At 47.7% G+C, this 60,948-nt stretch overlaps 1 protein-coding gene across 2 annotated transcripts; it reads right to left on the bottom strand.

Moving 5' to 3' along the window:
* Positions 1 to 638: 638 nt before the first annotated feature.
* On the bottom strand, positions 639 to 11,495 carry AZIN2 (antizyme inhibitor 2). 2 transcript variants are annotated; one of them, XM_056556565.1, is made up of 11 exons: positions 11,398 to 11,495; positions 11,238 to 11,315; positions 10,212 to 10,368; positions 9,255 to 9,428; positions 8,991 to 9,163; positions 8,750 to 8,884; positions 8,162 to 8,327; positions 7,904 to 8,066; positions 6,279 to 6,391; positions 3,379 to 3,593; positions 639 to 905 (listed from the first exon to the last, which is right to left on the bottom strand). In XM_056556565.1, the coding sequence occupies exons 3-11, from the start codon at positions 10,308 to 10,310 to the stop codon at positions 773 to 775; spliced, it is 1,371 nt and encodes a 456-aa protein (XP_056412540.1). In that variant the 5' UTR covers positions 10,311 to 10,368; positions 11,238 to 11,315; positions 11,398 to 11,495; the 3' UTR covers positions 639 to 772. The 2 variants fall into 2 exon arrangements, with proteins under 2 accessions (XP_056412540.1, XP_056412541.1); XM_056556566.1 differs by lacking the exons at positions 639 to 905; positions 3,379 to 3,593 and adding an exon at positions 5,771 to 5,921.
* Between the last annotated feature and the right edge of the window lie 49,453 nt (positions 11,496 to 60,948).

Below are 60,948 nucleotides of genomic sequence, written 5' to 3'. Positions count from 1 at the left end.
AAATGGAGTACTCCGGTGGAAAACTTTATTTATTTTTTTAAATTTCTTTTCAGTCTGACCACAGTGCTCCCTACTGACACCACTGTCCATGTCAGGAACTGTCAGAAGCAGGAGCAAATCCCCATAGCAAACCTATCCTGCTCTGGACAGAGGTGTAAGCAGAGAGCACTGGTCAGATAGAAAAGAAATTCAAAAAAGTAAAACTTCCTGTGGAACACACAGCAGCTGATAAATACTGGAAAGATAAGGATTTTTTTTATAGAAGAAATTTACAAATATGTTTAATTCTGGCACCAGTTGATTGTTTATATATATTTTCCATTGGAGTACCCCCTTAAGTTTCGCGTACCTCGGATTTGTGAAAGCGTGCTGTCCATAGGTATGTGCCCAGTATGCTAAGTGAAAAAGTAGCACTATTTGCAACTCATGCCAAGTATGCACGTAACACAAGACTGGGTGACTAGGTTTATAAATTGATCATCTCTCATATCATAAGTGTATCCATCTAACCTAAGTTCTTCGTAATACCATGAATTTCAAACATGTAAATAAAAGTGCAGATATATTATATATATATTTGAAATAAATATGATTTCAACATCGCATTTCTACTTTAGTAACTCAAACCAAGGCTGAAGAAATTTTGATAAGAGATTTTATGTTGCATACTTAAACACAACAAGGCCAAGATTGGTCCCACATGCTGGGCAAAAGAGAGAAAAAGAAATCATTTATTGTGTTTATTTCTACGGGACATTCAGAAAACAGTAGCTCAGATGATTCTGGTTGGTGCAGGAGTTAAGCAAAGAGAATCAGAGATCTCCCAGCCACAGGACATCGGTGCACAAATGTTTTCTCTCTCTTCAATCGGATGTATTCCTTTCTCCAGCAGCTGAACCATATCCCTGGAAAAGAAAGATCAGGTTCAAGGTTTATGTTTCTGACAGGTTTTTAATTAAAACTGTAAGTAAGTAAAATATAAATTATACAGTTTTTTTTACTGGTTTAACATTGTTAAAATTCTATTCTTTTTTTTTTATAAATTCACCAAAAAAGACGCAGTATAAAAGACTGATATAGGAGGGAAGCTAATTGGTCCCTACAGTACTCCTAAGGCTATATGTATATATCTGTACTGCCAATACAAATACACCAACCTGTATAACAAGAAAACTGTGGCAGACAACAATGTGAATGCAAATAATGTTTATGGTTTAAAAATTACAATAAAAACAGGAATGGCGTCTGACAAATATGGAACATCTCTCTCATGTAGAAGCTACTAAGATAATATAGAATGCCAACATAGCATAACAAAGTGGTACTAGAGTTCTACATAGCAGCATAACACCAGTAAAGTGGCCGTCTCTCTATCGCATTTTTTTGTTCGCACATGTAGGTATTTTGTTGCTTTGATCCTGCGCTTGTACTTTGCCTTAGCACTTTATGCTTATACCGTATGCACTGAATCTGGATACAGCACTTTACTGGTGTTATGCTGCTATGTAGAACTCTAGTTACACTTTGTTATGCTACCGTGCTTCTACGAAAATAGGACCGCGTCTTATATTACTTTTAGCCACAAAAAACACACTAGGGCCTACTTTCAGGGTAGGGCTTACTCATTTACAGTACGATATGCACATTAAACAACATGGCGGTTCCACGTTATTTACACCCCCCCCCACCATTATTATCATCATGTGATGGGCGCAGCTCTGAAGCCCAACGTCCCTCCCTCCCCCCCCCCCCCCCCGCCGGTTTATCAGCACAGCACCCCTCATCGGGGTAATAATCGCTTGTCACCTGCAAGCGCAACTTCTCTCCCCCTCCCCCCCCCCCCCCCCCAAATAATGATCGACCGCTGCGCTGTATCAATTCCTGTGCCCGGGCTGCAAAACAAAACAAACTTTAGCTTACCGTACCTTCGTCCTCCGTTCCCCCGTTGCTAAGGCACCGGCCTCATGGTCCCTCCGCTGTTATCGCTGCTTCCTGGTGTTGGGACGTCACAGAGCCTTCAGCCTATCACCGGCCGCAGCGATGTCCCGCCTCGGCCGATGATTAGGCTGAGCTGACTGTCATGTAAGAAGCCGGCCGGCTTCTTACATCACAGTGGGCTCAGCCTATCATTGGCAGAAGCGGGACATCGCTGCGGCCGGTGATAGGCTGAAGGCTCTGTGACATCCCAACACCAGGAAGCAGCGATAACAGCGGAGGACAGTGAGGCCGGTTACTTAGCAACGGGGGAACGGAGGTAAGTTTAAGTTTGTTTTTAATATTTGCAGCCCGGGCATTGTCTAGGTCAGTGGTCTTCAACCTGCGGCTGTTGCAAAACTACAACTCCCAGCATGCCTGGACAGCCGTTGGCTGTCCGGGCATGCTGGGAGTTTTGCAACATCTGGAGGTCCGCAGGTTGAAGACCACTGGCCTAGGTCTTATTTTCCGTAGGGCTTATATTGCAGCCCACACCGATAATACAGCTAGGACCTATTTTCGGGGGAAGGGTGTATTTTTGGGGAAACACGTTGGCATTCTATATTATCTTATATTAGTAGATTGTACATGAGAGAAGCTACTAATAGTAATTTTTAAACAATAAACATTATTTGCATGCACATTGTTGTCTGCCACAGTTTTCTTGTTATATAGGTTGGTGTATTCTTTTTTATAGAAATCATGGCTTTGTCCAAGCTGAAGCACAGGCATAGACAAAGCCCAGTAAGTGAGGGTGGGCTAGTACTCCTCTGTGCTCTCTCCTATCAGACAGTACTAGCCCGCCCTCACTTACTGGACTTTGTCTATGCCTGTGCTTCAGCTTGGACAAAGCCATGATTTCTATAAGAAATAACATTTTCTTATGAATATTAGAAAGATTAATGTTTTGCCAAGATGTACAACATATAAAATTTTTTGTATTTGACAGTGCCCATTTAAACTACAAACAAATATTTCTACACCAATAGTGATAGATTACCGAAATAAAAAGCAAAGTTTCAGTGGGATGTATCAAAAAGGGGCAGTATAGCTATCACACGGCTGGAGACAAAGGCAAATATGTCAGTATGCCGTTATGTCTGTCATTTAAAATAACAAACTTTAGGCATGTCATAGAGACATGTGAAATGTTTTGATCAGTCGAGGTCTGGGTACCAAAGCCACCAACTTCTAGAACAATCAGGGAGGGAGCAGCGATTAGCTAAATGCTTCTCTCCTTCCTCACTGCAAGTTCTACACATTTTCTATAAAATCTGTCTTAGCTAGGATCCTCTCCCCACTCCCTGTTTTTTTAATAAGTGAAACTTTAATGAGTAAAAGGGCATAAAAAAAATTAAAAAACACACACACACACGTTGTCTATAGTGTGTGTTTTATTCTTACCAGGCTGCCCGTGGCATTGCATAGTAGATACAGGATTGCTGAAAGCCATTGAATGTAGAGGATGTTGCCACTGTGTAAGCTCCCATGTTATCAAACAGAAGCCAGTCACCAACTTGAAGCTCTGGTAGCTGAAGATGCTCAGCGATCTTATCTATGCCATCACATGTTTGTCCCCACAAGCTACTGTTGTATAATGGCTGATCTGGAGAAGGTTTCTGCAGGAAAAACAAGTTGGGAAAAGAGCAGAAATATTAAAAGGCTGCAACATAGTCACATGTTCATGTAGAACTCCATCTATATGTTCGTCTGGGGGCTTTTTCCTGTGCTCTTAATATTTGTTCTGAAAAAAATATTCAATTGAAACTATTCAAATGTAAAGACTGCAACATGTGTTTGAGGACGGAGGCTAGGTTTCCACTGAGGTTTTGTCCTTGCATTTTTTTTTTTCAGGCTTAAGAACACATGGAAAAACTGCCAGAGATTTTTCCTGCATTTTGACGTTTTGATCTTTCTGTGGAAATTGCATTTTTTGGCCCTTGCGGGCGTTATATACGAATTTTGTTGGGTACCAAAAATTTTTTTTTATAAAAAAAAAAAAAAAAAAAAAAAATTATGCAGTAGGGATGGGATGGAAAAAAAAAAATTGTAGGGAACAAAATTTATATTTTCTTGGTCGCTCTTCATTGGGGAGACACCTAACTGATGGGTATATGCTCTTGCCACTAGGAAGAAAAAAAAAAGTCGGCTCCTCCCTGCAGGATATACCCACCCACTGGAAGTGAGGTAATCAGTTTTAGCTAGTGTCAGCAGGAGGCAAGACACAGGTCTTTTTCTCATTTTCTAGTAAGCGGTTTAGATAGGTTCTTTACTCCCTTTTGTTTCCTTTTTTCCAGTGGGGGTTTAGGAGCATGGTGCTACCTTTTCCTCCCATATGCGGCTAAGGGGCACAGGACATAAAAGTATGCACGGTTAACCCCTACCCGTTTTTTTTTTTTTTTTTTTTCCCCCACTCCCATAGACTGCTATGGAAGAAAAATGGCAAGATTTTTTCAGAAAAAAATGTTAAAGTCTCAAGAGGTTGTTTTTGAAAATCGCCCAAAATAGTAGAAAAACGCCAAAAGAATAAAAAAAAAAAAATATTTAAACTAAAAAACGCTAAGTGGATAAGGCATTTTGTAGTTCCCTATTGACTTGCAGCTATCATTTCACTGAAAAAAATGCATTGCGGCAGAATGGGTGTTTTTTGGAGGCATTAGCCTTAAAGAGGTATTCCCATCTGGAAATTTATGGTCCATCCACAGAATCTAACAAATGTCTGATAGATATGGATTCCACCTACAGGACCTGCATTTGAGAGCTCCCCAAACCCGTTGCAGCTGGCAGAGGCTGTCAAAAAGCCGAAAAAACTCTGAAGTTCCAGAAGCATTATAGCTCATAGTGCTATGCTGTTTGGGCAATTCCTATTTACAGCAATGGGAGTTATATAAACTGTTTAAAACAGCAACCAGGCCATAAAGATGGAATCTGTATCGAACAATTATAGCAGATCCTGTAGCTATGCCATAAGTGTCCAGATACCATACTATTTTAATCGCACTTTCACTGAAATAAGGTTATTCCTGTTTGTAAAATTTCACTAGTGCAAATTAGCAAGAAAATTATTGGGGACTGTTAGGTTTATGGAGATAAAAACATTTTAACTAGTTTTGATGTGGAGAAAATGGTTATAGTGTGGGTAAACAAGAGACCGATGCGGGGGTCACTAACTAAGATACCTACCTTCAGTCCAGTGCCCGGTCCTTCTGAAGATCAACTGCTATCTTCACTGAATTGAGTGCTGAAGGTGGGCCTGCTGGGGGAATTTGAATATTCATGGCCAGTGGTCACATGAGCGCTTACGTGACCAGCATCGATTAATATTCAAATGCACCCACAAGCCTGCCTCCAGCACGCAATTCAGTGAAGATAGAAGCTGACATTCAGAGGGAATGGGCGCTGGACTGAAGGTAGGTATCTTAGTCAGAGACCCCCCCCCCCAATCGGTCTCCTGTTCACCCGAACTACAACCTGGTGTATTTAGTTTAGTGTGGGTGATCAGGATGAGAGTTTTCCCTTTAAAAAAAATAAAAAAACATGAACAAAAGTTCCATACTTCATAAAACATATTTGCAGTGAAAGAACCTCACAATCTTGATATAAATGATGGAAGTGTTCATCAGCAGATTGTGTATGGTTACATGTTAAAGAAGTTGTACATAATCAGAACAACAAGACTGCTGTCTCCTAAAAACAGTTCCACAGCTGTCTACAAACTAGTTGCTAATAAAACCAGTTAAACTGTCTAATGAATGACTAGGTTAGTAAATAAGGTTGTTTTTACTACATTTCTGTGGCCTTTCATACTTTCCTTCTGCTTTTGATGGAAACTGTCTGCTTTGTTGTCTTTAGCATCCTGTCTGGTGTACATCCTGTAACAGACTTCCTGTTCCTGTGTACAGTCTAGTAGGAGGGAGAGAGTTGGCTGAATTTCTGGCTAGAGTGTCCTGTTTACAAAAACATGAAGTCAGTCAGAGGATTTACACCAGACTGGACTATGAGCTAAAGTCAACAGAACAGAGGAAAAGCATGAAAGACCACAGAAAAGTAGCAAAATAACTACTATTCACCAATGTATATGTTCAATTTTTTAAATAAACAGTTGAAAATAGGTGTGTGTGTCATCATTAAACAACCCCTCTATAGCACTGCCATTCAGCTCCATTTACTTTACTGGAGCTTAGATGCTTTTACAGTTCATGTACTGTATAGCACTGCTTCAGCTAACTCTTTTTAGGTATTGCAGACCTCATACATCTCAATGAATTTTTCCTATGAATAAGATTTTTTTTTTTTTACTGTACCTTGTGAAGAGTAAGTTTAGGATGAGCATGGTCAAAGAGGATACAGTTGAATGACCCATATACGCTATCATTAACATAATACATGGTGTTCTTGTTAGGACAGGTTTCTTCATCTAAAAAGACAAAATTATATTTATATACACACACACACACACTTAAAAGTGCTTTTTAAATTTATGTTCATAAAACAAAATACAGCATGATCTGCTGTCCTAGTCCAGCACCAAAGCTCCAGTCTGCTCCATTCTCTGTTTACTTACCCTGATGATTTGCTCTCCCCAACTCTGATGATGATGTTCCAAACCCACAGCAGCCACTACGGAGGCTGCAGTGTGTCATCAACAGAACAGGGAGAGCGTGTCATCGGAGCAAGTAAACAGAGACTGGGGCAGACCAGAAGCACCCCACACTTCACTGGATGAGGTAAGTATGCTGTAGTTTGGTATTTTACACACACAGCTTAGAGTGTGGTTTTTAAGTTAGTTGGAATTTCTCTTTAGGAAATGTCCACATTGATTCCCCTTCAAGACTCATCTAGTATGAATAGAGGCTGTATCAACTGGTCAGGCCCTAGTAATACAGTAATATAATGCAGTGTAATTTTTATGTCACCCATAATATAAAAAAGGGGCATTAAAAGCCATTGTGACATTTATACCAATAGCATAGTATGTGTCGAGTATACCTTATGAAATTTTATTACATACTCACACATTTAACAACCACAGACGTATATTTATGTCTGTGGCTGGCTCCCGATCTGTTAAGCCCGCTCAGAAGCTGAGCGCACTTTGAATCTGCGGGGTCCCGGTTGCTATCAGCAACCGTGACCTGCGGCTGATACCGGACATCGCCAATCGGGCTGATGTCTGGTATTAACCTTTTAAATGCCGCAATCAAAGTTGATTGCGGCATCTAAAACGGGAGAATATGCTGCCAGTTTGTTCAGTGGAGCTGTTTGGGACCGCCGTGATAAAATCGCGGCATCCTTAACAGCTGAGAGAACAGCGGGAGGCTCCCTACCTGGCTCCATGCTGTCCGATCGGCGTTTGATTGCGCCAAGCCTGAGATCCAGGCTTGAGCAATCAAGCACAGATAACACTGATCAATGCTATGCTATGCCATAGCATTGAACAGTGCGAACAATCAGTGTAATGCCCTATGGGGGCTAACACATTAAATGTGATTTAACCCCTTACCTAATAAAAGTCTGAATCCCCAACCTTTTCCCCATTTAAAAAAAAAAAAAAAAAAAAACTGTAAAGTTAACATATGTGGTATCGCTGCATGCGTAAATGTCCAAACTATAAAAATCTATCGTTAATTAAACCGCAAGGTCAATGGTGTACACGAAAAAAAAAAGCCATCATATGGATTTTTAAGTGCAAAATTGAAGGGGTTAGGATTTTTAAAAGGTAAGAAGAAGAAAAACATGAAAGTGCAAAAATAGAAAAATGCTTGGTCCTTAAGGGGTTAAAGAGCAATGCATGTGTCCTATTCCTTCAATTTTATATAATCATAATATGAACAAAAAAGGCTCCAGTTTACTCTATAGAAACAATTTGTATTTAATGAATTTTAATGAATGTTTTAATATTTAGAAAATATTAGAATGTGGAACATACCATCTGATCCAGAGCCGTCCAAGTCCACTTCCTTCTTAGCAATGATGTTTACAGCCAGAGAGAAAGCAGATGCTACATAGTATCTTCCAGGTTCAGCAATGATCTCCACAGCCGAGCCTTCTGGGAAATACAGGTCTAGAGCTGGGTTTATTACAGCTGAAATCTGTTTTGAGAAAGCATAGGCAGTTAGTTCACCACAAATTGCAGTATGTCCTCCGAATAGATCAATCTATATACCTCTAGAAATTATATTTTTACCTCTTCAAAGTGAATTTTGGAATCTTCTGTGCCAGGAAAGCCCCCACCAATATCCAACAGCCACATCTTGTAACCAAACTCTGATGCCATTTCAAAAACCAGTCTGGCATCTGAAATGGATTGCGCATATGCTTTCGGATCACCGCAGCCACTCCCCACATGGAAACTGAAAGGCAATGTTTCCACTTTAGCAAAAAGGCAATGTCATCTTCCAATGTCTGTTTCCAGACAGATATGCTAGAGAAATGAGTGACTAGACTATAAACCACATTTACAGATGTGTTAAACTTTGTCCATATTAGCCCAGTGATCCAGCGCTGTCCCAGAAAAGTAGATGCCACCAGCTGGATCTTTTGCATCCAACATTCCAATAGAGTAAATCGGGCATGGTGCTGGACCTTCAGACCATCCGGCATGTTTGCCAGATCAAGATACCCTGCATGTAAGGTTCTTTGATTCAGAACCTGCAGGCTGTATTGCAAATATGCCAGAAGAATGGAAATGCGGCCTAACATATGTATACTTATCAAAGAAAATAATATTACGACCTGATTGGCAGTAGGTATATGTAATGAAAATACTACTTACCTAACACCAATAACATCAACGTTTAGATTCTTGGCCATTTCAAGAAGGTGCCTACATGACTTTAATGGAGCCCCAAATTTCACACTAAGTCGAGCAGAAGACTTGGAGTCATCTGTGGCAATACGAAGTACCATCCTATGAACCGTTACATCATGGTTAGAAGTTGGGAACTTTGGCCAGTTTTCATATTAAACAAAAAAGTAACCTGCAATCAATAAACTGTGGCTATATAGGTACATACTTAGCATTTGGGTGGTTTCTTGACACTTTGGACAGCTCCACTTCATTGTCAAAAGTCATCATCTGGACTCCATTCTTGGCAGCATACTTAATCTGGGATATCTGCTTACATGGGTTTGCATAAATTATGTTTTCAGGCTTCACTCCTATGCTTTGGACTAATTCAATTTCTGCCTGCAGAAAAACATGTAGAGTTGTGTGTTAAAACATAACTATAAAAAACCTTTCCAGATTACAACATGGTAAATAAACTGTCTGTCATTACCTTGCTGGCACAGTCAAATCCTGCCCCCAATTCTGCTAGGATCTGGACTACACCTTTGCTGCTATTACACTTCACAGCATAGAAAGGCTTTACACGTGGCAGAGCTTTGAGAAAACGCAGATGCTTTCTTACAATATCTCCTAAATCCACAACGAAGAAAGCATCTCGGTCATCCTGAAAATGCCCATACAAAAGGATACAGTTAGAATATAAGACAGTGAAAAGTTAAAGTGATACTCCACCCCCACACATCTTATTTCCTATCCAGGGATAGGGGATAAGCTGTTTGATCGCGGGGGTCCCACTGCAATCCCTCCCACAGCCCCCCCCCCGATTCATCAGATATACAGAACTAAGTTTGCTCCGTGGCTGATGACTCACGATACAGGTGCCGAAATATCATGACGTCACGGTGCCGCCCCTCGTGACGACACCCCGCCCCCTTAATACAAGTCTATGGGAGGGTGCGGCCGCCGTCACGTCCCCTCCCATAGACTTGCAGTAAGGGGGTGGGGCGTGATGTCACGAGGGGCGGCACCGTGACGTTATGATACTCTGGCCCCTGTATCGTGAGTCAGCCACGGAAACTTAGCTCCGTATATCTGATGACTCGGGGGACTGCCAGAGGGGTTGCAGGGGTCTCCAGTAGCAGACCCCCATGATCCTTGGATAGGGGATAAGATGTCTAGGGGCGGAGAACCACTAAGGAAAATACATGTTTATATATTGTTTCAACCATTGGCAGCTGAATAAATAAAAAGGAATATCTCTATTAGGGATTATGATCTAATACACAGCCCAGCTGTACTGTTTTAATATGGCCATACTTAGATCCATAATAAGGAGATGGAGGACTGTATGTCAATGATGGTATCACAGCCATACAGATTAGTTCAGTCTGTTTTATTACACCTGAAGGTAAGGTCCCCTTTATACAAGATTGATAGGAATACTTACAGTCTGTGAGACACCATTGATGATTTCCTCCATCAAGTCTCTGGCCACATAGCCTTCCTCCACCATGATAAAGTCTGATTCCTGGATGTACCTTGGCATTTTGTTTTTTACTGGGGTCCCACCAACCAATTAATGTTGTTTAGAAGTATGCAACAAGCTGAAATATAGAACCAAAATACAACTGATAATACAAACACATAGGATAATATCTGCAAATGTCATCAGAGGCCCGCCCCCAGCCGAGGGCGATGACCACCAGGGGCCCGCCCCCAGCCGAGGGCAATGGCCACCAGGGGCCCGCCCCCAGCCGAGGGCGATGGCCACCAGGGGCCCGCCCCCAGCCGAGGGCGATGGCCACCAGGGGCCCGCCCCCAGCCGAGGGCGATGGCCACCAGGGGCCCGTCCCCAGCCGAGGGCGATGGCCACCAGGGGCCCGCCCCCAGCCGAGGGCCATGGCCACCAGGGGCCCGCCCCCAGCCGAGGGCCATGGCCACCAGGGGCCCGCCCCCAGCCGAGGGCCATGGCCACCAGGGGCCCGCCCCCAGCCGAGGGCCATGGCCACCAGGGGCCCGCCCCCAGCCGAGGGCCATGGCCACCAGGGGCCCGCCCCCAGCCGAGGGCCATGGCCACCAGGGGCCCGCCCCCAGCCGAGGGCCATGGCCACCAGGGGCCCGCCCCCAGCCGAGGGCCATGGCCACCAGGGGCCCGCCCCCAGCCGAGGGCGATGGCCACCAGGGGCCCGCCCCCAGCCGAGGGCGATGGCCACCAGGGGCCCGCCCCCAGCCGAGGGTGATGGCCACCAGGGGCCCGCCCCCAGCCGAGGGTGATGGCCACCAGGGGCCCTCCCCCAGCCGAGGGTGATGGCCACCAGGGGCCCGCCCCCAGCCGAGGGTGATGACCAGAGTCCTATCCTCAGGTAAGAACACAGATCCGATAAAGTGTGAGGTGTAGCTGGGGGACAATATGGCAGTGGCAGTAGAAATGAGAAGAAGCCGTATAATGTGGCAGGCTCCGTACAGTCCTTACCTCCTATCAGAAGGCCCAGGGAGGCGCTGCTCTCAGCCCCGGATTTGTTCTGTCGCCGCTGGTGGCGTCTTGTGATCTCTGCAGAGGAAACATACAGCAATGAGAATGGGCACTGCGGATGATGGCAGCAGCATAGAGATGAAGAGAAGTGTCCCTTTACCTTAATACGCATTTACACGGCCGTTTCCCATGGGTGGTGACAATAAGAAGGGCACAGAACCAAGTCCTCACCGCACTGCGCCTCTAAGCGTCTGCACTCCTCGGTGTCCAGACAACGCTTCATTCTTCCAATCCCGTCGTTGCCTCGCCCCGTAGCCACGCCCACTTCCAGCCCATTACCTCATCACACAGCGAAGTCCTAGGACCCTGGAATATCCCTGTTCTCGTAGAATGAGTAAGAGCGGAGCACGTGATGCTGCTGGCTAATGACGCCGGAATCAGTAAGTTGTCACGTGACAATTTCAGCTGAAATCCGAGAGGAGACTTTACAGTAACCAGAGAACAATTACCCAATGCATTGTGATAGTACCCTATTGCTTAGTCTGGTCAAAGATGGGGGACATGGCTGCAGTGGGACATTTTACAGAGCATAGACCTGTGTTTCCCAAGCTGTGGCACTACAATGAAAAACTACTACTCACATCATTTCTGGACAGCCGAGCACTGTTGTATGATGGCAGTTGTAGTTTGCAAAAGCTGGAGCACCACAGATTGGTGAACACTGCTATAGACAGATATTGGTGAACACTGCCATAGACAGATATTGGTGAACACTGCCATAGACAGATATTGGTGAACACTGCCATAGCCCCCCTGATGTCTCTGCCAGTACAGAATCCACAGTAAGGGCGGGGTCACACAGGGCACATCTGCAGCTTATTTTCACGCTGCGGATGCGCCGGCAGCAGTCAGAGCAACTGCAGAGCGAGCTCTCAGCGTCAGCCAGGAGCTCGCTCTGCAGTCCCTCTGTGACTGCCGCCGGTGTGAGGTGGATTTTTGCGCCCCCGTAGATCCATGCGTCCGCTCCTCCCCCAGCTCTCCGAACATTTCCGAAGCTAGAGCTGGGGCAAGAGGAGGAAGGAGGTACACGCCCCCTCCCTGAGCTCAGCTGGACACAGATCTCCACGGCACGCCCCCTCCCTGAGGACATAGATCTCCACGGCAGGTCCCTCCCTCATCTCCCCGAGCATAGGACGTAAATCTCCACGGCAGGTCCCTCCCTCAGGACATAGAGCAGTGCTCCCAATGAGCTCTATGTGTAAAGGGGGGACATACTGTACAAGCTCTTTAGCCTTTGCAGTATGTCCCACTTTAGCCCGTGCAGAATGTCCTCCTTTAGCCCCTGCAGTATGACCCCCTTTAGCCCGTGCAGTATGTCCTCCTTTAGCCCCTGCAGTATGTCCCCCTTTAGCCCGTGCAGTATGTCCCCTTTAGCCCCTGCAGTATGTCCCCCTTTACACATAGAGCTCATTGGGAGCACTGCTCTATGTCCTCAGCTCGGGGAGATGTCCTCAGGGAGGGGGCGTGCCGTAGAGATCTGCGCCCAGCCGAGCTCAGGGAGGGGAGATGAGGGAGGGGTCGTGTACTTCTCTCTCCCCTTGCTCTGCCCTCCCCCAGTTCTAGCTTCGGAAATGTTCGGAGAGCTGGGGGAGGAGCGGACGCATGGATCTACGGGGGCGCAAAAAACCACCTCACACCGGTGTGAGGTGGTTTTTTGCGCCCCCGTAGATCCATGCGTCTGCTCCTCCCCCAGCTCTCCGAACATTTCCGAAGCTAGAACTGGGGCAAGGGGAGCGAGGAGGTACACGCCCCTCCCTGAGCTCGGCTGGACGCAGATCTCCACGGCACGCCCCCTCCCTGAGGACATAGAGCAGTGCTCCCAATGAGCTCTATGTGTAAAGGGGGACATACTGCACGGGCTCTTTAGCCCATGCAGTATGTCCCCCTTTAGCCTGTACAGTTTGTCCCCCTTTAGCCTGTGCAGTATGTCCCCTTTAGCCTGTACAGTATGTCCCCTTTAGCCCGTACAGTACGTCCCCCTTTACACATAGAGCTCATTGGGAGCACTGCTCTACGTCCTCAGCTCGGGGAGATGAGGAAGGGGCCTGCCGTGGAGATTTACGTCCTCAGCTCGGGGAGATGAGGGAGGGACCTGCCGTGGAGATTTATGTCCTCAGCTCGGGGAGATGAGGGAGGGGCCTGCCGTGGAGATTTACGTCCTCAGCTCGGGAAGATGAGGGAGGGGCCTGCCGTGGAGATTTACGTCCTCAGCTCGGGGAGATGAGGGAGGGACCTGCCGTGGAGATTTACGTCCTCAGCTCGGGGAGATGAGGGAGGGGCCTGCCGTGGAGATTTACGTCCTCAGCTCGGGGAGATGAGGGAGGGGCCTGCCGTGGAGATTTATGTCCTCAGCTCGGGGAGATGAGGGAGGGACCTGCCGTGGAGATTTACGTCCTCAGCTCGGGGAGATGAGGGAGGGGACCTTCCGTGGCGATCTATGTCCTCAGGGAGGGGGCGTGTCGTGGAGATCTGCGTCCAGCCGAGCTCAGGGAGGGGGCGTGTACCTTTTCTCTCCCCTTGCTCTCCCCAGTTCTAGCTTCGGAAATGTTCGGAGAGCTGGGGGAGGAGCGGACGCATGGATCTACGGGGGCGCAAAAAACCACCTCACACCGGTGTGAGGTGGTTTTTTGCGCCCCCGTAGATCCATGCGTCTGCTCCTCCCCCAGCTCTCCGAACATTTCCGAAGCTAGAACTGGGGCAAGGGGAGCGAGGAGGTACACGCCCCTCCCTGAGCTCGGCTGGACGCAGATCTCCACGGCACGCCCCCTCCCTGAGGACATAGAGCAGTGCTCCCAATGAGCTCTATGTGTAAAGGGGGACATACTGCACGGGCTCTTTAGCCCATGCAGTATGTCCCCCTTTAGCCTGTACAGTTTGTCCCCCTTTAGCCTGTGCAGTATGTCCCCTTTAGCCTGTACAGTATGTCCCCTTTAGCCCGTACAGTACGTCCCCCTTTACACATAGAGCTCATTGGGAGCACTGCTCTACGTCCTCAGCTCGGGGAGATGAGGAAGGGGCCTGCCGTGGAGATTTACGTCCTCAGCTCGGGGAGATGAGGGAGGGACCTGCCGTGGAGATTTACGTCCTCAGCTCGGGGAGATGAGGGAGGGGCCTGCCGTGGAGATTTACGTCCTCAGCTCGGGAAGATGAGGGAGGGGCCTGCCGTGGAGATTTACGTCCTCAGCTCGGGGAGATGAGGGAGGGACCTGCCGTGGAGATTTACGTCCTCAGCTCGGGGAGATGAGGGAGGGGCCTGCCGTGGAGATTTACGTCCTCAGCTCGGGGAGATGAGGGAGGGGCCTGCCGTGGAGATTTATGTCCTCAGCTCGGGGAGATGAGGGAGGGACCTGCCGTGGAGATTTACGTCCTCAGCTCGGGGAGATGAGGGAGGGGACCTTCCGTGGCGATCTATGTCCTCAGGGAGGGGGCGTGTCGTGGAGATCTGCGTCCAGCCGAGCTCAGGGAGGGGGCGTGTACCTTTTCTCTCCCCTTGCTCTCCCCAGTTCTAGCTTCGGAAATGTTCGGAGAGCTGGGGGAGGAGCGGACGCATGGATCTACGGGGGCGCAAAAAACCACCTCACACCGGCACATCCACTGTGTTAAATGCGCTGCAGATCTGCCCCCTGTGACCCCGCCCTAAAGAAGGAAACACAAGGTCTGCTATTATCCTGGCTTGCTCACTCTGGTGGCAAACTACTATGGAAAAATATTATTATATGTGGCCATTATCCTAGAAGCTGGGTTTGGCTAAAATTCACTTAATGTTTATGGGCATCAAATGAGTAAGGCCTCAGAAGACTACTGTACATACAGTTATGAAGATTAAAGAGGGTCATTTTATGCATCTAGGAGATTCAATGACCCATTCTGGAGATTGCGCGGCTTCCAGTGGTCAGACCCCCGTGATCAGACGCTTATCCATGATCGGAGAAGAGTTTATTTTAGTTGGATGAACCCTGGTGGGTTCTAGGGAATTTAGTACATTCTGGTATCGGGCCTGGATTTTTATATGATGAAAGGTGGGTTTGGATCAGTCCAAATTTTCAGGTTTGCCCCAAGTCAGCAGAGTTGCTGAGACCGTATAACACTGGGCTTACAAAAGGTGTAACTAGGTCAGCAGTGAAAGGCTGGGAGGAACATCTGATGTGAGTTGGAGACCCGAGGCAGGCAGCCTAAAAAAAAAAAAATTTCTTGCATGAGTAACATATTTCTATTTAGTTGGATGGCTGGTAGTATTTTGTATTTGTTTGTGCCTGAAGCTAAAGGCTTGTTTACTGGAAAATAAAGACAGAAGTCCTGTTTAAATGTTACTACTGTGTCCTGTTTCTGACTTCAAAAAAATCAGCATAAACAATATTTTCTAATACATATCCCATAAGGTGAATGCTTAATGACATCAACAATAGTAAGGCTGTGTTCACATCACGTTTTTGCCATACTGTTTTCAATCAGTTTTTCTAAAGAAAACTGTATGGCAAAAAAACGGATGGAAAAAGTGGTCGACCGCATATGACCGCATACGGCCGAAAAAGCAGCCGACCGGAGGCTGCGGTTCACTCCGGTCGGCTCATAGACATACATTAACTACGGTTCCCTATACGGCTGAGTGCGGGAGTGCGGATTAAGCCCCGCCCACCCCTCCTCCCAGCCGTATACGGGAACCGTAATTACAAACCGTAGTGTGAACCCAGCCTAAACCGTATGCGTTTTTAAACTGTATACTGGTTTTAAAAGTGCATACAGTTCCGTCCGTTTTTTATAAAAAATATGTGTCCATTTTTAATGGAAGGGGTGTTGGGTGGGGTCTTTAGGATGCAAATGCGCATGTGCAGAGTAAAAACCGTATACGGTTTCCTGTATGGAACTGTATACATGTGCGTTTCCCATTGACATCCATGTTAAAAAAACGTATGCGGTTGCAGTACGGTTTTTAAACCGGAGACAAAAACATGGTCAACCATGGTTTTGACTCCGGTTTAAAACCGTACTGCAACCGCATACGTTTTTTTTAACATGGATGTCAATGGGAAACGCACATCTATAAGGTTCCATAAGTGAAACCGTATACGGTTTTTCTTTGCACATGCGCATTTGCATCCTAAAGTCCCCACCCAAGATCCCTCCCATTAAAAATGGACAAAATTTTCTAAAACGTATATATATATATATATTTTTTTTTTATTAAAAAAGGACGGAACCATATGCACTTTTAAAAACAGTATACAGTTTAAAAACGCATACGGTTTACTTTTTCCCATACGGTTCCATCCGTTTTTTTGCCATACGGTTTTCTTTAGAAAAACTGATTGAAAACAGTATGGCAAAAACGTGATGTGAACCCAGCCTAAGACAACTGCCAAAGAAGAAAATAAATAAAGTCCAAACTTAATAAATACCTAATCTACAAATATGTAAAAAAAATAAATAAAAAAAAAAGGTTGCAAATACATATAAATGTAATCAGAAACCTGCGGACTGTACATCACCATATGAGAAAGTGCTTTCTGTGCATTGTCACTCCAAATGGCAGCTTCCTCCCTATTATTGTTATGGGGTCTATTTTATAGATGTGGTCACTGAGACAACATGCTGCATGTCACATAAAACATATCACTGGGGTTTATCCTGTAATTGTAGACAATGTGATGGCTTTGTTATGGTAACAGTGGTATTCACATTAAGAGCAGCTAGATCTCACTTCTAAGCACACAACGTCAAGTCAAGCAGTAGGCCATGTCGAGACATGAAAGGCTATTGTCTGACCCCCTCCAAGTCCTAGCTTACCATTACTGGTCCCATCCAGTTTTCTACTTCGTGTAATCATCTTGGTCATTATTGTGTATAAAGGCACTGAAAACAGATTGTATAGAGGATTTCCTGATATACTTTTCTGTAATAACAATACTTCATTAAAACATCAGTTGTCATTCATAGCCAAGTAAAATAAATTTTATGGCATTCATAAAGGTTTGTATTGATTCAAAGTCAGTAATGGAAGTGTTGGTGGTAATAATTCTATAACATAAAGGGGTATTCTAGTGGTTTAAACATGTATATAGTGGGGGATGTAGTGAAAGGAAAATAACAGCGACCCCTGCTCATCCTGCAGATGTTCACCTCTTTCTGGTCCCCTGATGCTCAAGTCTTCTTCCTATTTCCAAAACGAAAGATCAGAGCAGGACCTGTCTGTTCAGCCAATCACTGGCTGCAGCAGTGTTCTTGGCTAGTGATTGGCCGAGCGGATAGGTCCTGCTCCGAACTTTCATCTCGGAAGCAGAAAGAAATTAGGAGCATCAGGTGACAGGACCTGCAGTAAGACCAGCAGGGGAGCGGGTAGCGAAGTATAGCTTTTTTGTTTCACTATATACCAATCTCAATGTAAAGCTTCTGTTCACATTGAAATGCCCCTTGAGGGTGTATTCGCACATCCGGTAGCCTGTGCATATTTAATGTGCAGAATTTAAAGTTTTAGATTTTATGCTGCAGTTTACAACCCATTGGATCTAATGACCTACAATGAATTATATGGTTGTTCCAAAACAAAGATGCACTCTAGTTAAAGGCCCTAATACGTGGGCCAATGCAATGTGTAAACGAATGCTTACTTGTAGATCGCCGCTCATTTACAGAGCTTATCAAAAAGGCTCAACTGTTGTGCAGGAAGGGACACACAAACAATCCCTGGATCGTTCATATGACCCCTTGCTTTATTCATTTGTAAATCGCACATCCCCTATTACACAGGAAGATGTGCACCCAATGAGCTACAGTTTTTAACCCCTTAAGGACCAAGCATTTTTCTGTTTTTGCACTTTTGTTTTTTCCTCCTCACCTTTTAAAAATTATAACCCTTTCAATTTTGCACCTAAAAATCCATATAATGGCTTATTTTTTACGCCACCAATTCTACTTTGTAATGACATCAGTTATTTTACCCAAAAATCTACAGTGAAATGGGAAAAAAAAATAATTGTGCCACAAAATTGAAGAAAATACTCCATTTTGTAAATTTTGGGGGCTCCTGTTTATACGTAGTACATTTTTCGGCAAAAATGAAACATTATCTTTATTCTGTAGGTCCATACGATTAAAATAATACCCTGATGAGAGCATACCTCAATAGAATGGTAGTAGAGTGATATATGGTCACTAGTGAATAGAATGGTCTTTAAAAGTGCTGAAGTGCTAGGAATAAAAACGATATATAAATAAATATGTATATATACAACTTTGTGGTAGTACAGCAGCTAGTGATAGTATATATAGCAGCAGGCCTACCTACAAATAGAGTAGGAGATAGTGATGCGGTCAGTATTCATAAAAAATCCATTGGACTTAATTCCACCGTAAAATATGTGCTGTACACCTATTAATGCAGTGTAAATGATTACTAGATTAATACGCTTCCTTGTGTTTCTTCGAGCATCGCATAGCGGTTCTGCGTATTAATCTAGTAATCATTTACACTGCATTAATAGGTGTACAGCACATATTTTACGGTGGAATTAAGTCCAATGGATTTTTTATGAATACTGACCGCATCACTATCTCCTACTCTATTTGTAGGTAGGCCTGCTGCTATATATACTATCATTAGCTGCTGTGCTACCACATAGTTGTATATATACATATTTATTTATATTTATATATAATTTTTATTCCTAGCACTTTGGCACTTTTAAAGACCATCCTATTCACTAGTGACCATATATCACTCTACTACCATTCTATTGAGGTATGCTGTCATCACTGTATTAATTTTAAATATTCATATATATATTTCTTTATAGTATTAGGACAGTTTATCTACAGCGCAGACTACTATTTTTTGTATTTCAATCATATTTATTGGTGCATTTAATAGGGATCGGTACCTCTAGTCTAGCAGCAGTAGATAATATTGTCTCACATATATATTTGCACGGTAGCACGGGTGTTACTATATAAAATAATACCCTACTTATATAGGTTTGATTTTGTCGTACTTTTGGAAAAAATCATAACTACATGCACGAAAATTAATACATTTAAAATTGTCCTCTTCTGACCCCTATAACTTTTTTATTTTTCCGCGTACAGGTTAGCATGAGGGCTAATTTTTTGCGCCGTGATCTGAAGTTTTAATTGGTACCATTTTTGTTTTGATCTGACTTTTTGTTGATTTTTTTATGGTATAAAAAGTGACCAAGAATACGCTATTTTGGACTTTGGAATTTTTTTGCGCGTACGCAATGTAGTTCGGACATTTACACACGTGGTGATACCACATATGTTTATTTTTATTATGTTTATATATTTTTTTATATGGAATTTGGGAAAAGTGGGGTGATTTAAACTTTTAATAAGGAAGGGGTTAATGTGTGTGTTTTTAAACTTTTTAAAACTTTTTTTTTTTACACTTTTAGTCCCCTTAGGGGACTTTTAAGAGGAATCATTTGATTCCTCATACAGATCAATGTGGTTCTATAAAACCACATTGATCTGTGTGTTCTGCGCTCGTTTGAGAAAGCCTGGCCCTTTGCTTTGGAGGTTGATACCTCATCTATTGGAGCGGGTGCAGTTCTTACTCAGAAAAACACCAAGGGCAAGACTGTTACTTGTGGGTTCTTCTCCAAGACCTTCTCTCCTGCTGAGAGGAATTACTCCATTGGAGATCGTGAACACCTCACTATCAAGCTAGCTTTGGAGGAATGGCAACATTTATTAGAAGGTTATTCTCATCCGGTAAACATCTACTCCGACCATAAGAATCTTCTATACCTTCAGTCTGCTCAGCGTTTGAACGGAAAGGTGGTCACTATTCTTTTCCAGGTTCAACTTTTTCATTCACTTCCATCCAGCAGACAAGAACATCAGGGCTGAAGTTCCTCCGGGAAAATCCTTTGTGCCCGCCAGTGAAAAGCAAGGTCCTGAAATGGGGTCATTCTTCCTTGACAGGAGGACATCCTGGAATACGCAAGACTCTACTTCTTATCTCCCAGCACTACTGGTGGCCTCATCTTGAACGTGATGTTTCTGATTTTGTTAGTTCCTGTGAAACTTGTGCCCGTGACAAAACTCCTCAAAAGAGACCTGCAGGACTCTTAAAGCCTTTACCCATTCCTCTCTGGATTTCATCACCAATTTGCCACCATCTCATAATAACACTGTCATCTGGGTCATTGTAGATCGGTTTTCCAAGATGACTCATTTCATTCCTCTACCAGGTCTTCCTTCTGCCCCACAGCTGGTGAAGTACTTCTTGTTGCATGTCTTTCATCTACATGGTCTTCCTCAGCATATCATTTCAGATCGAGGTGTGCAGTTCTTCTCTAAGTTCTAGCGAGCCCTTTGTAACCATCTGGACATCAACCTGGACTTCTCCTCGGCCTACCACCCTCAGTCTAACGATCAGGTGGAGAGGGTTACTCAAACCCTTGAGACATATCTTCGGCATTTTGTTTCAGCACACCAAGACGATTGAGTCGACCTTCTACCCTGGGCTGAATTCTCATATAATCATAAGGAATCCGAGTCTACGTCCCCCTTTTTTGTTGTCTACGGACTCAATCGCCGCCCTCCTCTTTCTCTCCCAGTTTCCTCCGGTGTGCCTGCTGTTGATGAGCTGGTCCGTGAGTTCTCTACCATCTGGCAACAGACCCGACAGTTGTTGATCGTAGGCTTCTTCACACATGAAGGCGCAAGCGGATAAAAGTAGAAGACCTCCGCCTTCCTTCTCTCCTGGTGACATGGTGTGGCTTTCATCCAAGTACATCCGCTTCAAGATCCCCTGTTACAAGCTTGGTCCTCGCCACCTTGGTCCCTTCCAGAGCCTACAAAAAATCAACCCTGTCTCCTACAAACTCTGTCTTGTCTACCTGCTACATTACATATTCCCAATTCCTTCAACGTCTCTCTTGTCAAGCCTCTTGTCATAAACCGGTTTTCTCAGAAGAATCTTGTCCCCACACCTGTCTCCGGCTCTTCTGACATCTTCAAGGTTAAAGAGATTCTTGCGACAAAAACTGTGAGAGGAAAACAATTTTTCGACTGGGAGGGTTACGGTCCTCAAGAGAGATCTTGGGAGCCTGAGGAGAATATCCTGGACCACCTTCTCAGGGGTTTTCTGACTCCTAAAGGAGGGGGAGGCCAATGGGGGGGCTACTGTTATATTATGCGCTCCGTGAGCTGGCCGTGAGCGCATGGTCCTGTTACCTGCTGATGCCGACAGGGCTGGGACTCACATCTGGGGACACATCCGCATGTGAGCCACAGTCTGTCACTCACCTTGTGCTTCTCCTGCCCCTGCCTCTCTGCTCTGGCGCCAGTGTCTCCGTTCCCTAGGGCGCACGCGCCAGAGTTTTGACCTTGACCTTAAGGACCAAGCATTTTTCTGTTTTTGCACTTTAGTTTTTTCCTCATTACCTTTTAAAAATCATAACCCTTTCAAATTTGCACCTAAAATTTCATATGAGGGCTTGCTTATTTTTTGTACCACCAATTCTACTTTGTAACAACATCAGTCATTATACCCAAAAATGATAGCGAAATGGGGGGAAAAAAATCATTGTGCGACAAAATTGAAGAAAAAACCCAATTTTGTAAATTTTGGGGGCTTCTGTTTCTACGCAGTACATTTTTCAGTAAAAATGATACTTTATCTTTATTCTGTAGGTCCATGCGATTAAAATGATACCCTACTTATATAGATTTGATTTTGTCGTACTTTTGGAAAAAATCATAACTACATGCAAGAAAATTAATACATTTAAAATTCAAATTTTCAGACCCCTATAACTTTTAATTTTTCTGTGTACGGGATGGTATTAGGGCTCATTTTTTGTGCCGTGATCTGAAGTTTTAATTGGTACCATTTTTGTTTTGATCGGACTTTTTGATTGCTTTTTATTCCTTTTTGTATGGCTTAAAAAGTGACCAAAAATTCGCAATTTTGGACTTTGGAATTCTCATTGACCGTGCGGTTTAATTAACGATATATTTTTATAGTACGGACATTAACGCACGCAGCAATACCACATTTGTTTATTTATTTTATATATTTCTATATGGAATTTGGGAAAAGGAAGGGATTTAAACTAAGGAAGGGGTTAATGTGTGTGTTTTTAGACTTTTTTTAAAACTTTTTTTTCACACTTTTAGTCCTTTAGTCTTTTAGGAGGAATCATTTGATTCCTCATACAGATCAATGTGAACCACATTGATCTGTGTGATCTGCGCTCGATTGATAAAGCCTGGTTCGGCTAGGCTTTAACATTCTGAACGCCGGAGCCGGCACAGGAGCAGAGGTAAGCCCTCAGGCTACCTCTACAGTGGTTTGCCACCACCAACCCCCCCTACCCCGCCCCCAATCGCGCTGCAGGGGGGTGGGGGGCGATCCACCTCAATGGATCACCAGGGATGGGATAAAGGCACCTTTAGATGCCATTGTCAGCTTTGATCTAAAGGGTTAATAGCCAGCTGCGGCTATTAATGCCGGCCCCCAGCTACAAGAATCAGCTGGGGGCTGGACGGTATGACACGGGTTGCGTCATACCCCGTTAACGGCACATGGAGGAGCATAGACGTCCATGGTCGTTAACAGGTTAAGATTTAAAGGGCCAGTGCGCTCATTAGTGTAATTCACCTGTGGCTCATTGATAAATTCCTCCACCCTCCTCACTTCTCTACTGGATCTTTGTTGCCTTGTGCCTGAGAGAAAGCATTCCTGAGAGTTGCCTTGCCGTGTATCTGATCCTTTGCTCTGTGAACTGATCTTATCCCTCTGCCGCCTGCCTACTGATATCCTGCTACGTCCTGACTACGCTACTGTGCCGCCTGCCCTGACCTTCTGCTATCCTGACTACGAGCTGCCTTATCCCTCCTGTGCCTCGCATCTCCTCAGCCACTTGTGTAGTTAAGCCGTTCCAGGGCTAGTGACCTGGGTGCCGCCTGCTGCAGCAAGTCCATCCCGCTTTGCGGCAGGCTCTGGTGAAAACCAGCAGCACCTTAGAATCCGCTCCCATGTACGATCCGAGTCATCTGCCACACAGGTCACGTGGATCCACATCCACCGGTCTTCTGAAATGTGAGTGTTACAGGTTGTTTCAGATTTTCAAGAAAAATTGCATTTCTTCCCCATGGGCTGTGTTCACTGTTGCAGTTCAGCCCCTTGAAGGGAAAGAGAGGTTATTACCGTATATACTTGAGTATAAGCCGACCCGAGTATAAGCCGAGACCCCTAATTTCAACCCAAAATCCCAGTAAAAGTTATTGACTCGAGTATAAGCCTAGGGTGGGAAATACATCATCCCCCCCTGTCATCATCCAGACCCCCGTCATTAACATCCCCATCATCATCACCGCCTGTCATCATCCAGACCCTCATCATCATCACCTGTCATCATCCCACACCCCCCCTTCATCATCCCCACCCCCCTTCATCATCATCCCACACCCCCCCTTCATCATCCCCACCCCCCTTCATCATCCCCTTGTCATCATCCCCACCCCCTTCATCATCCCCTTGTAATCATCCCACACCCCCCCTTCATCATCCCCTTGTCATCATCCCACACACCCCCCTTCATCATCCCACACCCCCCCCTTCATCATCCCACCCCCCCCCCTTCATCATCCCACACCCCCCCTTCATCATCCTCTTGTCATCATCTGCCCGCAGTGGTCTTCAACCTGCGGACCTCCAGAGGTTTCAAAACTACAACTCCCAGCAAGCCCGGGCAGCCATCGGCTGTCCGGGCTTGCTGGGAGTTGTAGTTTTGAAACCTCCGGAGGTCCGCAGGTTGAAGACCACTGCGGCCTTCGACATCATCCAGCCCCCTCTCGCCCCCCTTTAGTTCTGTACAGTACTCACCTCCGCTCGGCGCTGGTCCGGTCCTGCAGGACTGTCCGGTGAGGAGGTGGTCCGGTGGCATAGTGGTTCCGGGCTGCTATCTTCACTGGGGGCGCCTCTTCTCCGCGCTTCCGGCCCGGAATAGAGGCGTTGCCTTGACAATGATGCAGAAGTACGTTGGCAATGAACGTACCTCTGCGTCGTTGTCAAGGCAACGTGACTATTCCGAAGCGCTTAGAAGAGGCCTGCCCAGTGAAGATAGCAGCCCGGAACCACTATCCCACCGGACCACCTCCTCTCCGGACAGTCCTGCGGCACCGGACCAGCGCCGAGCGGAGGTGAGTACTGTACAGAACTAAAGGGGGTGAGAGGGGGCTGGATGATGTCGAAGGCCGCAGTGGTCTTCAACCTGCGGACCTCCGGAGCTTTCAAAACTACAACTCCCAGCAAGCCCGGACAGCCGATGGCTGCCCGGGCTTGCTGGGAGTTGTAGTTTTGAAACCTCTGGAGGTCCGCAAGTTGAAGACCACTGCGGGTGGAGAGTTCACTCGAGTATAAGCCGAGGGGGGTGTTTTCAGCACGAAAAATCGTGCTGAAAAACTCGGCTTATACTCGAGTATATACGGTATATTGGAATGTTGATTGTTTACTAGCTCACAGCTGTGTATTTCCTTTGTACAGGGTAGTAGGTGCCCTAATTACATTGTTAAGAAATATTGGATGTCACAGGATAGCAGTAAACATTATTACAGCACAACCCCAGGCACTTCTTGCAAAGGAAAGGGGCTGTACGCATTTTGTTTTTAGCAATCATACTATTCTGCCCTTTGCTGGTTTAAGCCTGCTAGGTTTCAGGAACAAGGGATTTCAACATTTACAGTCCTACCACAGAAGAAAGACAACAATAGATGTCTATCGCTGTCAAAATACAACTGTCTGTCCAGTTCTTTGCTTTAAGATTCTAGAATACTCAACCAAAAAGTCAATTGCTAATCACAAAACTATATACACTGGAGATCAAAATTAGAGAACAACAAACAATTTGCTAAATGTCAAGGTCATAGTCTAGTCCTATGTGAATTTGTGGTCAGGGCTACCACATGACTGGCTGAACTTACCTGACTCATACACCTAAGACCAACATCGCCAGAGACCCCTAGAAATCAAACCTGTTAATAAAACCTTAACAAGAACCTAGACAAAAATAGTGGTTGAACTGTGCCCAAAACAGCGACCAAGCGACCCGCTTTTAGAAGGCATCCCCTATATAAAGTGAAAAGAAAAAAGAGGGAAAGGGAGGGTGGGTTTCGCCAAACGTACCGTACATCCTGAGGAGCAGGCAGGGTGCATTTAACCCCTTAAGGATGAAGCCCATTTGGGCCTTAAAGGGGTACTACGCCCCTAGACATCTTATCCCCTATCCAAAGGATAGGGGATAAGATGTCAGATCGCCGCGGTCCCGCTGCTGGGGAGCCCCGGGATCCCCGCAGCGGCACCCCGCTATCATTACAGCACAGAGCGAGTTCGCTCTGTGCGTAATGAAGGGCGATAATACAGGGGATGGAGCAGCGTGACGTCATGGCTCCGCCCCTCGTGACGTCACGGCCCGTCCCCTGAATGCAAATCTATGGTAGGGGGCGTGGCGGTCGTCACGCCCCCTAACATAGACTTGTATTGAAAGAGGCAGTCTGTGACATCACGAGGGGCGGAGCCGTGACGTAACCATGCTCCGGCCCCTGTATTGCCCGTCATTACATGCAGAGCGAACTCGCTCTGTGCTGTAATGATAGCGCAGTGCCGCAGCGGGGATCCCGGGGCTCCCCAGCAGCGGGACCGCGGCGATCTGACATCTTATCCCCTATCCTTTGAATAGTGGATAAGATGTCTAGGGGCGTAGTACCCCTTTAAGGATGCAGACAATTTTATTTTTATGTTTTCATTTTTTCCTCCTCGCCTTCAAAAAATTCTAACTCTTTTATATTTTCATCCACAGACTAGTATGAGGGCTTGTTTTTTGCACGACCAGTTGTCCGTTGTAATGCCATCACTCACTTTACCATAAAATGTATGGCGCAACCAAATAAATACTATTTGTGTGGGGAAATTAAAAAGAAAACCGCAATTTTGCTAATTTTGGAAGGTTTCGTTTTCACGCCGTACAATTTACGGTAAAAAAGACACGTGTTCTTTATTCTTTGGGTCAATAAAATTAAAATGATACCCATTATTATACACTTTTCTATTACTGTTGCTCTTAAAATAAAATCGCAAACTGTTTAACCAAATTAGTACGTTTTAAAATCCCCCTATTTTGAAGACCTATAACTTTTTCATTTTTTCGTATAAGCGGCGGTATGAGGGCTCATTTTTTGCGCTGTGTTCTGTACTTTTTATTGATACCATATTTGCTTATATAAAACTTTTAATACTTTTTTAATTAATTTTTTTGGGAATAAAATGTTATACAAAAAGCTGCTATTTTGGACTTTTTTTTACGTTCACGCCGTTCACCGTACGGTATCATTAACATTTTATTTTAATAATATTTACGCACGCAGCTATACCAAATATGTATCTAAAATATTTTTACACTTTTTGGGGGTGAAATAGGGAAAATGGGACAATTTAAATTTTTATTGGGGGAGGGGGTTTTTCACTTTTTTTTTTACTTTTTTTTTTTTTACTTTTTTTTTTTTACTTTTACAATTTAATAGTCCCCAGAGGGGACTATTTATAGCAATCATTCGATTGCTAATACTGTTCAGTGCTATGTATAGGACATAGCACTGATCAGTGTTATCGGTCATCTTCTGCTCTGATTTCCACCTGTGTAATTTTTGGATAACATGTGGAGGCACCTTGTGACACGAGGCAACAGATGCGGCCCCAATACGAAAGGAATGACCAGAGAACTGACGTGGATCACCCCCCCAAATTACTTATCAACGTGCGAATGTGGGAACTAAAACTGTGATGTAGTCAAAGCTCCTGACTCAAAAGGTAAGAGAGGTGTGTCACGATTCGGCTTACAGGTAGTGGATCCTCTGTGTCAGCGAGGGATTGGCGTGGACCGTGCTGGTGGACCGGTTCTAAGAGGCTACTGGTGTTCACCAGAGCCCACCGCAAAGCGGGATGGTCTTGCTGCGGCAGTAGCAACCAGGTCGTATCCACTAGCAACGGCTCAACCTCGCTGACTGCTAAGAAGGCGTGGGACAGAAGGACTAGGCAGAGGCAAGGTCAGACGTAGCAGAAGGTCGGGGCAGGCGGCAAGGTTCGTAGTCAAGATGGATAGCAGGAGTTCAGGTAACACAGGCTTTGGACAACACTAAACGCTTTCACTGGCACAAGGCAACAAGATCCGGCCAGGGAGTGCAGGGGAAGTGATGTGATATAGCCAGGGAGCAGGTGGAATCCAATTAAGCTAATTGGGCCAGGCACCAATCATTGGTGCACTGGCCCTTTAAGTCTCAGAGAGCCGGCGCGCGCGCCCTAGAGAGCGGAGCCGCGCGTGCTAGCACATGACAGCAGGGGACCGGGACGGGTAAGTGACTTGGGATGCGATTCGCGAGCGGGTGCGTCCCGCTGTGCGAATCGCATCCCCGACGGCCATGTCAGTGCAGCGCTCCCGGTCAGCGGGACCGACCGGGGCGCTGCAGGGAGAGAGACGCCGTGAGCGCTCCGGGGAGGAGCAGGGACCCGGAGCGCTCGGCGTAACAGTACCCCCCCCCTTAGGTCTCCCCCTTTTTTTGTCCGACAACTGCTTTACCTGGGACGAGGACACCGGGAGTGAATGGAGGGTTTCCTCAAAGGCAGGCAGTACAGCAGGAGTGGGAATGGGGAGGGAGGGCAGAGGGCGAAGCCTGGCACGGGGCAGTGTGTCACCAGGACGGGGGCCATGAGGAGGCACTGAGGCTTGCCTGACGGAACTGGGAGGGGGGGAGAGGCACTTCCTATGGCAAGCAGAGTCCCAGTTCTTGATCTCCCCGGTGGTCCAGTCAAGGGTGGGAGAATGAAGCCGGAGCCATGGCAGACCGAGGAGGACCTCAGAGGTACAGTTGGGAAGGACGAAGAACTCAATCACTTCGTGATGGGGTCCAATACACATCAAGAGGGGTTCTGTGCGGTAACGCACGGTGCAATCCAATCTGACTCCGTTGACCGCGGAAATGTAGAGCGGCTTGACGAGACGGGTCACCGGGATGCAGAATTTATTCACCAAAGACTCCAAAATGAAATTCCCAGAGGCACCAGAGTCCAAGCAGGCCACGGCTGAGAGGGAGGAGTTGGCTGAAGGAGAAATCCGCACGGGCACCGTGAGACGTGGAGAAGCAGACTTTGAACCAAGAGACGCCACACCCACGTGAGCTGGGTGCGTGCGTGCGTTTCCCAGACGTGGAGGACGAATAGGGCAATCCACCAAGAAATGCTCGGTACTGGCACAGTACAGACAAAGATTTTCTTCCCTACGGCGATTCCTCTCTTCCTGGGTCAGGCGAGACCGATCCACTTGCATGGCCTCCTCGGCGGGAGGCCCAGGCGTAGACTGCAAAGGATGCTGTGGGAGAGGTGCCCAGAGATCTAAGTCTTTTTCCTGGCGGAGCTCCTGATGTCTCTCAGAAAAACGCATGTCAATGCGGGTGGCCAAATGGATAAGTTCTTGCAGGTTGGCAGGAATCTCTCGTGCGGCCAGCACATCCTTGATGCTACTGGATAGGCCTTTTTTAAAGGTCGCGCAGAGAGCCTCGTTATTCCATGATAATTCGGAAGCAAGAGTACGAAATTGGATGGCGTACTCGCCCACTGAAGAATTACCCTGGACCAGGTTCAGCAGGGCAGTCTCGGCAGAAGAAGCTCGGGCTGGTTCCTCGAAGACACTACGGACTTCAGCGAAGAAGGACTGGACTGTGGCTGTGGCAGGATCATTGCGGTCCCAGAGCGGTGTGGCCCAAGACAAGGCCTTTCCTGAAAGAAGGCTCACTACGAACGCCACCTTAGACCGTTCTGTAGGAAACAAGTCCGACAACATCTCCATATGCAGGGAACATTGAGACAGAAATCCACGGCAGAGTCTAGAGTCCCCATCAAATTTGTCCGGCAGGGACAAGCGGAGGCTAGGAGCGGCCACTCGCTGCGGAGGAGGTGCAGGAGCTGGCGGAGGAGATGGTTGCTGCTGTAGCAGAGGCAGAAGTTGCTGTAACGTGGCGGTCAACTGCAACAGCTGCTGTCCTTGTTGGGCAATCTGCTGCGATTGCTGAGCGACCACCGTGGTAAGGTCAGCGAGACTTGGCAGCGGCACCTCAGCGGGATCCATGGCCGGATCTACTGTCACGATTCGGCTTACAGGTAGTGGATCCTCTGTGTCAGCGAGGGATTGGCGTGGACCGTGCTGGTGGACCGGTTCTAAGAGGCTACTGGTGTTCACCAGAGCCCGCCGCAAAGCGGGATGGTCTTGCTGCGGCAGTAGCAACCAGGTCGTATCCACTAGCAACGGCTCAACCTCGCTGACTGCTGAGAAGGCGTGGGACAGAAGGACTAGGCAGAGGCAAGGTCAGACGTAGCAGAAGGTCGGGGCAGGCGGCAAGGTTCGTAGTCAAGATGGATAGCAGGGGTTCAGGTAACACAGGCTTTGGACAACACTAAAAGCTTTCAATGGCACAAGGCAACAAGATCCGGCCAGGGAGTGCAGGGGAAGTGATGTGATATAGCCAGGGAGCAGGTGGAAGCCAATTAAGCTAATTGGGCCAGGAGCCAATCATTGGTGCACTGGCCCTTTAAGTCTCAGAGAGCCGGCGCGCGCGCCCTAGAGAGCGGAGCCGCGCGTGCCAGCACATGACAGCAGGGGACCGGGACGGGTAAGTGACTTGGGATGCGATTCGCGAGCGGGTGCGTCCCGCTGTGCGAATCGCATCCCCGACGGCCATGTCAGTACAGCGCTCCTGGTCAGCGGGACCGACCGGGGCGCTGCAGGGAGAGAGACGCCGTGAGCGCTCCGGGGAGGAGCAGGGACCCGGAGCGCTCGGCGTAACAAGGTGAATCATCAGTCTTGTCCTTTAACACTTGTAATAACTGTGACAGAACTGCCAACGGGCACCAAGGGTTATTGGAAGGGAAATATCTTATTACTGCCTCCCACCTACATGTTTTTGTGGCATTAAGGCTAAGTTCAAAACAGTCACCCTGCCATCTTAATTGTGACTTCAACAGAGGTGAAGCTTTAGAATTAACACATGAAAATTCCCTCGGCCACAGAAAACCATAGAAAGCCAAGAACATTGCGGCTTTGATAACTAGACTAGGTACATACCCAAAAACCTTAGATTCAGCCATAGCTCTAAACATATCCCCTGAAATGGGTTGTCGTGAAGGAATCTTAGGAGAGCTATGTGAGTGCATGCCCTTGAGGGCCGACTTGACAGCTTAAAGAGACAGAATTGAAGGTCTGTCCGGAAAAGACAAGAAAATGTAATGTTGGATCCCAGACAGATATGTTTCAACAGTATTGTGAGGAAGGTGTAATGATGAATGGCAAAAACTAATGAGCATGGAATTTTGTGTAGCTAAAGATAGGAGCTGAAAGTGGTGATAGCAGTATCATATGCCCTCTTAGTATTGGGTGCTAGCGAATTGTTACGCCGAGCGCTCCAGGTCCCTGCTCCTCTCCGGAGCGCTCACAGCGTTCTCTTATTCGCAGCGCCCCGGTCAGACCTGCCGACCGGGTGCGCTGCGATAATGCTCCCAGCCGGGATGCGATTCGCGATGCGGGACGCGCCCGCTCGCGATGCGCATCCCGACTCGCTTACCAGACCCGTTCCCCGTCTGTGCTGCCCCGGCGCGCGCGGCCCCGCTCCTTAGGGCGTGCGCGCGCCGGGTCTTTGCGATTTAAAGGGCCGGTGCGCCACTGATTGGCGCATGAGGTTGTAATCAGTACTTTCACCTGTGCACTTCCCTACTTATACCTCACTTCCCCTGCACTCCCTCGCCGGATCTTGTTGCCATTGTGCCAGTGAAAGCGTTTCCTTGTGTGTTCCTAGCCTGTGTTCCAGACCTCCTGCCGTTGCCCCTGACTACGATCCTTGCTGCCTGCCCTGACCTTCTGCTACGTCCGACCTTGCTCTTGTCTACTTCCTTGTACCGCGCTTATCTCAGCAGTCAGAGAGGTTGAGCCGTTGCCGGTGGATACGACCTGGTTGCTACCGCCGCTGCAAGACCATCCCGCTTTGCGGCGGGCTCTGGTGAATACCAGTAGCAACTTAGAACCGATCCACCGACACGGTCCACGCCAATCCCTCTCTGGCACAGAGGATCCAGCCGAATAGTGACAGTAGATCCAGCCATGGATCCCGCTGAGGTCCCGCTGCCAGTTGTCACTGACCTCACCACGGTGGTCGCCCAGCAGTCGCAACAGATAGCGCAACAAGGCCACCAGCTGTCTCAACTGACCGTGATGCCACAGCAGCTACTACCACAGCTTCAACAGTCATCTCCTCCGCCAGCTCCTGCACCTCCTCCGCAGCGAGTGGCCGCATCCAGCCTCCGATTATCTTTGCCGGACAAATTTGATGGGGAATCTAAATTTTGCCGTGGTTTTCTTTCACAATGTTCCCTGCATTTGGAGATGATGTCGGACCAGTTTCCAACTGAAAGGTCAAAGGTGGCTTTCGTAGTCAGCCTTCTGTCTGGGAAAGCCCTGTCATGGGCCACACCGCTCTGGGACCGCAATGATCCTGTCACTGCCTCTGTACACTCTTTCTTCACGGAGATTCGAAGTGTCTTCGAGGAACCTGCCCGAGCCTCTTCTGCCGAGACTGCCCTGCTGAACCTGGTCCAGGGTAATTCTTCTGTTGGCGAGTACGCCATCCAATTCCGTACTCTCGCCTCCGAATTGTCCTGGAATAACGAGGCCCTCTGCGCGACCTTTAAAAAAGGCCTATCCAGTAACATCAAAGATGTGCTGGCCGCACGAAAAATCCCTGCTAACCTGCATAAACTTATTCACCTTGCCACCCGCATTGACATGCGTTTTTTCCGAAAGGCGTCAGGAGCTCCGCCAGGATATGGACTTTGTTCGCATGAGGCGGTTTCTCTCCCCGGCTCCTCTCTCCTCTGGTCCACTGCAATCCGTTCCTGTGCCTTCCGCCGTGGAGGCTATGCAAGTTGACCGGTCTCGCTTGACATCTCAAGAGAGGACACGACGCCGCATGGAGAACCTTTGCCTGTACTGTGCCAGTACCGAACATTTCTTGAAGGATTGTCCTATCCGACCTCCACGTCAGGAAAGACGCACACGGACTCCGCACAAAGGTGAGACAGCTCTTGATGTGAACTCTGCTTCTCCACGTCTTACTGTGCCTGTGCGGATTTCTTCTTCTACCTTCTCCTTCTCAGCTATGGCCTTCTTGGATTCCGGATCTGCAGGAAATTTTATTTTGGCCTCTTTCATCAACAGGTTCAACATCCCGGTGACCAGTCTCGCCAGCCCCCTCTACATCGCCTCTGTTAATAATGAAAGATTGGACTGTACTGTGCGTTACCGCACGGAACCCCTCTTAATGTGCATCGGACCCCATCACGAAAAAAATTGAATTTCTGGTCCTCTCTAACTGCACTTCGGAAATTCTTCTTGGATTACCGTGGCTTCAACGCCATTCCCCAACCCTCGATTGGACCACCGGGGAAATCAAGAACTGGGGTACTTCTTGCCACAAGGACTGTCTTAAACCTGCCCCCTGTACTGTCAGTCAAGACCCTGTGGTTCCTCCGTTCTCTGGTCTCCCCAAGGCCTATCTGGATTATGCTGATGTTTTTTGCAAAAAACAAGCAGAGACTTTGCCTCCTCACAGGCCTTATGACTGTCCTATTGACCTCCTCCCTGGTACTACTCCACCCCGGGGCAGAATCTATCCTCTGTCTGCCCCGGAAACACAAGCCATGTCGGAGTACATCCAAGAGAATTTAAAAAAGGGGTTTATCCGCAAATCTTCCTCCCCTGCCGGAGCTGGATTTTTTTTCATTTCCAAAAAAGACGGCTCCCTACGCCCTTGCATTGATTACCGCGGACTTAATAAAATCACTATAAAAAACGCTATCCCCTACCTCTTATCTCGGAACTCTTTGACCGCCTACGAGGCGCCCACATCTTTACCAAGCTGGACTTAAGAGGTGCATATAATCTCATCCGCATCAGGGAGGGGGACGAGTGGAAGACCGCGTTTAACACCAGAGATGGACACTTTGAATATCTGGTTATGCCCTTTGGGCTGTGCAACGCCCCAGCCGTCTTCCAAGACTTTGTAAATTAAATTTTTCGTGATCTTCTATATACCTGTGTTGTGGTTTACCTAGACAATATTCTGATTTTTTCTGCTAACCTAGAAGAACACCGCTAGCATGTCCGCATGGTTCTTCAGAGACTTCGGGACAATCAATTATATGCCAAAATGGAAAAATGTCTCTTTGAATGTCAATCTCTTCCCTTCCTAGGATACTTAGTCTCTGGCCAGGGACTACAAATGGACCCAGATAAACTATCAGCCGTATTGGATTGGCCACGCCCCTCCGGACTCCGTGCTATCCAACGTTTTTTGGGGTTTGCCAATTATTACAGACAATTTATTCCGCACTTTTCCACTATTGTGGCTCCTATCGTGGCCCTAACCAAGAAAAACGCCAACCCTAAGTCCTGGCCTCCTCAAGCGGAAGACGCATTCAATCATCTCAAGACTGCCTTTTCTTCTGCTCCCGTACTCTCCAGACCTGATCCATCTAAGCCCTTCTCGCTGGAGGTAGACGCCTCCTCGGTGGGAGCTGGAGCAGTACTCCTACAAAAAAATTCTTACGGGCATGCTGTTACTTGTGGTTTCTTTTCTAGGACCTTCTCTCCGGCGGAGAGAAACTACTCCATTGGTGATCGAGAACTACTGGCCATAAAATTGTCGCTTGAGGAATGGAGGCACAATATCCAGTTATTATATACACTGATCACAAGAATCTCTCTTATCTTCAGTCTGCCCAACGGCTGAACCCTCGCCAGGCTAGGTGGTCGTTGTTCTTTGCCCGTTTTAACTTTGAAATTCATTTTCGCCCTGCTGACAAGAACATTAGGGCTGATGCCCTCTCTCGTTCATCGGATGCCTCTGAAGTGGAAACTTCCCCGCAACACATTATTCCTCCGGACTGTCTGATCTCCACTTCTCCAGCTTCCATCAGACAAACTCCTCCAGGGAAGACCTTCGTCTCTCCACGCCAGCGCCTCAAGATTCTCAAGTGGGGACACTCCTCACACCTCGCAGGCCATGCTGGCATCAAAAAATCCATCCAGCTCATCTCTCGATTTTATTGGTGGCCTACCCTGGAAGCTGATGTTGTTGATTTCGTGCGGGCTTGTACAGTCTGTGCCCGGGACAAGACCCCTCGCCAGAAACCTGCTGGTCTCCTCCATCCTCTGCCTGTTCCTGAAAGACCATGGTCTCAGATTGGTATGGACTTTATTACTGACTTACCTTTATCCCATGGCAACACAGTTATTTGGGTGGTCGTTGATCGATTCTCCAAGATGGCACATTTTATCCCTCTTCCAGGTCTTCCTTCTGCGCCTCTGTTGGCGAAACAATTTTTTATACACATTTTTCGCCTTCACGGGCTGCCCACGCATATCGTCTCGGATAGAGGCGTTCAATTTGTGTCTAAATTCTGGAGGGCCCTCTGTAATCAGCTCAAAATCAAATTAAACTTCTCATCTTCTTATCATCCCCAATCCAATGGGCAAGAATGAATCAGGTTCTGGGTGATTATTTGCGACATTTTGTTTCCTCCCGCCAGGATGACTGGGCAGATCTTCTACCATGGGCCGAATTTTCGTACAATTTCAGAGTCTCCGAATCTTCCGCTAAATCTCCATTCTTCGTGGTGTACGGCCGTCACCCTCTTCCCCCCCTTCCCACTCCCATGCCCTCTGGTTTGCCCGCTGTTGATGAGGTGACTCGGGACCTCTCCACCATATGGAAAGAGACTCAAAATTCTCTCTTACAGGCTTCATCCCGGATGAAAAAACATGCCGATAGGAAAAGAAGAATTCCCCCCATTTTTTCTCCCGGAGACAAAGTATGGCTCTCCGCCAAGTATGTCCGCTTTCGTGTCCCCAGTTATAAACTGGGACCACGTTGTCTTGGTCCTTTCAAAATCAAGTGCCAGATCAACCCTGTCTCTTACAAACTCCTTCTTCCTCCTTCTCTCCGTATTCCTAATGCTTTCCATGTCTCTCTCCTTAAACCACTCATCCTTAACCGCTTCTCTCCCAAAGTTGTTTCTCCCACTCCAGTTTCCAGGTCCTCTGACGTTTTTTCGGTGAAAGAAATTCTGGCATCCAAGACGGTCAGAGGTAAAAAAAAAAATTTGGGTGGATTGGGAGAATTGCGGCCCAGAGGAGAGATCATGGGAACCTGAGGACAACATCCTGGACATAAATTTCATCCTCAAATTCTCAGGTTCCAAAAAGAGGGGGAGACCCAAGGGGGGGGGGGGGGTACTGTTACGCCGAGCGCTCCGGGTCCCTGCTCCTCCCCGGAGCGCTCACAGCGTTCTCTTATTCGCAGCGCCCCGGTCAGACCTGCCGACCGGGTGCGCTGTGATAATGCTCCCAGCCGGGATGCGATTCGCCATGCGGGACGCGCCCGCTCGCTATGCGCATCCCGACTCGCTTACCAGACCCGTTCCCCGTCTGTGCTGTCCCGCCGCGCGCGGCACCGCTCCTTAGGGCGCGCGCGCGCCAGGTCTTTACGATTTAAAGGGCCAGTGCGCCACTGATTGGCGCATGAGGTTTTAATCAGTACTTTCACCTGTGCACTTCCCTACTTATACCTCACTTCCCCTGCACTCCCTCGCCGGATCTTGTTGCCATTGTGCCAGTGAAAGCGTTTCCTTGTGTGTTCCTAGCCTGTGTTCCAGACCTCCTGCCGTTGCCCCTGACTACGATCCTTGCTGCCTGCCCTGACCTTCTGCTACGTCCGACCTTGCTCTTGTCTACTCCCTTGTACCGCGCTTATCTCAGCAGTCAGAGAGGTTGAGCCGTTGCCGGTGGATACGACCTGGTTGCTACCGCCGCTGCAAGACCATCCCGCTTTGCGGCGGGCTCTGATGAATACCAGTAGCAACTTAGAACCGGTCCACGGACACGGTCCACGCCAATCCCTCTCTGGCACAGAGGATCCACCTCCAGCCAGCCAAATCGTGACACGAATCCCTGTTGAGATTATTGGCAACTTGAGTATAATAATTCAGTCCATCATTAACTCGTGAGGAGGAGGGGCCGGAGTAGCAACTGGGTCCACGTGGGGCATAACCTGCGTGAAAAGATGATAATTTGCCCTGGACAGCGCATCAGCGGCTACATTCAAAGCCCCCGGTATATGGGAGCAAATAAAATAAAATTTACGCTGTAGTAAAAGCCAAACCAGCTTTCTGACAAAACTCATAACCTGCGCATTTCTAGACCGACCTTTATTCACAATCTGCACCGTAGCCTCGTTGTCGCAAATAAACAGTACTGTCTGATTAGACAGTAACCAGCCATGCTACACACCTCCAGAGGCCAATGTCCTGTCCTCCAGTGTTGCCCAAAGATAGCAGCGAACACCACCAAGGAGGAGGAATCCATAAACACCCTGGGAGAATGATCCGTGACTGCTGTGACAAACATTGACCTACCATTCCAATCCCCAATGTACCTGTCCCACATAATGAGATCTGCCATAGCGTCTGCGTCTAATCTGATTCGACTGTTCTGATATGGGACTGAGTGTAACAAGGCTAGCAAGCGTAACACAAAGGACCCACCTTGTGGGATTATTCTCATTGCAAGCAGACTCTACAATTCTACTTTTGAACTGACCTGAGTAATTGTGAACGTGCAGATTATATGCAGATTATATCTCTTATCCTGTTCAATTTCTCTAGCGGTAAACTGGCCTGCATGGTGGCTGTATCCAAAACCACCCCCAAGAATGTCAATAGCTTAGCAGGACCTTCTGTTTTCTTGGTGGGCACAGGCACACCTACCTCAACGAACAGGTTCAAAAATGCTGCCAAGTTACCAGGCTCTGCATCAGGTGGTTCAAGTAGCAAAAAAAGTAATCTAGATAATGAATGACATGACTACAACTGGCAACGTTGACAAGCGCCCAATGCAGAGCCTGTGCTAACTGGTCAAAGAGCCATGGACTACTCTTTGACCTGAAGGTTAATTTGGTTGCAAAATAATAAAGATTTTCCCACTTCACACCATACCATTTCCACAGATCTTGCTGAATAGGTAAGAGTTTAAAAGCATCCATAATGTCAGCTTTAGCTAACCAGGTCCCAGGTCCTAGCTGAACGACTATTTGCATTGCTTCATCGATAGATGCATTATGCATCGTAAATTCGACTAAAAGGAATCAGTGCATTAATTCTTGGTATGACAGTAGAGTACGAGGCTGACAGATCGTAAATCATAATTTTTTTATTGTTGAACTTGCCACAGACTACCCTCACAGGGCTAACCCTCCACATATCAAAAGGGGGAACCGTAAATGGACCAATCATGTACCCCTTGCCTTACTCTGTCTGTATGAGCTGCGATACTACTTGGGTATCATTGACTGCTGACTGAAAATCCCTACACTCAAAAGTGCTTTGTGGCAAAGTCACCAGCCCAGTGTGGAAGCCATACACAAAACCATCCAGCAGCCACTGCACCCAACTGGAGTCCGGATTCCCAGCAAGTATTCTAGCCCAAACAGTGACCTGCACCCCGTCTAGTCACGCCTGACCCTTTTGAGTGCACATCGTGCTTGGGTGTGCCCTGTAGCACAGGAAACACACGTGCAGGAGCCTGCAATTACTGTAGTTACAGGACGACGGATTATAATTATTATAAATCTGACTCATCCCTAGGTACCTTACGGGGTGACCCAGCTTGTCAACAGAAGGGGCAGAGTTCTGAGCAGGGGCAAGCATGGTCACATTCCTGCTAGTACTATGTTCGGCCTGCTGGTTGATGCCCGAACACCAGGCTGCCATATGTGATATCAGCTGGCATATGGTGCAGGCTGGGTACTTTAACTTTAAATTGGTTAAAGAACAATTCCGTGTACACCACACTCCAGTCTGTCACATAAGTATGCTGGTTGAACGCTACTGCTGCCCTGGCAGAGAAAGATTTATGATAGTCATAAAAATGAGAACCGCCGTATTTGTATGAAAATTCAGTAGGTTGCATTAGATACATATCAAATTCTTCCCTATGTTCTGGTTTCACTGAACAAATCACCTCTCTAAATTTCTTAAAGGAATGACGAACTCATGAATGCTTAGCTTGCTATTTAGTCTCGCATCCTTGTTCTTAAGGACTACTGACAACTCCCCACAAGTCCCAGTTTTGGTATCAGCAATGTCTTGCGAAGCAATGAGCAAAGATGCCAGATTAATGTCTTTGCCATCCAAAATGCCCTTTCGCAAAGCTGCCGGAATGAAATTGACCGGGAAAACCCGAGGTGGAACCACAGGCCTACCTGAAGTAACAGCCTGTGACGTAGAAGGTACCATCGGACCAACTGTCTCACGGACCTCTCTCCTTTCTAGAGCCTCAAGACTAGACTGGACACCCGACAACAACTCCATCATTGTAGTCATCATAGAATGTAACTGCGCGATGGAAGCCTGACCAGGTGCTTCATCCTGACTACCCCCTTCCGCCGCCTCTGACATCAACAATTTAAACAACTTCGCTTTGCAAGCTGAGGCAGGAAAGGGGATTCCCCTCCTGCATAACTCCTCCATGAGTTTGGGGATGGTCCACGCTTGAGGGTGCCGCCCGCTCGGAGCTCCTGGCTGGGGTTTCTGGAATCGACAAAGGATCCTCGATGTGCGATCCGTGAGACATCCTTAAATGAAGATCCGATCTCTCCGGTCCAGAAAGGGTGCCAGGGAAAGAGTGCTAAATCGTGAAACAACAGAAGCAAATCACCTCACAACCCCCCCCCCCTTGAAGCCAACTACTAACCTGGAGACCCAACAACAATAGCGAGGAAAAACTTGCAAAGCCTCCTATAACTAATCAGGAAGCCACGGTATTAGTACAAGATAATGTCAATTCAAGTAGAGAAAATAGACATGGTCGCACATCTACATTTTGTATTTTGATCTACTTGCTTCTCAGCATAAATTCAAAAACTAACCTGTTGTTATATACATTTTGATCAAAAGGTACAAGCCCACTCGCCACGTCAAGGCCACCTATTTAGAGTGGGTCCCTAACGTCCATAGCATAAAATGGCATAGCACTGGGCGGCAACCACCACCGCCGCAACACCAGTGCCCACAGAGGGAACGACCCACTGGCAGAGCGGTCCCAATGCTAATCAAACCAGTTCCTGGGCCGCACCTCCCCACAGACATGGTGCCACGGCAGCAATGGATGCCGCATAGCACCACACAACTTGAATTCACATTGTGTTTTCTATCCCTTCCTTTTTTTTTCTTGGTCTGCACTCTGCCCCACCCCCTCAGCCCAGCCCTACATAAAGTAGCAGGTAGCTACACAGGGCCCTTTCATTTCTGGCAGCCTCCCAGTCTGACTGGGAGCACATGGTAAGTGAGCTTTTACACCTTGTTCACACTGGTGTGGTGCTGTGCGGCGTCCATTGCTGCCGTGACACAGTGTCTATGGGGAGGTGCGGCCCAGGGACTGGTTTGAGTGGCATTGGGGCCACTCTGCCAGTGGGTCTTTCCCCATGTGGGCACTGGTGTTGCGGCGGTGGTGGTCACCGCCCAGTGCTACGCCATTTTATGCAAGGGACTTTAGGGACCCACTCTAAATAGGTGGCCTTGACGTGGCGAGTGGGTTTGTACTTTTTGTTCAAAATGTATACTAAGAACTGTTACGCCGAGCGCTCCGGGTCCCTGCTCCTCCCCGGAGCGCTCGCGGCGTTCACCTCCATGCAGCGCCCCGCTCAGACCCGCTGACCGGGAGCACTGCATTAGTCTCACCGGCGGGGATGCGACCTGCGTAGCGGGACCCGCCCGCTCACGGCTCGTATCCTAGTCCCCTCACCTGTCTCGTCCTCCATCGGCTCAGTCCCGGCGCGCGCTGCCCCGCTCCCTAGGGCGCACGCGCGCCGGCTCTCTGAGATTTAAAGAGCCAGTGCGGCATTGATTGGTGCCTGGCCCAATCAGTACTCACACCTGTGCCCTCATTTAAAAAAAACCTTCCTAGCATTGCCAGATCTTGTTGCCTCAGTGCCAGTGAAAGCGTTTTTTGTGTATGTTCCAAGCCAGTGTTCCAGACCCTCTGCCATTGCCCCTGACTACGATCCTTGCTGCCTGCCCTGACCTTCTGCTACGTCCGACCTTGCTCTTGCCTAATCCCTTGTACCGCGCCTGTCTCAGCCGTCAGTTGCGGGTTGAGTCGCTATCGGGTGGAACGACCTGGGGGTTACCTGCCGCTGCAAGTCCATCCCGCTTTGCGGTGGGCTCTGGTGAAAACCAGTAACCCCTTAGACTCCGTTCCCCTGGTACGGGCCACGTCATCACCCCACTGACACAGAGGATCCACCACCAGTATCCTCACAGTATACCCATCCGGATCCTGACAGTAGATCCGGCCATGGATCCCGCTGAGGTCCCGCTGCCAGTTGTCGCTGATCTTACCACGGTGGTCGCCCAGCAATCTCAACAGATAGCGCAACAAGGACAACAGCTGACCCAACTGACCGTCATGCTGCAACAACTTCTGCCACAGCTTCAGCAACCATCTCCTCCGCCAGCTCCTGCACCTCCTCCGCCAGCGAGTGGCCGCTCCCAGCCTCCGCCTGTCTCTGCCGGATAAATTTGATGGGGACTCTAAACTATGCCGTGGTTTCCTGTCTCAATGTTCCCTACACTTGGAGATGATGTCGGACCAATTCCCCACGGAACGGTCTAAGGTGGCTTTCGTGGTTAGTCTCCTGTCTGGAAAGGCCTTGTCATGGGCCACACCACTCTGGGACCGCAATGATCCTGTCACTGCCACTGTCCAGTCCTTCTTCGCTGAAGTTCGTAGTGTCTTCGAGGAACCAGCCCGGGCCTCCTCTGCCGAGACTGCTTTGCTGAACCTAGTCCAATGAAGTTCTTCCGTAGGCGAATACGCCATCCAGTTTCGTACCCTCGCCTCTGAATTATCCTGGAACAATGAGACCCTCTGCGCGACCTTCAAGAAAGGCTTATCCAGCAACATCAAGGATGTACTGGCCGCATGAGAAATTCCTGCTAACCTGTCTGAACTTATCCATTTGGCCACCTGCATTGACATGCGTTTCTCTGAAAGACGCCAGGAGCTCCGACAGGAGAAGGATCTTGTTCGCACCAGGCGATTTCTCTCCCCGGCTCCTCTCTTCTCAAGTCCACTGCAATCTGTTCCTGTGCCTTCTGCCGAGGAGGCTATGCAAGTGGATCGGTCCCGTCTGACCCTACAAGAGAGGACTCGCCGCCGTAACGAGAATCTATGCCTGTACTGTGCTAGTACCGAACACTTCCTAAAAGACTGTCCTATCCGCCCTCCGCGTCAGAAGAAACGCACTCCGATTCCTCACAAGGGTGAGACAGCTCTAGGTGTGAATTCTTCTTCTCCACGTCTCACTGTGCCTGTGCGGATTTCTCCTTCTGCTAATTCCTCCTTCTCAGCTGTGGCCTTCTTGGACTCCGGTTCTGCAGGAAATTTTATTTTGGCCTCTTTTGTTAATAGGTTCAACATCCCAGTGACCAGTCTCGCCAGACCACTCTACATCTCTTCAGTCAACGGAGAAAAATTGGACAGCACTGTGCGTTACCGCACAGAACCCCTGCTAATGTGCATTGGACTGCATCACGAAAAAATTGAATTTCTTGTCCTGCCCAACTGCACCTCTGAAATCCTCCTCAGTCTGCCATGGCTCCAACGTCATTCTCCTACCCTTGACTGGACCACCGGGGAGATCAAGAGTTGGGGTTTATCTTGTCTCAAACAATGCCTCACGTCTGCTCCCATTAGTCAAACCTCTGTGGCTCCACCTATACCAGGTCTTCCCAAGGCCTACCAGGACTTTGACGATGTTTTCTGTAAAAAAACAAGCAGAGACTTTGCCACCTCATAGGCCTTATGACTGCCCTATTGACCTCCTGGTACTACTCCACCCTGGGCAGGATCTACCCTCTGTCTGCCACAGAGACTCAAGCCATGTCGGACTATATCCAGGAAAATCTAAAGAGGGGATTCATTCGAAAGTCCTCATCCCCTGCTGGAGCAGGGTTCTTCTTCAGGAAGGGGGATGAGTGGAAAACCGCATTCAATACCAGAGACGGACATTTCGAATATCTTGTTATGCCCTTTGGGCTCTGCAACGCTCCTGCGGTCTTCCAGGACTTCGTTAATTAAATATTTCGGGACTTGTTATATACCTGTGTTGTGGTTTACCTGGACGACATCCTGATTTTCTCCTCTAGTCTAGAGGAACACCGTCGTCATGTCCGCCTAGTGCTCCAGAGACTCTGCGAAAATCACCTGTATGCCAAAATGGAGAAATGTCTCTTTGAATGTGAATCTCTTCTTTTCCTAAATTACCTAGTTTCTGGCCAGGGACTTCAAATGGACCCAGACAAACTGTCAGCGGTTTTAGATTGGCCACGCCCTTCTGGACTCCGTGCTATCCAACGCTTCCTAGGATTTGCCAACTACTACCGACAGTTTATTCCCCATTTTTCCACCATTGTGTCCCCTATTGTGGCCCTGACTAGGAAGAATGCCAATCCTAAATCATGGCCTCCTCAAGTGGATGAGGCCTTCAACTGCCTTAAAACTGCCTTCGCTTCTGCTCCAGTGCTGTCCAGACCTGATCCATCAAAACCTTTCTTGCTGGAAGTGCACGCCTCCTCAGTCGGAGCCGGAGCAGTACTTCTAAAAAAAACTATACCGGACACAATATTACTTGTGGTTTCTTTTCTAAAACCTTCTCTCTGGCAGAAAAAAATTACTCCATTGGTGATCGTGAACTTCTAGTCATCAAGTTAGCACTCAAAGAATGGAGGCATCTATTGGAGGGTTCCAAACACCCCATTGTCATTTACACCGACCACAAAAATCTCTCGTACCTCCAGTCTGCCCAGCGTCTGAACCCTCGCCAGGCTAGGTGGTCGTTGTTTTTTGCCCGCTTTAACTTCGAGATTCACTTTCGTCCTGCTGACAAAAACGTCAGGGCTGATGCCCTTTCACGTTCCTCTGATGCCACCGAATCTGAAGTCCTTCATCAGCACATTGTACCTCCTGGGTGCCTGGGTTCTTCCATTGAAGACCTTTGTCCCTCCATGTCAGCGCCTCAAGATCCTCAAATGGGGACATTCCTCTCACCTCGCTGGCCATGCTGGCATCAAGAAGTCCATCCAGCTTATTTCTCGTTTATATTGGTGGCCTACGCTGGAGGGAGACGTCACTGATTTCATTCGGGCCTGTACAGTTTGCACCCGGGATAAGACCCCTCGCCAGAAGCCTGCTGGACTCATCCATCCTTTACCCGTTCCTGAGCAGCCGTGGTCCTAAATTGCCATGGATTTTATTACGGATCTGCCTGTATCTCATGGCAACACCGTCATCTGGGTGGTCGTTGATCGTTTCTCCAAAATGGCACATTTCATTCCGCTTCCAGGTCTTCCTTCTGCGCCACAATTGGCGAAGCAATTTTTTATGCATATTTTTTGCCTTCACGGGCTACCCACGCATATCGTCTCGGATAGAGGCGTTCAATTTGTATCGAAATTTTGGAGAGCTCTCTGTAATCAATTAAAAATCAAATAAAATTTCTCGTCCTCCTACCACCCCCAATCCAATGGGCAAGTAGAGAGAGTTAACCAGATTCTTGGCGACTATTTGCGACATTTTGTCTCCTTCCGCCAAGTAGATTGGGTCGACCTTCTACCCTGGGCTGAATTCTCGTACAATTTCAAAAACTCTGAATCCTCCGCCAAATCCCTGTTTTTTGTGGTGTACGGCCATCACCCTCTGCCCCCCTCCCCATTCCCACTTCTTCTGGATTGCCTGCTGTAGATGAAGTTATCCGGGACTTCTCTATTATCTGGAAAGAGACTCAAAAGTCGCTCCTACTGGCCTTGTCTCGTATGAAGAGACATGCCGATAAGAAGAGAAGAACTCCTCCTGTCATTGCTCCTGGGGACAAAGTGTGGCTCTCTGCCAAGTATATTCGCTCCCGCGTTCCCAGCTACAAACTGGGACCACGTTACCTTGGACCATTTAAAATCAAGAGTCAAATCAATCCTGTCTCCTACAAACTTCTTCTTCCCCCTTCTCTACGTATTCCTAACTCCTTTCATGTTTCACTTCTCAAACCTCTCGTTCTTAACCGTTTCTCCCCCAAGGTTGTTGCTCCAGCTCCTGTCTCTGGCTCCTCTGATGTCTTCACGGTAAAGGAAATCCTTGCTTCTAAAGTGGTCAGAGGTAAAAAAAAAATTCTCGTAGATTGGGAGAATTGTGGCCCCGAAGAGAGGTCTTGGGAACCTGAGGATAATATCCTCGACAAGGAGCTCATTCACAGGTTCCTGGGGTCCAAAAAGAGGGGGAGACCCAAGGGGGGGGGTACTGTTACGCCGAGCGCTCCGGGTCCCTGCTCCTCCCCGGAGCGCTCGCGGCGTTCACCTCCATGCAGCGCCCTGGTCAGACCCGCTGACCGGGAGCACTGCATTAGTCTCACCGGCGGGGATGCGACCCGCGTAGCGGGACGCGCCCGCTCGCGGCTCGCATCCCAGTCCCCTCACCTGTCTCGTCCTCCGTTGGCTCAGTCCTGGCGCGCGCGGCCCCGCTCCCTAGGGAGCGCGCGTGCCGGCTCTCTGAGATTTAAAGGGCCAGTGTGCCATTAATTGGCACCTGGCCCAATCAGTACTCACACCTGTGCCCTCATTATAAAAAACCCCTTCCCCTTCCTAGCATTGCCGGATCTTGTTGCCTCAGTGCCAGTGAAAGCGTTTCTTGTGTATGTTCCAAGCCAGTGTTCCAGACCCTCTGCCGTTGCCCCTGACTACGATCCTTGCTGCCTGCCCTGACCTTCTGCTACGTCCGACCTTGCTCTTGCCTAATCCCTTGTACCACGCCTGTCTCAGCCGTCAGTTGCGGGTTGAGTCGCTATCGGGTGGAACTACCTGGGGGTTACCTGCCGCTGCAAGTCCATCCCGCTTTGCGGTGGGCTCTGTTGAAAACCAGTAACCCCTTAGACTCCGTTCCCCTGGTACGGCCCACGTCATCACCCCACTGACACAGAGGATCCACCACCAGTATCCTCACAGTATACCCATCCGGATCCTGACAACAACCTGTTAGTTTTTGAATTTATGCTGAGAAGCAAGTAGATCAAAATACAAAATGTGGATGTGCGACCATGTCTGTTTTCTTTACTTGAATTCACATTACTACAAGATAAAGTGACCCCTTTCTTTATATATATATATATATATATATATATATATATATATATCTGTTTATTTTTATTTTTGCAAAAGAAAAAAAAGAAAATAACATACATTATCAACAGTAGATAGGACATATAGAATTGTCAAAGAGACACAGCTCTCATCAATCAAGGTTTGTAGAAAAATATACAAAACAGTTCAATCAATACTTTTGATGGGATTAGAGATAGAGAAAGTATTAAATAAGACCATCAATTCAATATGTATCCTAGCAAGGCAACAATAACCCCTAATTGATCGTGAACAAGCTGAATATTAACATAAACTAGAAAACTGAGACTAAGTCAGAGACCAGAAGTAAAAGCGGCCCTAACCTGTGATCGGTACATGTACCTGGTGCAATAATCTAAAAGACCGTGATTATTGGAGTGAAACGGAACATAAAGTAACGTTGAATGTTGAATGCATGAAATGAGAAAGCATTCAACTAGGATATCCTGGACGTGAACGTGAATAGCCTGAAAGATATAGTATGCTGTGATGATGAATGCCTGAATGTAAATCTAACATTAACTCCTTAACCCCTTGGGGATGGAGGGTTTTTCCACTTTCATTTTTTCCTCCTTACATTTTAAAAATCCTAACCCTTTTAATTTTGCACCTAAAAATCCATATGATGGCTTATTTTTTGCACCACCAATTCTACTTTGTAATGACATCAGTCATTTTACCCAAAAATCTAAACAGAAAAAAAAATCATTGTGCGCCAAAATTGAAGAAAAAACGCCATTTTGTAAATTTTGGGGGCTTATGTTTCTACGCAGTACATTTTTTGGTAAAAATTACACCTTATCTTTATTCTGTAGGTCCATACGATTAAAATGATATCCTACTTATATAGGTTTGATTTTGTGGTACTTCTGGAAAAAAATCATAACTACATGCAGGAAAATGTATACGTTTCAAATTGTCATCTTCTGATCCCTAAAACATTTTTTGCGCCGTGATCTGAAGTTTTTAGCGGTACCATTTTTCTTTTGATCTGACTTTTTGATCGCTTTTTATTCAATTTTATAAAAAGTGACCAAAAATACGCTATTTTGGACTTTGGAATTTTTTTTGCGCATACGCCATTGACCATGCAGTTTAATTAACAATATATTTTTATAAGTCGGACATTTCCGCACGTGGCAATACCACATATGTTTATTTATTTTTTTACAAATGGGAAAAGGAGGGTAATTCAAACTTTTATTAGAGAAGGGGTTAAATGATCTTTATTCACTTTTTTTCCACTTGTTTTTGCAATTTTATTGCTCCCATAGTGGGCTATAACACTGCACACACTGATCTTTTACATTGATCAATGGTTTTTCATAGGAAACTATTGATCAATGATTCTGCCGCTTGACTGCTCATGCCTGGATCTCAGGCACTGAGCAGTCATTTGGCGATTGGACAGTGAGGAGGAAGGTAGGAGACCCTCCTGCTGTCCTACAGCTGTTCGGCATGCCTCAATTTTGCCGCGGCGATCCCGAACAGCCCACTTAGCTAGCCGCGAGCAGTTTACTTTCATTTTACATGCAGCGTTGAACTTTGAACGCCGTGTCTAAAGGGTTCATAGCGCACGGCACCGCGATCAGTGCCGCATGCTATTAGCCATGGTTCCTTTTTAATGTTTCGCCGTAGATTTTTGGGTAAAATGACTGATATCATTACAAAGTAGAATTGGTGGCGCAAAAAATAAGCCATCATATGGATTTTTAGGTGCAAAATTGAAAGGGTTATGATTTTTTAAAGGTAAGGTAGAAAAAACAAAAGTGCAAAAACTGAAAAATGCTCAGTCCTTAACCCCTTAAGGACCAGGTGTTTTTCGGTTTTTGCTCTTTCATTTTTTCCTCCTTACCTTTAAAAAATCATAACTCTTAAAATTTTGCACCTAAAAATCTGTATTATGGCTTATTTTTTGCGCCACTAATTCTACTTTGTAATGATATCAGTCATTTTACCCAAAAATCTACGGCGAAACGGGAAAAAAATCTAAATTGAAAAAAATACAGCCATTTTGTAACTTTTGGGGGGCTTCCGTTTCTACGTATAAAATTTTTCGGTAAAAATGATACCTTATGTTTATTCTCTAGGTCCATACAGTTAAAATGATACCCTACTTGTATAGGTTTGATTTTGTATTGCTTCAGAAAAAAATCATAACTACATGCAGGAAAATGTATACGTTTAAAATTGTCATATTCTGACCCCTATAACTTTTTAATTTTTCCATGTTCAGGGCGCTATGAGGGTTAATTTTTTGTGCCGTGATCTGAAGTTTTTGTCGGTACCATTGATCTGACTTTTTGATCGCGTTTTATTCATCTTTTCATGATATAAAAAGTGACCAAAAATACGCTGTTTTGGATTTTGGAATTTTTTTGCACGTACGCCATTGACCGTGCGGTTTAATTAACGGTATATTTTTTTAAATCGGACATTTCCGCACGCGGCGATACCACATATGTTTATTTTTGTTTTTATTTACACTGTTTTTTTTATTATTGGAAATGCCGGGTGATTCAAACTTTTATTAGGGGGAAGGGATAATTCAAAGGGTTAATGATTTTTTTTACACTTTTCTTTTGCAATATTATAGTCCCCCATAGGAGGCTATAACATTGCATTTACTGATCTTTAACTTTGTTCAATGCATCTCCATAGGGATGCATTGATCAGGGTTTTCGGCGATTGATTTCTCAAGCCTGGATATCAGGCTTGAAGCATTCAATCGGCGATCGGACTGCAGGAGGGAAGGTAAGAGACCTTCCTCCTGTAGTACAGCTGTTCGGGATGCCGTGATTATACCGCGGCTATCCCGAACAGCTCCCTGAGCTAGCCGGGCACTTTTACTTTCACTTTTAGCCGCGTGGCTCATGGTTAATAGCACGCGGCACCGTGATCAGTGCGCGCGCTATTAGAGGCGGGTCCTGGCTTCACTATGATGCCAGGTCCGCCGTGATATGATGCAGGGTCACCGTGTGACCCCGCGTTATATCACGGGAGCGGGACCAAGGACGTACTTATACGTCCTTGGTCCTTAAGGGGTTAAGGGGTTAAAATAGCTGCTCTGAAGATGTGTCAGCAACAGCCAACAGCAAAGATCACCCCTAAAACATGTCAGGATAGCAGTGACCAAAGCTTATGTGGAATTGATGCTCCGAAGATGTGTCAGTAACATCAACAACTTAGTGATTCCCCTTGAAAAAGGTGTCAGGATTCACGGTAAATCACCACCTATGTGTAATGCGACTGATGTACTGAAAAGCGTGTCAGCAGATAACAGTGTGGCCGATGACATAACTGAAATGCAAGTATACCAGCCAGTGATAAGAGGCTCTGAAAACGTGTCAGTAAGCACCAACCATACAGTGATGTCCCCTGAAGGTGTGTCAGGACAACGGTACCATCACTGTCTATGTGTAATGTACTTGCAAACGTGCTGATGCGTAAGCGTAAGGACCTGAAGACGAGTCAGCATCTGTACTGATTAAATGCTGAAGCTGAGTCAGCAATATGCAGCGGCCTCCTCTGTGGCATCAGGATAGAAACTGTAAAACTGACTGCTTAATTAAAGTGGACGTAGTGAAGCAGTCCGGCATAACCACTCCAGACGCCAGATAACAGCGCCGACACCGCCCACCCGACTCACTGTAACAGGGACTGACTACTGCCGGCTGAAAGCGGCCAACCCTAACAGTGTCCAGGCATGCCCCCGCAGGGCAGTGACAGAGAGAATACCACGAATGAGCATAAAATGACACAATCAGGAATACAAGAGCCCGCTGCCGGAGACCGTCACTTACCACCCGTAGCAAAAGGAACACCATGTAGTTGATACAAAAACAGCTCCACCAAACGAAACTCCACTCAGCTCCCAGGATGTACGAGCTCACAGCAGTGGTCAGTAAACTAACACACTGCTAAATGCACCGTACGCCCTGAGGAGCAGGCAGGGTGCATTTAAATATCCCACGCCCCTCCCACAAATACAGCCTAATAGGCTTAAGTTGCTTAACACATATCCTAACATGAGTAAAATAGCAGTATTTTAAGCTTATTTCATAAATTGTATTAGGATAAAATGTAAATGAGATAATTGAAAAAGAAAACTGATCAAAATTAGAGAACAGTATCAGATACCTGCAAGTTCTTGATGTTAATTTGGCAACTTGTGCTAATTTCCTTAAAGATCTGACAAACCCTATTTAACTGGCAGCCTAACTTTCCAGTTTTCACTGACTTTGCAAAAATTGTGTGCCATTCCAAAGTGACTGAACTCTCCGGCAGCAGGATGTCCAGATGAAGGCCAAAGGGGTGACCCTATCAGCCATAGCAAGAGAAGTTGGTTATTCCAGGTCTGTGATTTCTAGAATATTGCATCTTTACAACATCACAAACTCATTCAAGTCCTCAAAAGACAAATGCAAGAGAGGACAGGATAATGAGGAAAATCTCCATGGGTAATTGTTTCAACACTGTAGCTGGAATTGCTCGCCAGCACTGAACAGGTTAAGGATCTGTCTCGTCATACAGTGTCTTGACACTCGTTTAAGAGCATTTGACTGATAGCCCACTCTGCAGTTGCGGTTGCAATGCGGTTTTTAAAACGGAGACAAAATTGTGGTCAACCACGGTTTTGACTCCGGTTTAAAAACCGTACTGCAACCGCATACGTTTTTTTTAACATGGACGTCAATGGGAAACGCACATGTATACGGTTCCATACGGGAAAAATGTATACGTTTTTACTTTGCACATGGGCATTTGAATCCTAAAGTCCCCACCCAAGACCCCTCCCATTAAAAATGGACAACATTTTCAAAAACGTATGGTTTTTTTTCTATAAAAACTGACGGAACTGTATGCACTTTTAAAAACAGTATACTGTTTAAAAACGCATACGGTTTACTTTTTTCCATACTGTTCCATCCGTTTTTTTGCCATACGGTTTTCTTTAGAAAAACGGATTGAAAACAGTATGGCAAAAACGTAGTGTGAACCCAGCCTCAGGCTAAGTTTCCACTTGGGGTTTTTCTTCTGGCAGTTTTTGGAACACTACCACTGCTGTTTTTGAGCCAAAGCCAGAAGTGTATTCAAAAGGAATAGGACATATAAAGGAAGGACTTATACTTCTTCTCCCTTATGGATCCACTTCTGACTTTGGCTCAAAAACTGCAGTGGCAGTATTCCCAAAACTGCCAGAAGAAAAACCCCAAGTGGAAACTTAGCCTGAGGCTGGGTTCACACTACGTTTTTGCCATACTGTTTTCAATCCGTTTTTCTAAAGAAAACCGTGGCAGTATTCCAAAAACTGCCAGAAAAAATAACCAAGTGGAAACTTAGCCATACAGCTACGTGGCAGAGTGAATACAAGTGTGTACCAGAACCTTCTTCAACAACACATGGTTCCTTCCTTGCGTTCATCACTCAATCAGCCAGCAGTTGTCATGCAGGACAATGCCCCCTGTCACACAGAAAAACAGGTAAAGCAGTTCCTTGAAACTGAAAACATTGAAACAATGAAATGGCCGCCCTGACAATGAAGAGTCCTGATCTAATCCCAATAGAAAACCTCTGGAAAATCCTTGGTGACAAAGTTATGGCCAAGAAACCCACAACAGTCACAGAACTGTGGAAGAGACTGGAAGAAGAGTGGAGCAAAATGACATCAGAGCAGTGTGAGAGACTAGTGATGTCCTATGGCCGCAGATGTGCTGAAGTCACTTCTTACTGATTGGTGACTGTTGTAACCTTCAGAAAATGTACTTACAATTACAGTGCCTTGTGTCTTATTCACCTCCCCTTTCTGTGTTTTTCCTGTTCTGCACATCTGAATTACTGCTGCAGGTCCTGTCCTGACTGCAGGAGTAATGACCCAAACTTAAAGGGGTATTCCAGGAAAAAACGTATCACCTGTCTCGGGAAACGCCCAGTTTAGAAGCAAATCCCCATAGTAAACCTCTTCTAAACTGGGCATTTCCCGAGACAGGTGTCATCAGAGAGGATTTAGACAAAAAAGAACAACCTTAACTTCAGAAGCTCATAAGTACTGAAAGGATTAAGATTTTTTAATAGAAGTAATTTACAAATCTGTTTAACTTTCTGGAGCCAGTTGATATATATATAAAAAAGTTTTTCCCTGGAATACCCCTTTAAATCTGTCAGTTCGGGTCAACAGACCCACAGTCAAGACGGCATCTGTAAAACACCCCTATGCAGCCAGTCTTACTATAATTTGGGCAAGTAGCTGGGGTAAATTTCCTAAAATGGTTGCATCAGGGACGTTGCTAGGTCTGCAAAAGACCTAGGGCTACAGTCCATGACCCAAGCCATGCCCCTAACCACACCCCAGTCACACCCAATCACGCACAGTATATCAGTATACAAGGAGAAATATTATGACCATACATTTTACCGACAAAGTGTTAGTGACTGTTACGCCGAGCGCTCCGGGTCCCCGTTCCCCCCCGGAGCGCTCGCCTCATCCTCGTTGCTGCAGCGCCCCGGTCAGATCCACTGACCGGGTGCGCTGCGGTCCCGCCTCCAGCCGGGATGCGATTCGCGATGCGGGTGGCGCCCGCTCGCGATGCGCACCCCGGTCCCCGTACCTGACTCGCTCTCCGTCGGTCCTGTCCCGGCGCGCGCGGCCCCGCTTCCTAGGGCGCGCGCGCGCCGGGTCTCTGCTATTTAAAGGGCCAGTGCACCAATGTTGGTGCCTGGCCCAATCTTCCCAATTACCAATTAGTGTTATCACCTGTGCACTTCCCTATATCACCTCACTTCCCCTGCACTCCCTTGCCGGATCTTGTTGCCTTAGTGCCTAGTGAAAGCGTTCCCTTGTCTGTTCCTAGCCCGTGTTCCTGACCTCCTGCCGTTGCCCCTGACTACGATCCTTGCTGCCTGCCTCGACCTTCTGCTACGTCCGACCTTGCTTCTGCCTACTCCCTTGTACCTCGCCTATCTTCAGCTTCTTCAGCAGTCAGAGAGGTGAGCCGTTGCTAGTGGATACGACCTGGTCACTACCGCCGCAGCAAGACCATCCCGCTTTGCGGCGGGCTCTGGTGAAAACCTGTAGTGGCTTAGAACCGGTCCACTAGCGCGGCCCTCGCCATCCCTCTCTGGCACAGAGGATCCACCTCCTGCCAGCCGGCATCGCGACAGTAGATCCGGCCATGGATCCCGCTGTAGATCCTACACTGGTCGCCCAGCTAGCCCTAAAGATCGCCCAACGAGATCAACAGCTGGCATACTTGACCTCCGAGGCACTGCGTATTCAGTCACAGATACAGCAGCTGCAGCCGCAGATACAGCAACAGCTACAGCTGCAACTACCATCTCCTCCGCCGGCTCCTGCAACTCCTCCGCAGCAACCGGCCGTTCCTAACCCCTGCTTGTCCCTGCCGGACAAATTTGGCGTAAAGATCGCCCAACGAGACCAACAGCTGGCATACTTGATCTCCGAGACACAGCGTCTTCAGTCACAGTTACAGCAGCTGCTGCCGCAGATACAGCAACTTCAGTCACAGCAGCTGCTGCCGCAGATACAGCAACTTCAGTCACAGCTACAGCTGCAACAACCATCTCCTCCGCCGGCTCCTGCAACTCCTCCGCAGCAACCGGCCGTTCCTAACCCCTGCTTGTCCCTGCCGGACAAGTTTGATGGGGACCGCAATGATTCTGCCACAGCCACAGTCCAGTCCTTCTTCGCTGAGGTCCGTGGTGTCTTCGAGGAGCCTGCCCGAGCTTCTTCTGCCGAGATTGCCCTGCTGAACCTGGAACAGGGTGTTTCTTCCATTGGCGAGTACGCCATTCAGTTCCGTGCTCTTGCTTACGAGTTGTCCTGGAATAGTGAGGTTCTCTGCGCGACCTTTAAAAAAGGCCTATCCAGCAACATTAAAGATGTTCTGGCCGCACGAGAGACTCCTGCTGACCTACATGAACTCATTCATCTTGCCACTCGCATTGACATGCGTTCTTCCGGATGGCGTCTGGAGCTCCGCCTGGATATGGACTTTGTTCGCACGAAGCGTTTTTTCTCCCCGGCTCCTCTCTCCTCTGGTCCTCTGCAATCCGTTCCTGTGCTTCCCGCCGTGGAGGCTATGCAAGTTGACCGGTCTCGCTTGACACCTCAAGAGAGGACACGACGCCGCATGGAGAATCTTTACCTGTACTATGCCGGTACCGAACACTTCCTGAAGGATTGTCCTATCCGTCCTCCCCGCCTGGAAAGACGTACGCTGACTCCGCACAAAGGTGACACAGTTCTTGATGTCAACTCTGCTTCTCCACGCCTTACTGTGCCTGTGCGGATATCTGCCTCTACCTTCTCCTTCTCTACTATGGTCTCCTTGGATTCCGGATCTGCAGGAAAAATTTTTTTGGCCTCTCTTATCAACAGGTTCTACGTCCCTGTGACCAGTCTCGCCAGACCCCTCTACATCTTTTGTATTAACAATAAAAGATTGGACTGTCTCATGCGTTTCCGCACAGAACCCCTCCTAATGTGCATCGGACCTCATCACGAAAAAATTGTCTTTTTTTTCCTCAGGTTCTTTGGCCCCAAGAAGAGGGGGAGACCCAAGGGGGGGGGGGGTACTGTTACGCCGAGCGCTCCGGGTCCCCGTTCCCCCCCGGAGCGCTCGCCTCATCCTCGTTGCTGCAGCGCCCCGGTCAGATCCACTGACCGGGTGCGCTGCGGTCCCGCCTCCAGCCGGGATGCGATTCGCGATGCGGGTGGCGCCCGCTCGCGATGCGCACCCCGGTCCCCGTACCTGACTCGCTCTCCGTCGGTCCTGTCCCGGCGCGCGCGGCCCCGCTTCCTAGGGCGCGCGCGCGCCGGGTCTCTGCTATTTAAAGGGCCAGTGCACCAATGTTGGTGCCTGGCCCAATCTTCCCAATTACCAATTAGTGTTATCACCTGTGCACTTCCCTATATCACCTCACTTCCCCTGCACTCCCTTGCCGGATCTTGTTGCCTTAGTGCCTAGTGAAAGCGTTCCCTTGTCTGTTCCTAGCCCGTGTTCCTGACCTCCTGCCGTTGCCCCTGACTACGATCCTTGCTGCCTGCCTCGACCTTCTGCTACGTCCGACCTTGCTTCTGCCTACTCCCTTGTACCTCGCCTATCTTCAGCTTCTTCAGCAGTCAGAGAGGTGAGCCGTTGCTAGTGGATACGACCTGGTCACTACCGCCGCAGCAAGACCATCCCGCTTTGCGGCGGGCTCTGGTGAAAACCTGTAGTGGCTTAGAACCGGTCCACTAGCGCGGCCCTCGCCATCCCTCTCTGGCACAGAGGATCCACCTCCTGCCAGCCGGCATCGCGACAGTGACATGTCTAACCAAAACCAAGATCAATATTACCAATAATACCAGTACAAAAATAAAAAATGGTCAGCATCTCCAAACAAAATGAAACACTTGCACAGGTGCACACTGCTAGTTTTGTGTGTTACCAGTAGGAACAAAAAATATCGCCATACCATGACCACCACCATTACCACTGACTAATAACACTATATTTGTTACTGAATAGAATAAACTATACAAAAGACCATATTTCCAAATACATTCACCATACAGAGGTAGATACCAGCTGTACACAGGATTCGTATACCATGTAAGTGATTATATAGAGAACCATATAGCAGTATATACCAGCTGTACACAGGATCTGTATATCATATAAGTGATTATATACAGAACCATATAGAGGTAGATACCAGCTGTACACAGTACAGAAAGACAAAGAAAGTAACGGCACAACTCCAAGATTTCAGTGTTTAAATCTGGGCTGAAGATTTATTGCACCAAAAAACAAAGCACTTTATGTTATATGGTGCAATAAATCTTCAGCCCCGATTTGAAAATCGTAGGGATTTATATAAGATTAATCATATATACTAGTCCTCAAAGGTACATAAAATGGAAGAGAGTGATAGAATAAAAGAATATGGATCCAGTAGAGTCATAAAATATATATATCAATTTATTAAAAATATGGTAACTTAGCCTCCTGTCGCCCTAGCAGGGCCCTTGCATCGGGCGAAGAGGCAAACAAGTGTGAATAAAATATGTTAATTATTAAATATACAAGATTTGGTGCACGGCACCACTCATGGACCATATGGGATGTGTTGGAGCGTACAGTCCTGGCTGGCACGGCTGCGTCCGGCACTAGGGGTGATGGCCGTCTGCAGAAAGTCACGGAGTCTTCAGGTGGCTTGGCTGTCCTCGGCTGGCACGGGATGGCGTCCAGCCTAGTGGGGAAATGATATCCGTGGTTGGCAAGTTAGGAGAGGAGACAGCAGTGAGTCTTGTGATGGAGTGGGAGCCGGCATCCGCGTGTGGAAGATGCGCTATGAGTGCGGGTATAGCAGTGGTCCCAGAATAGAGGGCATCAAGCTGTTGCGAATACTATATCAAAGTTGTTTGTTGGTATACAAACTATATAATTGCTGGAATATGTTAGTAGCAAGGTAATATCAGAGCAGGCCTTTTCTTAAGTAGTGATATAAGGATGTGTACAGGTGAAAGAGGTGTGTTTTACCTAGCCTCAGTATGATGATGTAATGTTCAGTAAAGGGGTGGAAAACATGGAAAGGAGGCATTTGGAGTGGAACATGAGATGAAAATAAAAATACTGGATCCAAAGAATGAATAAAAGTGAGAAATGAGAAAAAGGAAAGAAAAGGGGGTAAAATGGCATTATACAGCATATCAAAAAATGAGGAAAAGAGGGATAAACAGTAAGCAATGTAAAAATGTAATGTGATAGCCTGGGGGGTGTAGGGTATGGGGAGTGTAGCTGTGCAGCAATTAAAGGGTGCTTGTTAACCCTTGCTATTCGTGACGCCAGAGGGCTCCTCAATAACGCTTTTCCTACCGATAGCAATAGGGAAATAGATAATAAGAATAGATTGTCCACAACCGGAGAGTTTCTGAAACAGCATTAACGTTTACTGGAGATTTTCTGCAAGCTTCAATAATACAACAGTCTCTGAGTATAGCAACAGCTTTTCCTTGAAGATTGACAAAGGTTGGGACTTTAGCATTAAGAGTCTTGTAGTATATGCGTTGCTCCACTGGATTTAGGGGTTAGTTGTGGTCCAGTAGTCACGCTAGTATTAGCGGGGATTTAGATTTGAACTCATGGTTTTGGTTCTGCTGAGGCCGTAGGTTTTGAGGCCTAGCGTGTCTTTGAAAGTTGCGTAGCACACCGTCCTGTTAGTCCGAGAGCAGCAACCCAGGAGAGCGATAATTGGACGAAGCTCCCTTATATGGGCAGGGGCTGGACTAACGCTAATTGGTCCAAACGGATGTCAATCACCATTACAGAGATTTGTGGGTAATACGTGACCCAAGGACCTCCTTGTTAGGATTCGGCTAGCTGGATGTGGATCCTCTGTGTCAGCGAGGGATTGGCGTGGACCGTGTCGGTGGACCGGTTCTAGGTTGCTACTGGTTTTTACCAGAGCCCGCCGCAAAGCGGGATGGTCTTGCTGCGGCGGTAGCAACCAGGTCGTATCCACCGGCAACGGCACAACCTCGCTGACTGCTGAGAAGGCGTGGGACAGAAGGACTAGGCAGAGGCAAGGTCAGACGTAGCAGAAGGTCGGGGCAGGTGGCAAGGTTCGTAGTCAATAGCAATAGCAGAAGGTCTGGAACACAGGCTTTGGACAACACTAAACGCTTTCTCTGGCACAAGGCAACAAGATCCGGCAAGGAAGTGCAGGGGAAGTGAGGTATATGGACAGGGAGGAGGTGGAAGCTAATTAGACTGATTGGGCCAGGCACCAATCAATGGTGCACTGGCCCTTTAAATCTTAGAGAGCTGGCGCGCGCGCCCTAGAGAGCCGAACCGTGCGCGCAAGAACGTGACAGCCGGGGACCGGGACGGGTAAGTGGCTTGGGATGCGATTCGCGAGCGGGCGCGTCCCGCTATGCGAATTGCATCCCCATCGTGAATGTCAGTGCAGCGCTCCCGGTCAGCGGGTCTGAACGGGGGCGCTGCAGAGAGGAGAACGCCGCGAGCGCTCCGGGGAGGAGCAGGGACCCGGAGCGCTCGGCGTAACAGTACCCCCCCCTTAGGTCTCCCCCTCTTTTTGTCTCCTTGTCCCTTCAAAAGTGACGAGAACATAGGGGACGCCTCTTGAGTCTCCTTCTGGAACAAAAAGGAGTCCTGGGTAGCTACACCAGCGGCAGGTAGTTCAGAAGGAATGGGAATGGGGAGGGGGGGCAGAGGGTGAAGCATGTCACAGGGCAGAGTGTCACCAGGACGGGGACTATGAGAAGGCACGACACAGTCCTGATAGGCCTTGGGAAGACCAGGCACAGGAGGAGACACTGAGGCCAGACGGGACTGGGAGCAGACGTAAGGCATTTCTTGCGGCAAGCAGGACCCCAATTCTTGATCTCCCCGGTGGTCCAGTCAAGGGTGGGAGAATGATGCTGGAGCCATGGCAGACCGAGGAGGACTTCAGAGGTGCAGTTGGGCAGGACGAAAAATTCAATTCTCTCGTGATGCAGTCCAATGCTCATAAGCAAGGGTTCTGTGCGGTAACGCACAGTGCAGTCCAACTTCACTCCGTTGACCGAAGAAATGCAGAGCGGCTTGACGAGACGGGTCACCGGGATGCAGAAGCTATTCACCAAAGAGGCCAGAATAACATTTCCAGAAGAACCAGAGTCCAAGAAGGCCACGGCTGAGAAGGAGGAGTTGGCAGAAGGAGAAATCCGCACGGGCACAGCGAGACGTGGAGAAGCAGACTTCGTACCAAGAGACGCCACACCCACGTGAGCTGGGTGCGTGCGTTTCCCAGACGTGGAGAACAAATAGGGCAATCCTTCAAGAAGTATTCGGTACTGGCACAGTACAGGCATACATTTTTATCCCTACGGCGAGTCCTCTCTTCATGGGTCAGACGAGACCGATCCACTTGCATAGCCTCCTCGGCGGGAGGCACAGGGGTAGATTGCAAAGGATACTGTGAGAGAGGTGCCCAGAGATCAAGGTCTTTTTCCTGGCGGAGCTCCTGGTGTCTCTCAGAAAAAGCATGTCAATGCGGGTGGCCAAATGGATAAGTTCTTGCAGGTTGGCAGGAATCTCTCGTGCGGCCAGCACATCCTTGATGTTACTGGATAGGCCTTTTTTAAAGGTCAAGCAGAGGGCCTCGTTATTCCAAGATAATTCGGAGGCGAGAGTATGAAATTGGATGGCGTACTCGCCTACTGAAGAATTACCCTGGACCAGGTTCAGCAGGGCAGTCTCGGCAGAAGAAGCTCGGGCTGGTTCCTCGAAGACACTACGGACTTCAGCGAAGAAGGACTGGACTGTGGCTGTGGCAGGATCATTGCGGTCCCAGAGCGGTGTGGCCCAAGACAAGGCCTTTCCAGACAGAAGACTCACTACGAACGCCACCTTAGACCGTTCTGTAGGAAATTGGTCCGACAACATCTCCATATGTAGGGAACATTGAGACAGAAAGCCACGGCAGAGTCTAGAGTCCCCATCAAATTTGTCCGGCAGGGACAAGCGGAGGCTAGGAGCGGCCACTCGCTGCGGAGGAGGTGCAGGAGCTGGCGGAGGAGATGGTTGCTGCTGTAGCAGTGGCAGAAGTTGCTGTAACGTGGCTGTCAACTGCGACAGCTGCTGTCCTTGTTGGGCAATTTGCTGCGATTGCTGGGTGACCACCGTGGATAGGTCAGCGAGACTTGGCAGCGGCACCTCAGCGGGGTCCATGGCCGGATCTACTGTTAGGATTCGGCTAGCTGGATGTGGATCCTCTGTGTCAGCGAGGGATTGGCGTGGACCGTGTCGGTGGACCGGTTCTAGGTTGCTACTGGTTTTCACCAGAGCCCGCCGCAAAGCGGGATGGTCTTGCTGCGGCGATAGCAACCAGGTCGTATCCACCGGCAATGGCTCAACCTCGCTGACTGCTGAGAAGGTGTGGGACAGAAGGACTAGGCAGAGGCAAGGTCAGACGTAGCAGAAGGTCGGGGCAGGCGGCAAGGTTCGTAGTCAATAGCAATAGCAGAAGGTCTGGAACACAGGCTTTGGACAACACTAAAAGCTTTCTCTGGCACAAGGCAACAAGATCCGGCAAGGAAGTGCAGGGGAAGTGAGGTAATATGGACAGGGAGCAGGTGGAAGCTAATTAGACTGATTGGGCCAGGCACCAATCACTGGTGCACTGGCCCTTTAAATCTTAGAGAGCCGAGCCGTGCGCGCCAGAACGTGACAGCCGGGGACCGGGACGGGTAAGTGGCTTGGGATGCGATTCGCGAGAGGGCGCGTCCCGCTATGCGAATCACATCCCCATCGTGAATGTCAGTGCAGCACTCCCGGTCAGCGGGTCTGACCAGGGCGCTGCAGAGAGGAGAACCCCGCGAGCGCTCCGGGGAGGAGCAGGGACCTGGAGCGCTCGGCGTAACACTCCTAAGGTCCTACAACATACCACAGAGATTACTAGCATGGTCACATGACCAAAGGGCCTGCGACGCCGAACAAGGTAAGTACTATACATTAAAATAGAATATATAATTATTAAATATATACATTTAATATCACTAAAGATAGACTTTAGGAGAGGCGACTAGGGGCTGTCCCACCTGAGGAACCCTACCTGAACGTAGTTACTCTGACTTTGGGGACCTCTACACTAGGTACGGTATGCAATACGGTACCAGGACACCACAGTAAGATAAACAGTAAGCAGTGTAAAAATATAAGATATAAGAATGACATTGATTAATAACATAATATAAGGTTTATTAGAAGGCTCACAACGAATATAACTGTATATGTTGAAACTCCAACTTCTAACTGTTGGATCCCTAAAATGTGAGGTCCAGAAATGGTCTTGGGTAGGCTAAACCCCAGGGACTGTCACTGCGTTGGTATGCGACCAGCCAGTGATGGGCTGTAGAGAAGAGCCAAACCACAAGCTATATTTAGAGGAACCCGAAAATTTTGAGTTCTGCATTGAGTCCTCTTCGTGTCAATGAGTTGAACTCAAAAATCTTCCTGGACTCAGCTTTAGACATACGTGTAATATAATCTCCACCTCTCCAACATTTTCTCACACTATGGATGACCACAAAAAAGAGATCAGATGGGTTCTGATTGTAGTGTTCGCTGAAATGTAGTGATGGCAAGGTGTTTTTGTTCCTTTTTTTATATTGTATATGAGTTCAGAGATACGGGTTTCCAATTGTCTTTTTGTGCCGCATTTACACTGGATTAAGTAAATTACACCTTTACTATGGCAGGTGAAACATTCAGATATTTTATGTGTGACTTGGTTAGAGGTGGATGA

This window comes from Hyla sarda, chromosome 2, assembly GCF_029499605.1.
Source record: "Hyla sarda isolate aHylSar1 chromosome 2, aHylSar1.hap1, whole genome shotgun sequence".
In the NCBI taxonomy this organism is placed as follows: domain Eukaryota; kingdom Metazoa; phylum Chordata; class Amphibia; order Anura; family Hylidae; genus Hyla; species Hyla sarda.
The sequence above is the reverse complement of the archived record's forward strand: the minus strand, read 5'-3'. Positions and strand labels throughout refer to the sequence as shown.

Bases quoted from the DNA above. Each gene is read 5' to 3' on its own strand.
- AZIN2 (XM_056556565.1), bottom strand. From the start codon at position 10,310: ATGCCAAGGTACATCCAGGAATCAGACTTTATCATGGTGGAGGAAGGC. The intron at 8,067-8,161 runs GTAAAAATATAA...TTCTCAAAACAG, and splicing joins CCAAAATTCACTTTGAAGAG to ATTTCAGCTGTAATAAACCC. The intron at 6,392-7,903 runs GTATGTTCCACA...TTGTCTTTTTAG, and splicing joins GGACGGCTCTGGATCAGATG to ATGAAGAAACCTGTCCTAAC.